Source organism: Ovis canadensis, chromosome 17 (genome assembly GCF_042477335.2).
Source record: "Ovis canadensis isolate MfBH-ARS-UI-01 breed Bighorn chromosome 17, ARS-UI_OviCan_v2, whole genome shotgun sequence".
In the NCBI taxonomy this organism is placed as follows: Eukaryota; Metazoa; Chordata; class Mammalia; order Artiodactyla; family Bovidae; genus Ovis; species Ovis canadensis.
In genome coordinates, this window is record NC_091261.1 from 4274665 (window position 1) to 4345468 (window position 70804).

Here is a 70804-nt window from a genome sequence, read left to right on the forward strand (position 1 = left end):
ATGAGGGATCCTTTCCCTGTTTCGTAGGGAAAGAATTCCCGGCGTTCCCGTCGCATCTCAAGAGGAGGGGCTCTCCACAGGTAAGGCGAGAGGAACTCCAGGGTCATGCCACCATTCCAAGAGTCCCCCAGATGTGTCAGTCCATTCCAGAGGAACCTGTTTTCCCTGCACTGCCTTGACGTTCAAGCCGAGGATCGACTCCCACCACGTGTGCACGTGGGACAGCCCTGTGGGAAAGCCTCGTGGGAAAGCCTCGTGGGAAAGACTCGAGGGAAAACCATAGATCCTTTGATCCACGCGGCGGACTGCGTGACACTGCTGCTACCGCTCTGGAGGAAAGCGCAAGTGCATGCCCGCATTCAAGACGAGGACTGACTCCCCTGGGGAGACTCCAGAAGTACCCCAAGATCCATGTCAGCACTGGAGAGGAATCCTCAGGTTCCGGCCCCGACTCCACACAAGGTCTTAGGCCCCGGCATCGACGGGAGAGGAATCCCGAGAGGCCCCCGTGGAACTCGCATGGGGACTGGCCTTTCCTGAGGCCACCAGAGCGGTTCCCTGAGGTCCCCGTCGTAAGTCGAGAGCACCTGCCGCAACTCGAGAAAATCCAGGAGGTTTTGCCCTCCAGGCGAGATGAGGCCCATTTCCGCTGAGGCTTCTCGAGGCCAATCACATCTAACCACTGGAACTTCCAAAGGGTCCTTCACACCATTGCTGCAACTCAAGAAGTTCCCCGACATACCCGTCTCCACTCGAGAGGAAGCACGTGGGGTCCCGCACACATCCAGGGGAGCTCCGTTTCCGCCCCCTGGCTCGAGATGAGGGATCCTTTCCCTGTTTCGTAGGGAAAGAATTCCCGTCGTTCCCGTCGCATCTCAAGAGGAGACGCTCTCCACAGGAAAGGCGAGAGGAACTCCAGGGTCGTGCCACCATTCCAAGAGTCCCCCAGATGTGTCAGTCCATTCCAGAGGAACCTGTTTTCCCTGCACTGCCTTGACGTTCAAGCCGAGGATCGACTCCCACCACGTGTGCACGTGGGACAGCCCTGTGGGAAAGCCTCGTGGGAAAGCCTCGTGGGAAAGACTCGAGGGAAAACCATAGATCCTTTGATCCACGCGGCGGACTGCGTGACACTGCTGCTACCGCTCTGGAGGAAAGCGCAAGTGCATGCCCGCATTCGAGACGAGGACTGACTCCCCTGGGGAGACTCCAGAAATACCCCAAAATCCATGTCAGCACTGGAGAGGAATCCTCAAGTTCCGGCCCCGACTCCACACAAGGTCTTAGGCCCCGGCATCGACGGGAGAGGAATCCCGAGAGGCCCCCGAGGAACTCGCATGGGGACTGGCCTTTCCTGAGGCCACCAGAGCGGGTCCCTGAGGTCCCCGTCGTAAGTCGAGAGCACCTGCCGCAACTCGAGAAAATCCAGGAGGTTTTCACCTCCAGGCGAGATGAGGCCCATTTCCGCTGAGGCTTCTCGAGGCCAATCACATCTAACCACTGGAACTTCCAAAGGGTCCTTCACACCCTTGCTGCAACTCAAGAAGTTCCCCGACATACCCGTCTGCACTCGAGAGGAAGCACGTGGTGTCCCGCACACATCCAGGGTAGCCCCGTTTCCGCCTCCTAGCTCGAGATGAGGGATCCTTTCCCTGTTTCGTAGGGAAAGAATTCCCGGCGTTCCCGTCGCATCTCAAGAGGAGGGGCTCTCCACAGGTAAGGCGAGAGGAACTCCAGGGTCATGCCACCATTCCAAGAGTCCCCCAGATGTGTCAGTCCATTCCAGAGGAACCTGTTTTCCCTGCACTGCCTTGACGTTCAAGCCGAGGATCGACTCCCACCACGTGTGCACGTGGGACAGCCCTGTGGGAAAGCCTCGTGGGAAAGCCTCGTGGGAAAGACTCGAGGGAAAACCATAGATCCTTTGATCCACGCGGCGGACTGCGTGACACTGCTGCTACCGCTCTGGAGGAAAGCGCAAGTGCATGCCCGCATTCAAGACGAGGACTGACTCCCCTGGGGAGACTCCAGAAGTACCCCAAGATCCATGTCAGCACTGGAGAGGAATCCTCAGGTTCCGGCCCCGACTCCACACAAGGTCTTAGGCCCCGGCATCGACGGGAGAGGAATCCCGAGAGGCCCCCGTGGAACTCGCATGGGGACTGGCCTTTCCTGAGGCCACCAGAGCGGTTCCCTGAGGTCCCCGTCGTAAGTCGAGAGCACCTGCCGCAACTCGAGAAAATCCAGGAGGTTTTGCCCTCCAGGCGAGATGAGGCCCATTTCCGCTGAGGCTTCTCGAGGCCAATCACATCTAACCACTGGAACTTCCAAAGGGTCCTTCACACCATTGCTGCAACTCAAGAAGTTCCCCGACATACCCGTCTCCACTCGAGAGGAAGCACGTGGGGTCCCGCACACATCCAGGGGAGCTCCGTTTCCGCCCCCTGGCTCGAGATGAGGGATCCTTTCCCTGTTTCGTAGGGAAAGAATTCCCGTCGTTCCCGTCGCATCTCAAGAGGAGACGCTCTCCACAGGAAAGGCGAGAGGAACTCCAGGGTCGTGCCACCATTCCAAGAGTCCCCCAGATGTGTCAGTCCATTCCAGAGGAACCTGTTTTCCCTGCACTGCCTTGACGTTCAAGCCGAGGATCGACTCCCACCACGTGTGCACGTGGGACAGCCCGGTGGGAAAGCCTCGTGGGAAAGCCTCGTGGGAAAGACTCGAGGGAAAACCATAGATCCTTTGATCCACGGGGCGGACTGCGTGACACTGCTGCTACCGCTCTGGAGGAAAGCGCAAGTGCATGCCCCCATTCGAGACGAGGACTGACTTCCCTGGGGAGACTCCAGAAGTACCCCAAGATCCATGTCAGCACTGGAGAGGAATCCTCAGGTTCCGGCCCCGACTCCACACAAGGTTTTAGGTCCCGGCATCGACGGGAGAGGAATCCCGAGAGGCCCCCGAGGAACTCGCATGGGGACTGGCCTTTCCTGAGGCCACCAGAGCGGGTCCCTTAGGTCCCCGTCGTAAGTCGAGAGCACCTGCCGCAACTCGAGAAAATCCAGGAGGTTTTGCCCTCCAGGCGAGATGAGGCCCATTTCCGCTGAGGCTTCTCGAGGCCAATCACATCTAACCACTGGAACTTCCAAAGGGTCCTTCACACGCTTGCTGCAAATCAAGAAGTTCCCCGACATACCCGTCTCCACTCGAGAGGAAGCACGTGGTGTCCCACACACATCCAGGGGAGCCCCGTTTCCGCCTCCTAGCTCGAGATGAGGGATCCTTTCCCTGTTTCGAAGGGAAAGAATTCCCGGCGTTCCCGTCGCATCTCAAGAGGAGGCGCTCTCCACAGGAAAGGCGAGAGGAACTCCAGGGTCGTGACACCATTCCAAGAGTCCCCCAGATGTGTCAGTCCATTCCAGAGGAACCTGTTTTCCCTGCACTGCCTTGACGTTCAAGCCGAGGATCGACTCCCACCACCTGGGCACGTGGGACAGCCCTGTGGGAAAGCCTCGTGGGAAAGCCTCGTGGGAAAGACTTGAGGGAAAACCATAGATCCTTTGATCCACGCGGCGGACTGCGTGACACTGCTGCTACCGCTCTGGAGGAAAGCGCAAGTGCATGCCCGCATTCGAGACGAGGACTGACTTCCCTGGGGAGACTCCAGAAGTACCCCAAGATCCATGTCAGCACTGGAGAGGAATCCTCAGGTTCCGGCCCCGACTCCACACAAGGTCTTAGGCACCGGCATCGACGGGAGAGGAATCCCGAGAGGCCCCCGAGGAACTCGCATGGGTACTGGCCTTTCCTGAGGCCACCAGAGCGGGTCCCTGAGGTCCCCGTCGTAAGTCGAGAGCACCTGCCGCAACTCGAGAAAATCCAGGAGGTTTTGCCCTCCAGGCGAGATGAGGCCCATTTCCGCTGACGCTTCTCGAGGCCAATCACATCTAACCACTGGAACTTCCAAAGGGTCCTTCTCACCCTTGCTGCAACTCAAGAAGTTCCCCGACATACCCGTCTGCACTCGAGAGGAAGCACGTGGGGTTCCGCACACATCCAGGGGAGCCCCGTTTCCGCCTCCTAGCTCGAGATGAGGGATCCTTTCCCTGTTTCGTAGGGAAAGAATTCCCGGCGTTCCCGTCGCATCTCAAGAGGAGGCGCTCTCCACAGGAAAGGCGAGAGGAACTCCAGGGACATGCCACCATTCCAAGAGTCCCCCAGATGTGTCAGTCCATTCCAGAGGAACCTGTTTTCCCTGCACTGCCTTGACGTTCAAGCCGAGGATCCACTCCCACCACGTGTGCACGTGGGACAGCCCTGTGGGAAAGCCTCGTGGGAAAGCCTCGTGGGAAAGACTCGAGGGAAAACCATAGATCCTTTGATCCACGCGGCGGACTGCGTGACACTGCTGCTACCGCTCTGGAGGAAAGCGCAAGTGCATGCCCGCATTCGAGACGAGGACTGACTCCCCTGGGGAGACTCCAGAATTACCCGAAGATCCATGTCATCACTGGAGAGGAATCCTCAGGTTCCGGCCCCGACTCCAAACAAGGTCTTAGGCCCCGGCATCGACGGGAGAGGAATCCCGAGAGGCCCCCGAGGAACTCGCATGGGGACTGGCCTTTCCTGAGGCCACCAGAGCGGATCCCTGAGGTCCCCGTCGTAAGTCGAGAGCACCTGCCGCAACTCGAGAAAATCCAGGAGGTTTTGCCCTCCAGGCGAGATGAGGCCCATTTCCGCTGAGGCTTCTCGAGGCTAATCACGTCTAACCACTGGAACTTCCAAAGGGTCCTTCACACCCTTGCTGCAACTCAAGAAGTTCCCCGACATACCCGTCTCCACTCGTGAGGAAGAACGTGGTGTCCCGCACACATCCAGGGGAGCCCCGTTTCCGCCTCCTAGCTCGAGATGAGGGATCCTTTCCCTGTTTCGTAGGGAAAGAATTCCCGGCGTTCCCGTCGCATCTCAAGAGGAGGCGCTCTCCACAGGAAAGGCGAGAGGAACTCCAGGGTCGTGCCACCATTCCAAGAGTCCCCCAGATGTGTCAGTCCATTCCAGAGGAATCTGTTTTCCCTGCACTGCCTTGACGTTCAAGCCGAGGATCGACTCCCACCACGTGTGCACGTGGGACAGCCCTGTGGGAAAGCCTCGTGGGAAAGCCTCGTGGGAAAGACTCGAGGGAAAACCATAGATCCTTTGATCCACGCGGCGGACTGCGTGACACTGCTGCTACCGCTCTGGAGGAAAGCGCAAGTGCATGCCCGCATTCGAGACGAGGACTGACTCCCCTGGGGAGACTCCAGAAGTACCCCAAGATCCATGTCAGCACTGGAGAGGAATCCTCAAGTTCCGGCCCCGACTCCACACAAGGTCTTAGGCCCCGGCATCGACGGGAGAGCAATCCCGAGAGGCCCCCGAGGAACTCGCATGGGGACTGGCCTTTCCTGAGGCCACCAGAGCGGGTCCCTGAGGTCCCCGTCGTAAGTCGAGAGCACCTGCCGCAACTCGAGAAAATCCAGGAGGTTTTCACCTCCAGGCGAGATGAGGCCCATTTCCGCTGAGGCTTCTCGAGGCCAATCACATCTAACCACTGGAACTTCCAAAGGGTCCTTCACACCCTTGCTGCAACTCAAGAAGTTCCCCGACATACCCGTCTGCACTCGAGAGGAAGCACGTGGTGTCCCGCACACATCCAGGGTAGCCCCGTTTCCGCCTCCTAGCTCGAGATGAGGGATCCTTTCCCTGTTTCGTAGGGAAAGAATTCCCAGCGTTCCCGTCGGATCTCAAGAGGAGGGGCTCTCCACAGGTAAGGCGAGAGGAACTCCAGGGTCATGCCACCATTCCAAGAGTCCCCCAGATGTGTCAGTCCATTCCAGAGGAACCTGTTTTCCCTGCACTGCCTTGACGTTCAAGCCGAGGATCGACTCCCACCACGTGTGCACGTGGGACAGCCCTGTGGGAAAGCCTCGTGGGAAAGCCTCGTGGGAAAGACTCGAGGGAAAACCATAGATCCTTTGATCCACGGGGCGGACTGCGTGACACTGCTGCTACCGCTCTGGAGGAAAGCGCAAGTGCATGCCCGCATTCGAGACGAGGACTGACTTCCCTGGGGAGACTCCAGAAGTACCCCAAGATCCATGTCAGCACTGGAGAGGAATCCTCAGGTTCCGGCCCCGACTCCACACAAGGTTTTAGGTCCCGGCATCGACGGGAGAGGAATCCCGAGAGGCCCCCGAGGAACTCGCATGGGGACTGGCCTTTCCTGAGGCCACCAGAGCGGGTCCCTTAGGTCCCCGTCGTAAGTCGAGAGCACCTGCCGCAACTCGAGAAAATCCAGGAGGTTTTGCCCTCCAGGCGAGATGAGGCCCATTTCCGCTGAGGCTTCTCGAGGCCAATCACATCTAACCACTGGAACTTCCAAAGGGTCCTTCACACGCTTGCTGCAACTCAAGAAGTTCCCCGACATACCCGTCTCCACTCGAGAGGAAGCACGTGGGGTCCCACACACATCCAGGGGAGCCCCGTTTCCGCCTCCTAGCTCGAGATGAGGGATCCTTTCCCTGTTTCGAAGGGAAAGAATTCCCGGCGTTCCCGTCGCATCTCAAGAGGAGGCGCTCTCCACAGGAAAGGCGAGAGGAACTCCAGGGTCGTGACACCATTCCAAGAGTCCCCCAGATGTGTCAGTCCATTCCAGAGGAACCTGTTTTCCCTGCACTGCCTTGACGTTCAAGCCGAGGATCGACTCCCACCACGTGTGCACGTGGGACAGCCCTGTGGGAAAGCCTCGTGGGAAAGCCTCGTGGGAAATACTCGAGGGAAAACCATAGATCCTTTGATCCACGCGGCGGACTGCGTGACACTGCTGCTACCGCTCTGGAGGAAAGCGCAAGTGCATGCCCGCATTCGAGACGAGGACTGACTCCCCTGGGGAGACTCCAGAAGTACCCCAAGATCCATGTCAGCACTGGAGAGGAATCCTCAGGTTCCGGCCCCGACTCCACACAAGGTCTTAGGCCCCGGCATCGACGGGAGTGGAATCCTGAGAGGCCCCCGAGGAACTCGCATGGGGACTGGCCTTTCCTGAGGCCACCAGAGCGGGTCCCTGAGGTCCCCGTCGTAAGTCGAGAGCACCTGCCGCAACTCGAAAAAATCCAGGAGGTTAGCCCTCCAGGCGAGATGAGGCCCATTTCCGCTGAGGCTTCTCGTGGCTAATCATGTCTAACCACTGGAACTTCCAAAGGGTCCTTGACACCCTTGCTGCAACTGAAGAAGTTCCCCGACATACCCGTCTCCACTCGTGAGGAAGCACGTGGGTCCCGCACACATCCAGGGGAGCCCAGTTTCCGCCTCCTAGCTCGAGATGAGGGATCCTTTCCCTGTATCGTAGGGAAAGAATTCCCGGCGTTCCCGTCGCATCTCAAGAGGAGGCGCTCTCCACAGGAAAGGGAGAGGAACTCCAGGGTCGTGACACCATTCCAAGAGTCCCCCAGATATGTCAGTCCATTCCAGAGGAACCTGTTTTCCCTGCACTGCCTTGACGTTCAAGCCGAGGATCGACTCCCACCACCTGTGCATGTGGGACAGCCCTGTGGGAAAGCCTCGTGGGAAAGCCTCGTGGGAAAGACTTGAGGGAAAACCATAGATCCTTTGATCCACGCGGCGGACTGCGTGACACTGCTGCTACCGCTCTGGAGGAAAGCGCAAGTGCATGCCCGCATTCGAGACGAGGACTGACTCCCCTGGGGAGACTCCAGAAGTACCCCAAGATCCATGTCAGCACTGGAGAGGAATCCTCAGGTTCCGGCCCCGACTCCACACAAGGTCTTAGGCCCCGGCATGGACGGGAGAGGAATCCCGAGACGCCCCCGAGGAACTCGCATGGGGACTGGCCTTTCCTGAGGCCACCAGAGCGGGTCCCTGAGGTCCCCGTCGTAAGTCGAGAGCACCTGCCGCAACTCGAGAAAATCCAGGAGGTTTTGCCCTCCAGGCGAGATGAGGCCCATTTCCGCTGAGGCTTCTCGAGGCCAATCACATCTAACCACTGGAACTTCCAAAGGGTCCTTCACACCCTTGCTGCAACTCAAGAAGTTCCCCGACATACCCGTCTCCACTCGAGAGGAAGCACGTGGGGTCCCGCACACATCCAGGGGAGCCCCGTTTCCGCCTCCTAGCTCGAGATGAGGGATCCTTTCCCTGTTTCCTAGGGAAAGAATTCCCGGCGTTCCCGTCGCATCTCAAGAGGAGGCGCTCTCCACAGGAAAGGCGATAGGAACTCCAGGGTCGTGCCAACATTCCAAGAGTCCCCCAGATGTGTCAGTCCATTCCAGAGGAACCTTTTTTCCCTGCACTGCCTTGACGTTCAGGCCGAGGATTGACTCCCACCACGTGTGCACGTGGGACAGCCCTGTGGGAAAGCCTCGTGGGAAAGCCTCGTGGGAAAGACTCGAGGGAAAACCATAGATCCTTTGATCCACGCGGCGGACTGCGTGACACTGCTGCTACCACTCTGGAGGAAAGGGCAAGTGCATGCCCGCATTCGAGACGAGGACTGACTCCCCTGGGGAGACTCCAGAAGTACCCCAAGATCCATGTCAGCACTGGAGAGGAATCCTCAGGTTCCGGCCCCGACTCCACACACGGTCTTAGGCCCCGGCATCGACGGGAGAGGAAACCCGACAGGCCCCGGAGGAACTCGCATGGGGACTGGCCTTTCCTGAGGCCACCAGAGCGGGTCCCTGAGGTCCCCGTCGTAAGTCGAGAGCACCTGCCGCAACTCGAGAAAATCCAGGAGGTTTTGCCCTCCAGGCGAGATGAGGCCCATTTCCGCTGAGGTTTCTCGAGGCCAATCACATCTAACCATTGGATGTTCCAAAGGGACCTTCACACCCTTGCTGCAACTCAAGAAGTTCCCCGACATACCCGTCTCCACTCGAGAGGAAGCACGTGGTGTCCCGCACACATCCAGGGGAGCCCCGTTTCCGCCTCCTAGCTCGAGATGAGGGATCCTTTCCCTGTTTCGTAGGGAAAGAATTCCCGGCTTTCCCGTCGCATCTCAAGAGGAGGCACTCTCCACAGGAAAGGCGAGCGGAACTCCAGGGTCGTGCCACCATTCCAAGAGTCCCCCAGATGTGTCAGTCCATTCCAGAGGAACCTGTTTTCCCTACACTGCCTTGACGTTCAAGCCGAGGATCGACTCCCACCACGTATGCACGTGGGACAGCCCTGTGGGAAAGCCTCGTGGGAAAGCCTCGTGGGAAAGACTCGAGGGAAAACCATAGATCCTTTGATCCACGCGGCGGACTGCGTGACACTGCTGCTACCGCTCTGGAGGAAAGCGCAAGTGCATGCCCGCATTCGAGACGAGGACTGACTCCCCTGGGGAGACTCCAGAAGTACCCCAAGATCCATGTCAGCACTGGAGAGGAATCCTCAGGTTCCGGCCCCGACTCCACACAAGGTCTTAGGCCCCGGCATCGACGGGAGAGGAAACCCGACAGGCCCCGGAGGAACTCGCATGGGGACTGGCCTTTCCTGAGGCCACCAGAGCGGGTCCCTGAGGTCCCCGTCGTAAGTCGAGAGCACCTGCCGCAACTCGAGAAAATCCAGGAGGTTTTGCCCTCCAGGCGAGATGAGGCCCATTTCCGCTGAGGGTTCTCGAGGCCAATCACGTCTAACCACTGGAACTTCCAAAGGGTCCTTCACACCCTTGCTGCAACTCAAGAAGTTCCCCGACATACCCGTCTCCACTCGAGAGGAAGCACGTGGTGTCCCGCACACATCCAGGGGAGCCCCGTTTCCGCCTCCTAGCTCGAGATGAGGGATCCTTTCCCTGTTTCGTAGGGAAAGAATTCCCGGCGTTCCCGTCGCATCTCAAGAGGAGGCGCTCTCCACAGGAAAGGCGAGAGGAACTCCAGGGTCGTGCCACCATTCCAAGAGTCCCCCAGATGTGTCAGTCCATTCCAGAGGAACCTGTTTTCCCTGCACTGCCTTGACGTTCAAGCCGAGGATCGACTCCCACCACGTGTGCACGTGGGACAGCCCTGTGGAAAGCCTCGTGGGAAAGCCCCGTGGGAAAGACTCGAGGGAAAACCATAGATCCTTTGATCCACGCGGCGGACTGCGTGACACTGCTGCTACCGCTCTGGAGGAAAGCGCAAGTGCATGCCCGCATTCGAGACGAGGACTGACTCCCCTGGGGAGACTCCAGAAATACCCCAAGATCCAAGTCAGCACTGGAGAGGAATCCTCAGGTTCCGGCCCCAACTCCACACAAGGTCTTAGGCCCCGGCATCGACGGGAGAGGAATCCCGAGAGGCCCCCGAGGAACTCGCATGGGGACTGGCCTTTCCTGAGGCCACCAGAGCGGGTCCCTGAGGTCCCCGTCGTAAGTCGAGAGCACCTGCCGCAACTCGAGAAAATCCAGGAGGTTTTGCCCTCCAGGCGAGATGAGGCCCATTTCCGCTGAGGGTTCTCGAGGCCAATCACGTCTAAACACTGGAACTTCCAAAGGGTCCTTCACACCCTTGCTGCAACTCAAGAAGTTCCCCGACATACCCGTCTCCACTCGAGAGGAAGCACGTGGGGTCCCGCACACATCCAGGGGAGCCCCGTTTCCGCCTCCTAGCTCGAGATGAGGGATCCTTTCCCTGTTTCGTAGGGAAAGAATTCCCAGCGTTCCCGTCGCATCTCAAGAGGAGGCGCTCTCCACAGGAAAGGCGAGAGGAACTCCAGGGTCGTGCCACCATTCCAAGAGTCCCCCAGATGTGTCAGTCCATTCCAGAGGAACCTGTTTTCCCTGTACTGCCTTGACGTTCAAGCCGAGGATCGACTCCCACCACGTGTGCACGTGGGACAGCCCTGTGGGAAAGCCTCGTGGGAAAGCCTCGTGGGAAAGACTCGAGGGAAAACCATAGATCCTTTGATCCACGCGGCGGACTGCGTGACACTGCTGCTACCGCTCTGGAGGAAAGCGCAAGTGCATGCCCGCATTCGAGACGAGGACTGACTCCCCTGGGGAGACTCCAGAAGTACCCCAAGATAAATGTCAGCACTGGAGAGGAATCCTCAGGTTCCGGCCCCGACTCCACACAAGGTCTTAGGCCCCGGCATCGACGGGAGAGGAATCCCGAGAGGCCCCCGAGGAACTCGCATGGGGACTGGCCTTTCCTGAGGCCACCAGAGCGGGTCCCTGAGGTCCCCGTCGTAAGTCGAGAGCACCTGCCGCAACTCGAGAAAATCCAGGAGGTTTTGCCCTCCAGGCGAGATGAGGCCCATTTCCGCTGAGGCTTCTCGAGGCCAATCACATCTAACCACTGGAACTTCCAAAGGGTCCTTCACACCCTTGCTGCAACTCAAGAAGTTCCCCGACATACCCGTCTCCACTCGAGAGGAAGCACGTGGGGTCCCGCACACATCCAGGGGAGCCCCGTTTCCGCCTCCTAGCTCGAGATGAGGGATCCTTTCCCTGTTTCGTAGAGAAAGAATTCCCGGCGTTCCCGTCGCATCTCAAGAGGAGGCGCTCTCCACAGGAAAGATGAGAGGAACTCCAGGGTCATGCCACCATTCCAAGAGTCCCCCAGATGTGTCAGTCCATTCCAGAGGAACCTGTTTTCCCTGCACTGCCTTGACGTTCAAGCCGAGGATCGACTCCCACCACGTGTGCACGTGGGACAGCCCTGTGGGAAAGCCTCGTGGGAAAGCTTCGTGGGAAAGACTCGAGGGAAAACCATAGATCCTTTGATCCACGCGGCGGACTGCGTGACACTGCTGCTACCGCTCTGGAGGAAAGCGCAAGTGCATGCCCGCATTCGAGACGAGGACTGACTCCCCTGGGGAGACTCCAGAAGTACCCCAAGATCCATGTCAGCACTGGAGAGGAATCCTCAGGTTCCGGCCCCGACTCCACACAAGGTCTTAGGCCCCGGCATCGACGGGAGAGGAATCCCGAGAGGCCCCCGAGGAACTCGCATGGGGACTGGCCTTTCCTGAGGCCACCAGAGCGGTTCCCTGAGGTCCCCGTCGTAAGTCGAGAGCACCTGCCGCAACTCGAGAAAATCCAGGAGGTTTTGCCCTCCAGGCGAGATGAGGCCCATTTCCGCTGAGGCTTCTCGAGGCCAATCACGTCTAACCACTGGAACTTCCAAAGGGTCCTTCACACCCTTGCTGCAACTCAAGAAGTTCCCCGACATACCCGTCTCCACTCGAGAGGAAGCACGTGGGGTCCCGCACACATCCAGGGGAGCCCCGTTTCCGCCTCCTAGCTCGAGATGAGGGATCCTTTCCCTGTTTCGTAGGGAAAGAATTCCCGGCGTTCCCGTCGCATCTCAAGAGGAGGCGCTCTCCACAGGAAAGGCGAGAGGAACTCCAGGGTCGTGACACCATTCCAAGAGTCCCCCAGATGTGTCAGTCCATTCCAGAGGAACCAGTTTTCCCTGAACTGCCTTGACGTTCAAGCCGAGGATCCACTCCCACCACGTGTGCACGTGGGACAGCCCTGTGGGAAAGCCTCGTGGGAAAGCCTCGTGGGAAAGACTCGAGGGAAAACCATAGATCCTTTGATCCACGCGGCGGACTGCGTGACACTGCTGCTACCGCTCTGGAGGAAAGCGCAAGTGCATGCCCGCATTCGAGACGAGGACTGACTCCCCTGGGGAGACTCCAGAAGTACCCCAAGATCCATGTCAGCACTGGAGAGGAATCCTCAGGTTCCGGCCCCGACTCCACACAAGGTCTTAGGCCCCGGCATCGACGGGAGAGGAATCCCGAGAGGCCCCCGAGGAACTCGCATGGGGACTGGCCTTTCCTGAGGCCACCAGAGCGGGTCCCTGAGGTCCCCGTCGTAAGTCGAGAGCACCTGCCGCAACTCGAGAAAATCCAGGAGGTTTTGCCCTCCAGGCGAGATGAGGCCCATTTCCGCTGAGGCTTCTCGAGGCCAATCACGTCTAACCACTGGAACTTCCAAAGGGTCCTTCACACCCTTGCTGCAACTCAAGAAGTTCCCCGACATACCCGTCTCAACTCGAGAGGAAGCACGTGGGGTCCCGCACACATCCAGGGGAGCCCCGTTTCCGCCTCCTAGCTCGAGATGAGGGATCCTTTCCCTGTTTCGTAGGGAAAGAATTCCCGGCGTTCCCGTCGCATCTCAAGAGGAGGCGCTCTCCACAGGAAAGGCGAGAGGAACTCCAGGGTCGTGACACCATTCCCAGAGTCCCCCAGATGTGTCAGTCCATTCCAGAGGAACCTGTTTTCCCTGCACTGCCTTGACGTTCAAGCCGAGGATCGACTCCCACCACGTGTGCACGTGGGACAGCCCTGTGGGAAAGCCTCGTGGGAAAGCCTCGTGGGAAAGACTCGAGGGAAAACCATAGATCCTTTGATCCACGCGGCGGACTGCGTGACACTGCTGCTACCGCTCTGGAGGAAAGCGCAAGTGCATGCCCGCATTCGAGACGAGGACTGACTCCCCTGGGGAGACTCCAGAAGTACCCCAAGATCCATGTCAGCACTGTAGAGGAATCCTCAGGTTCCGGCCCCGACTCCACACAAGGTCTTAGGCCCCGGCATCGACGGGAGAGGAATCCCGAGACGCCCCCGAGGAACTCGCATGGGGACTGGCCTTTCCTGAGGCCACCAGAGCGGGTCCCTGAGGTCCCCGTCGTAAGTCGAGAGCACCTGCCGCAACTCGAGAAAATCCAGGAGGTTTTGCCCTCCAGGCGAGATGAGGCCCATTTCCGCTGACGCTTCTCGAGGCCAATCACATCTAACCACTGGAACTTCCACAGGGTCCTTCACACCATTGCTGCAACTCAAGAAGTTCCCCGACATACCCGTCTCCACTCGAGAGGAAGCACGTGGGGTCCCGCACACATCCAGGGGAGCCCCGTTTCCGCCTCCTAGCTCGAGATGAGGGATCCATTCCCTGTTTCGTAGGGAAAGAATTCCCGGCGTTCCCGTCGCATCTCAAGAGGAGGCGCTCTCCACAGGAAAGGCGAGAGGAACTCCAGGGTCGTGCCACCATTCCAAGAGTCCCCCAGATGTGTCAGTCCATTCCAGAGGAACCTGTTTTCCCTGCACTGCCTTGACGTTCAAGCCGAGGATCGACTCCCACCACGTGTGCACGTGGGACAGCCCTGTGGGAAAGCCTCGTGGGAAAGCCTCGTGGGAAAGACTCGAGGGAAAACCATAGATCCTTTGATCCACGCGGCGGACTGCGTGACACTGCTGCTACCGCTCTGGAGGAAAGCGCAAGTGCATGCCCGCATTCGAGACGAGGACTGACTCCCCTGGGGAGACTCCAGAAGTACCCCAAGATCCATGTCAGCACTGGAGAGGAATCCTCAGGTTCCGGCCCCGACTCCACACAAGGTCTTAGGCCCCGGCATCGACGGGAGAGGAATCCCGAGAGGCCCCCGAGGAACTCGCATGGGGACTGGCCTTTCCTGAGGCCACCAGAGCGGGTCCCTGAGGTCCCCGTCGTAAGTCGAGAGCACCTGCCGCAACTCGAGAAAATCCAGGAGGTTTTGCCCTCCAGGCGAGATGAGGCCCATTTCCGCTGAGGCTTCTCGAGGCCAATCACATCTAACCACTGGAACTTCCAAAGGGTCCTTCACACCCTTGCTGCAACTCAAGAAGTTCCCCGACATACCCGTCTGCACTCCAGAGGAAGCACGAGGTGTCCCGCACACATCCAGGGGAGCCCCGTTTCCGCCTCCTAGCTCGAGATGAGGGATCCTTTCCCTGTTTCGTAGGGAAAGAATTCCCGGCGTTCCCGTCGCATCTCAAGAGGAGGCGCTCTCCACAGGAAAGGCGAGAGGAACTCCAGGGTCATGCCACCATTCCAAGAGTCCCCCAGATGTGTCAGTCCATTCCAGAGGAACCTGTTTTCCCTGCACTGCCTTGACGTTCTAGCCGAGGATCGACTCCCACCACGTGTGCACGTGGGACAGCCCTGTGGGAAAGCCTCGTGGGAAAGCCTCGTGGGAAAGACTCGAGGGAAAACCATAGATCCTTTGATCCACGCGGCGGACTGCGTGACACTGCTGCTACCGCTCTGGAGGAAAGCGCAAGGGCATGCCCGCATTCGAGACGAGGACTGACTCCCCTGGGGAGACTCCAGAAGTACCCCAAGATCCATGTCAGCACTGGAGAGGAATCCTCAGGTTCCGGCCCCGACTCCACACAAGGTCTTAGGCCCCGGCATCGACGGGAGAGGAATCCCGAGACGCCCCCGAGGAACTCGCATGGGGACTGGCCTTTCCTGAGGCCACCAGAGCGGGTCCCTGAGGTCCCCGTCGTAAGTCGAGAGCACCTGCCGCAACTCGAGAAAATCCAGGAGGTTTTGCCCTCCAGGCGAGATGAGGCCCATTTCCGCTGAGGCTTCTCGAGGCCAATCACATCTAACCACTGGAACTTCCAAAGGGTCCTTCACACCCTTGCTGCAACTCAAGAAGTTCCCCGACATACCCGTCTCCACTCGAGAGGAAGCACGTGGGGTCCCGCACACATCCAGGGGAGCCCCGTTTCAGCCTCCTAGCTCGAGATGAGGGATCCTTTCCCTGTTTCGTAGGGAAAGAATTCCCGGCGTTCCCGTCGCATCTCAAGAGGAGGCGCTCTCCACAGGAAAGGCGAGAGGAACGCCAGGGTCGTGACACCATTCCAAGAGTCCCCCAGATGTGTCAGTCCATTCCAGAGGAACCTGTTTTCCCTGCACTGCCTTGACGTTCAAGCCGAGGATCGACTCCCACCACGTGTGCACGTGGGAGAGCCCTGTGGGAAAGCCTCGTGGGAAAGCCTCGTGGGAAAGACTCGAGGGAAAACCATAGATCCTTTGATCCACGCGGCGGACTGCGTGACACTGCTGCTTCCGCTGTGGAGGAAAGCGCAAGTGCATGCCTGCATTCGACACGAGGACTGACTCCCCTGTGGAGACTCCAGAAGTATCCCAAGATCCATGTCAGCACTGGAGAGGAATCCTCAGGTTCCGGCCCCGACTCCACTCAAGGTCTTAGGCCCCGGCATCGAAGGGAGAGGAATCCCGAGAGGCCCCCGTGGAACTCGCATGGGGACTGGCCTTTCCTGAGGCCACCAGAGCGGTTCCCTGAGGTCCCCGTCGTAAGTCGAGAGCACCTGCCGCAACTCGAGAGAATCCAGGAGGTTTTGACCTCCAGGCGAGAGGAGGCCCATCTCCGCTGAGGCTTCTCGAGGCCAATCACATCTAACCACTGGAACTTCGAAAGGGTCCTTCACACCATTGCTGCAACTCAAGAATTTCCCCGACATACCGTCTCCACTCGAGAGGAAGCACGTGGGGTCCCGCACACATCCAGGGGAGCTCCGTTTCCGCCCCCTAGCTCGAGGTGAGGGATCCTTTCCCTGTTTCGTAGGGAAAGAATTCCCGGCGTTCCCGTCGAATGTCAAGAGGAGGCGCTCTCCACAGGAAAGGCGAGAGGAACTCCAGGGTCGTGACACCATTCCAAGAGTCCCCCAGATGTGTCAGTCCATTCCAGAGGAACCTGTTTTCCCTGCACTGCCTTGACGTTCAAGCCGAGGATCGACTCCCACCACGTGTGCACGTGGGACAGCCCTCTGGGAAAGCCTCGTGGGAAAGCCTCGTGGGAAAGACTCGAGGGAAAACCATAGATCCTTTGATCCACGAGGAGGACTGCGTGACACTGCTGCTACCGCTCTGGAGGAAAGCGCAAGTGCATGCCCGCATTCGAGACGAGGACTGACTCCCCTGGGGAGACTCCAGAAGTACCCCAAGATCCATGTCAGCACTGGAGAGGAATCCTCAGGTTCCGGCCCCGACTCCACACAAGGTCTTAGGCCCCGGCATCGACGGGAGAGGAATCCCGAGAGGCCCCCGAGGAACTCGCATGGGGACTGGCCTTTCCTGAGGCCACCAGAGCGGGTCCCTGAGGTCCCCGTCGTAAGTCGAGAGCACCTGCCGCAACTCGAGAAAATCCAGGAGGTTTTGCCCTCCAGGCGAGATGAGGCCCATTTCCGCTGAGGCTTCTCGAGGCCAATCACGTCTAACCACTGGAACTTCCAAAGGGTCCTTCACACCCTTGCTGCAACTCAAGAAGTTCCCCGACATACCCGTCTCCACTCGAGAGGAAGCACGTGGGCTCCCGCACACATCCAGGGGAGCCCCGTTTCCGCCTCCTAGCTCGAGATGAGGGATCCTTTCCCTGTTTCGTAGGGAAAGAATTCCCGGCGTTCCCGTCGCATCTCAAGAGGAGGCGCTCTCCACAGGAAAGGCGAAAGGAACTCCAGGGTCGTGCCACCATTCCAAGAGTCCCCCAGATGTGTCAGTCCATTCCAGAGGAACCTGTTTTCCCTGCACTGCCTTGACGTTCAAGCCGAGGATCGACTCCCACCACGTGTGCACGTGGGACAGCCCTGTGGGAAAGCCTCGTGGGAAAGCCTCGTGGGAAAGACTCGAGGGAAAACCATAGATCCTTTGATCCACGCGGCGGACTGCGTGACACTGCTGCTTCCGCTGTGGAGGAAAGCGCAAGTGCATGCCTGCATTCGAGACGAGGACTGACTCCCCTGGGGAGACTCCAGAAGTATCCCAAGATCCATGTCAGCACTGGAGAGGAATCCTCAGGTTCCGGCCCCGACTCCACTCAAGGTCTTAGGCCCCGGCATCGAAGGGAGAGGAATCCCGAGAGGCCCCCGTGGAACTCGCATGGGGAATGGCCTTTCCTGAGGCCACCAGAGCGGTTCCCTGAGGTCCCCGTCGTAAGTCGAGAGCACCTGCCGCAACTCGAGAGAGTCCAGGAGGTTTTGACCTCCAGGCGAGAGGAGGCCCATCTCCGCTGAGGCTTCTCGAGGCCAATCACATCTAACCACTGGAACTTCGAAAGGGTCCTTCACACCATTGCTGCAACTCAAGAATTTCCCCGAAATACCGTCTCCACTCGAGAGGAAGCACGTGGGGTCCCGCACACATCCAGGGGAGCTCCGTTTCCGCCCCCTAGCTCGAGGTGAGGGATCCTTTCCCTGTTTCGTAGGGAAAGAATTCCCGGCGTTCCCGTCGAATGTCAAGAGGAGGCGCTCTCCACAGGAAAGGCGAGAGGAACTCCAGGGTCGTGACACCATTCCAAGAGTCCCCCAGATGTGTCAGTCCATTCCAGAGGAACCTGTTTTCCCTGCACTGCCTTGACGTTCAAGCCGAGGATCGACTCCCACCACGTGTGCACGTGGGACAGCCCTCTGGGAAAGCCTCGTGGGAAAGCCTCGTGGGAAAGACTCGAGGGAAAACCATAGATCCTTTGATCCACGAGGAGGACTGCGTGACACTGCTGCTACCGCTCTGGAGGAAAGCGCAAGTGCATGCCCGCATTCGAGACGAGGACTGACTCCCCTGGGGAGACTCCAGAAGTACCCCAAGATCCATGTCAGCACTGGAGAGGAATCCTCAGGTTCCGGCCCCGACTCCACACAAGGTCTTAGGCCCCGGCATCGACGGGAGAGGAATCCCGAGAGGCCCCCGAGGAACTCGCATGGGGACTGGCCTTTCCTGAGGCCACCAGAGCGGGTCCCTGAGGTCCCCGTCGTAAGTCGAGAGCACCTGCCGCAACTCGAGAAAATCCAGGAGGTTTTGCCCTCCAGGCGAGATGAGGCCCATTTCCGCTGAGGCTTCTCGAGGCCAATCACGTCTAACCACTGGAACTTCCAAAGGGTCCTTCACACCCTTGCTGCAACTCAAGAAGTTCCCCGACATACCCGTCTCCACTCGAGAGGAAGCACGTGGGGTCCCGCACACATCCAGGGGAGCCCCGTTTCCGCCTCCTAGCTCGAGATGAGGGATCCTTTCCCTGTTTCCTAGGGAAAGAATTCCCGGCGTTCCCGTCGCATCTCAAGAGGAGGCGCTCTCCACAGGAAAGGCGAGAGGAACTCCAGGGTCGTGCCACCATTCCAAGAGTCCCCCAGATGTGTCAGTCCATTCCAGAGGAACCTGTTTTCCCTGCACTGCCTTGACGTTCAAGCCGAGGATCGACTCCCACCACGTGTGCACGTGGGACAGCCCTGTGGGAAAGCCTCGTGGGAAAGCCTCGTGGGAAAGACTCGAGGGAAAACCATAGATCCTTTGATCCACGCGGCGGACTGCGTGACACTGCTGCTACCGCTCTGGAGGAAAGCGCAAGTGCATGCCCGCATTCGAGAAGAGGACTGACTCCCCTGGGGAGACTCCAGAAGTACCCCAAGATCCATGTCAGCACTGGAGAGGAATCCTCAGGTTCCGGCCCCGACTCCACACAAGGTCTTAGGCCCCGGCATCGACGGGAGAGGAATCCCGAGAGGCCCCCGAGGAACTCGCATGGGGACTGGCCTTTCCTGTGGCCACCAGAGCGGGTCCCTGAGGTCCCCGTCGTAAGTCGAGAGCACCTGCCGCAACTCGAGAAAATCCAGGAGGTTTTGCCCTCCAGGCGAGATGAGGCCCATTTCCGCTGAGGGTTCTCGAGGCCAATCACGTCTAACCACTGGAACTTCCAAAGGGTCCTTCACACCCTTGCTGCAACTCAAGAATTTCCCCGACATACCCGTCTCCACTCGAGAGGAAGCACGTGGGGTCCCGCACACATCCAGGGGAGCCCCGTTTCCGCCTCCTAGCTCGAGTTGAGGGATCCTTTCCCTGTTTCGTAGGGAAAGAATTCCCGGCGTTCCCGTCGCATCTCAAGAGGAGGCGCTCTCAACAGGAAAGGCGAGAGGAACTCCAGGGTCGTGCCACCATTCCAAGAGTCCCCCAGATGTGTCAGTCCATTCCAGAGGAACCTGTTTTCCCTGCACTGCCTTGACGTTCAAGCCGAGGATCGACTCCCACCACGTGTGCACGTGGGACAGCCCTGTGGGAAAGCCTCGTGGGAAAGCCTCGTGGGAAAGACTCGAGGGAAAACCATAGATCCTTTGATCCACGCGGCGGACTGCGTGACACTGCTGCTACCGCTCTGGAGGAAAGCGCAAGTGCATGCCCGCATTCGAGAAGAGGACTGACTCCCCTGGGGAGACTCCAGAAGTACCCCAAGATCCATGTCAGCACTGGAGAGGAATCCTCAGGTTCCGGCCCCGACTCCACACAAGGTCTTAGGCCCCGGCATCGACGGGAGAGGAATCCCGAGAGGCCCCCGAGGAACTCGCATGGGGACTGGCCTTTCCTGAGGCCACCAGAGCGGGTCCCTGAGGTCCCCGTCGTAAGTCGAGAGCACCTGCCGCAACTCGAGAAAATCCAGGAGGTTTTGCCCTCCAGGCGAGATGAGGCCCATTTCCGCTGAGGCTTCTCGAGGCCAATCACGTCTAACCACTGGAACTTCCAAAGGGTCCTTCACACCCTTGCTGCAACTCAAGAAGTTCCCCGACATACCCGTCTCCACTCGAGAGGAAGCACGTGGGGTCCCGCACACATCCAGGGGAGCCCCGTTTCCGCCTCCTAGCTCGAGATGAGAGATCCTTTCCCTGTTTCGTAGGGAAAGAATTCCCGGCGTTCCCGTCGCATCTCAAGAGGAGGCGCTCTCCACAGGAAAGGCGAGAGGAACCCCAGGGTCGTGCCACCATTCCAAGAGTCCCCCAGATGTGTCAGTCCATTCCAGAGGAACCTGTTTTCCCTGCACTGCCTTGACGTTCAAGCCGAGGATTGACTCCCACCACGTGTGCACGTGGGACAGCCCTGTGGAAAGCCTCGTGGGAAAGCCTCGTGGGAAAGACTCGAGGGAAAACCATAGATCCTTTGATCCACGCGGCGGACTCCGTGACACTGCTGCTACCGCTCTGGAGGAAAGCGCAAGTGCATGCCCGCATTCGAGACGAGGACTGACTCCCCTGGGGAGACTCCAGAAGTACCCCAAGATCCATGTCAGCACTGGAGAGGAATCCTCAGGTTCCGGCCCCAACTCCACACAAGGTCTTAGGCCCCGGCATCGACGGGAGAGGAATCCCGAGAGGCCCCCGAGGAACTCGCATGGGGACTGGCCTTTCCTGAGGCCACCAGAGCGGGTCCCTGAGGTCCCCGTCGTAAGTCGAGAGCACCTGCCGCAACTCGAGAAAATCCAGGAGGTTTTGCCCTCCAGGCGAGATGAGGCCCATTTCCGCTGAGGGTTCTCGAGGCCAATCACGTCTAACCACTGGAACTTCCAAAGGGTCCTTCACACCCTTGCTGCAACTCAAGAAGTTCCCCGACATACCCGTCTCCACTCGAGAGGAAGCACGTGGGGTCCCGCACACATCCAGGGGAGCCCCGTTTCCGCCTCCTAGCTCGAGATGAGGGATCCTTTCCCTGTTTCGTAGGGAAAGAATTCCCGGCGTTCCCGTCGCATCTCAAGAGGAGGCGCTCTCCACAGGAAAGGCGAGAGGAACTCCAGGGTCGTGCCACCATTCCAAGAGTCCCCCAGATGTGTCAGTCCATTCCAGAGGAACCTGTTTTCCCTGCACTGCCTTGACGTTCAAGCCGAGGATCGACTCCCACCACGTGTGCACGTGGGACAGCCCTGTGGGAAAGCCTCGTGGGAAAGCCTCGTGGGAAAGACTCGAGGGAAAACCATAGATCCTTTGATCCACGCGGCGGACTGCGTGACACTGCTGCTACCGCTCTGGAGGAAAGCGCAAGTGCATGCCCGCATTCGAGACGAGGACTGACTCCCCTGGGGAGACTCCAGAAGTACCCCAAGATCCATGTCAGCACTGGAGAGGAATCCTCAGGTTCCGGCCCCGACTCCACACAAGGTCTTAGGCCCCGGCATCGACGGGAGAGGAATCCCGAGAGGCCCCCGAGGAACTCGCATGGGGACTGGCCTTTCCTGAGGCCACCAGAGCGGGTCCCTGAGGTCCCCGTCGTAAGTCGAGAGCACCTGCCGCAACTCGAGAAAATCCAGGAGGTTTTGCCCTCCAGGCGAGATGAGGCCCATTTCCGCTGAGGCTTCTCGAGGCCAATCACATCTAACCACTGGAACTTCCAAAGGGTCCTTCACACCCTTGCTGCAACTCAAGAAGTTCCCCGACATACCCGTCTCCACTCGAGAGGAAGCACGTGGGGTCCCGCACACATCCAGGGGAGCCCCGTTTCCGCCTCCTAGCTCGAGATGAGGGATCCTTTCCCTGTTTCGTAGAGAAAGAATTCCCGGCGTTCCCGTCGCATCTCAAGAGGAGGCGCTCTCCACAGGAAAGATGAGAGGAACTCCAGGGTCATGCCACCATTCCAAGAGTCCCCCAGATGTGTCAGTCCATTCCAGAGGAACCTGTTTTCCCTGCACTGCCTTGACGTTCAAGCCGAGGATCGACTCCCACCACGTGTGCACGTGGGACAGCCCTGTGGGAAAGCCTCGTGGGAAAGCCTCGTGGGAAAGACTCGAGGGAAAACCATAGATCCTTTGATCCACGCGGCGGACTGCGTGACACTGCTGCTACCGCTCTGGAGGAAAGCGCAAGTGCATGCCCGCATTCGAGACGAGGACTGACTCCCCTGGGGAGACTCCAGAAGTACCCCAAGATCCATGTCAGCACTGGAGAGGAATCCTCAGGTTCCGGCCCCGACTCCACACAAGGTCTTAGGCCCCGGCATCGACGGGAGAGGAATCCCGAGAGGCCCCCGAGGAACTCGCATGGGGACTGGCCTTTCCTGAGGCCACCAGAGCGGGTCCCTGAGGTCCCCGTCGTAAGTCGAGAGCACCTGCCGCAACTTGAGAAAATCCAGGAGGTTTTGCCCTCCAGGCGAGATGAGGCCCATTTCCGCTGAGGCTTCTCGAGGCCAATCACATCTAACCACTGGAACTTCCAAAGGGTCCTTCACACCCTTGCTGCAACTCAAGAAGTTCCCCGACATACCCGTCTCCACTCGAGAGGAAGCACGTGGGTCCCGCACACATCCAGGGGAGCCCCGTTTCCGCCTCCTAGCTCGAGATGAGGGATCCTTTCCCTGTTTCGTAGGGAAAGAATTCCCGGCGTTCCCGTCGCATCTCAAGAGGAGGCGCTCTCCACAGGAAAGGCGAGAGGAACTCCAGGGTCGTGACACCATTCCAAGAGTCCCCCAGATGTGTCAGTCCATTCCAGAGGAACCAGTTTTCCCTGCACTGCCTTGACGTTCAAGCCGAGGATCCACTCCCACCACGTGTGCACGTGGGACAGCCCTGTGGGAAAGCCTCGTGGGAAAGCCTCGTGGGAAAGACTCGAGGGAAAACCATAGATCCTTTGATCCACGCGGCGGACTGCGTGACACTGCTGCTACCGCTCTGGAGGAAAGCGCAAGTGCATGCCCGCATTCGAGACGAGGACTGACTCCCCTGGGGAGACTCCAGAAGTACCCCAAGATCCATGTCAGCACTGGAGAGGAATCCTCAGTTTCCGGCCCCGACTCCACACAAGGTCTTAGGCCCCGGCATCGACGGGAGAGGAATCCCGAGAGGCCCCCGAGGAACTCGCATGGGGACTGGCCTTTCCTGAGGCCACCAGAGCGGTTCCCTGAGGTCCCCGTCGTAAGTCGAGAGCACCTGCCGCAACTCGAGAAAATCCAGGAGGTTTTGCCCTCCAGGCGAGATGAGGCCCATTTCCGCTGAGGCTTCTCGAGGCCAATCACGTCTAACCACTGGAACTTCCAAAGGGTCCTTCACACCCTTGCTGCAACTCAAGAAGTTCCCCGACATACCCGTCTCCACTCGAGAGGAAGCACGTGGGGTCCCGCACACATCCAGGGGAGCCCCGTTTCCGCCTCCTAGCTCGAGATGAGGGATCCTTTCCCTGTTTCGTAGGGAAAGAATTCCCGGCGTTCCCGTCGCATCTCAAGAGGAGGCGCTCTCCACAGGAAAGGCGAGAGGAACTCCAGGGTCGTGCCACCATTCCAAGAGTCCCCCAGATGTGTCAGTCCATTCCAGAGGAACCTGTTTTCCCTGCACTGCCTTGACGTTCAAGCCGAGGATCGACTCCCACCACGTGTGCACGTGGGACAGCCCTGTGGGAAAGCCTCGTGGGAAAGCCTCGTGGGAAAGACTCGAGGGAAAACCATAGATCCTTTGATCCACGCGGCGGACTGCGTGACACTGCTGCTACCGCTCTGGAGGAAAGCGCAAGTGCATGCCCGCATTCGAGACGAGGACTGACTCCCCTGGGGAGACTCCAGAAGTACCCCAAGATCCATGTCAGCACTGGAGAGGAATCCTCAGGTTCCGGCCCCGACTCCACACAAGGTCTTAGGCCCCGGCATCGACGGGAGAGGAATCCCGAGAGGCCCCCGAGGAACTCGCATGGGGACTGGCCTTTCCTGAGGCCACCAGAGCGGGTCCCTGAGGTCCCCGTCGTAAGTCGAGAGCACCTGCCGCAACTTGAGAAAATCCAGGAGGTTTTGCCCTCCAGGCGAGATGAGGCCCATTTCCGCTGAGGCTTCTCGAGGCCAATCACATCTAACCACTGGAACTTCCAAAGGGTCCTTCACACCCTTGCTGCAACTCAAGAAGTTCCCCGACATACCCGTCTCCACTCGAGAGGAAGCACGTGGGGTCCCGCACACATCCAGGGGAGCCCCGTTTCCGCCTCCTAGCTCGAGATGAGGGATCCTTTCCCTGTTTCGTAGAGAAAGAATTCCCGGCGTTCCCGTCGCATCTCAAGAGGAGGCGCTCTCCACAGGAAAGGTGAGAGGAACTCCAGGGTCATGCCACCATTCCAAGAGTCCCCCAGATGTGTCAGTCCATTCCAGAGGAACCTGTTTTCCCTGCACTGCCTTGACGTTCAAGCCGAGGATCGACTCCCACCACGTGTGCACGTGGGACAGCCCTGTGGGAAAGCCTCGTGGGAAAGCCTCGTGGGAAAGACTCGAGGGAAAACCATAGATCCTTTGATCCACGCGGCGGACTGCGTGACACTGCTGCTACCGCTCTGGAGGAAAGCGCAAGTGCATGCCCGCATTCGAGACGAGGACTGACTCCCCTGGGGAGACTCCAGAAGTACCCCAAGATCCATGTCAGCACTGGAGAGGAATCCTCAGGTTCCGGCCCCGACTCCACACAAGGTCTTAGGCCCCGGCATCGACGGGAGAGGAATCCCGAGAGGCCCCCGAGGAACTCGCATGGGGACTGGCCTTTCCTGAGGCCACCAGAGCGGGTCCCTGAGGTCCCCGTCGTAAGTCGAGAGCACCTGCCGCAACTCGAGAAAATCCAGGAGGTTTTGCCCTCCAGGCGAGATGAGGCCCATTTCCGCTGAGGCTTCTCGAGGCCAATCACGTCTAACCACTGGAACTTCCAAAGGGTCCTTCACACCCTTGCTGCAACTCAAGAAGTTCCCCGACATACCCGTCTCCACTCGAGAGGAAGCACGTGGGTCCCGCACACATCCAGGGGAGCCCCGTTTCCGCCTCCTAGCTCGAGATGAGGGATCCTTTCCCTGTTTCGTAGGGAAAGAATTCCCGGCGTTCCCGTCGCATCTCAAGAGGAGGCGCTCTCCACAGGAAAGGCGAGAGGAACTCCAGGGTCGTGACACCATTCCAAGAGTCCCCCAGATGTGTCAGTCCATTCCAGAGGAACCTGTTTTCCCTGCACTGCCTTGACGTTCAAGCCGAGGATCCACTCCCACCACGTGTGCACGTGGGACAGCCCTGTGGGAAAGCCTCGTGGGAAAGCCTCGTGGGAAAGACTCGAGGGAAAACCATAGATCCTTTGATCCACGCGGCGGACTGCGTGACACTGCTGCTACCGCTCTGGAGGAAAGCGCAAGTGCATGCCCGCATTCGAGACGAGGACTGACTCCCCTGGGGAGACTCCAGAAGTACCCCAAGATCCATGTCAGCACTGGAGAGGAATCCTCAGGTTCCGGCCCCGACTCCACACAAGGTCTTAGGCCCCGGCATCGACGGGAGAGGAATCCCGAGAGGCCCCCGAGGAACTCGCATGGGGACTGGCCTTTCCTGAGGCCACCAGAGCGGGTCCCTGAGGTCCCCGTCGTAAGTCGAGAGCACCTGCCGCAACTTGAGAAAATCCAGGAGGTTTTGCCCTCCAGGCGAGATGAGGCCCATTTCCGCTGAGGCTTCTCGAGGCGAATCACATCTAACCACTGGAACTTCCAAAGGGTCCTTCACACCCTTGCTGCAACTCAAGAAGTTCCCCGACATACCCGTCTCCACTCGAGAGGAAGCACGTGGGGTCCCGCACACATCCAGGGGAGCCCCGTTTCCGCCTCCTAGCTCGAGATGAGGGATCCTTTCCCTGTTTCGTAGAGAAAGAATTCCCGGCGTTCCCGTCGCATCTCAAGAGGAGGCGCTCTCCACAGGAAAGGTGAGAGGAACTCCAGGGTCATGCCACCATTCCAAGAGTCCCCCAGATGTGTCAGTCCATTCCAGAGGAACCTGTTTTCCCTGCACTGCCTTGACGTTCAAGCCGAGGATCGACTCCCACCACGTGTGCACGTGGGACAGCCCTGTGGGAAAGCCTCGTGGGAAAGCCTCGTGGGAAAGACTCGAGGGAAAACCATAGATCCTTTGATCCACGCGGCGGACTGCGTGACACTGCTGCTACCGCTCTGGAGGAAAGCGCAAGTGCATGCCCGCATTCGAGACGAGGACTGACTCCCCTGGGGAGACTCCAGAAGTACCCCAAGATCCATGTCAGCACTGGAGAGGAATCCTCAGGTTCCGGCCCCGACTCCACACAAGGTCTTAGGCCCCGGCATCGACGGGAGAGGAATCCCGAGAGGCCCCCGAGGAACTCGCATGGGGACTGGCCTTTCCTGAGGCCACCAGAGCGGTTCCCTGAGGTCCCCGTCGTAAGTCGAGAGCACCTGCCGCAACTCGAGAAAATCCAGGAGGTTTTGCCCTCCAGGCGAGATGAGGCCCATTTCCGCTGAGGCTTCTCGAGGCCAATCACGTCTAACCACTGGAACTTCCAAAGGGTCCTTCACACCCTTGCTGCAACTCAAGAAGTTCCCCGACATACCCGTCTCCACTCGAGAGGAAGCACGTGGGGTCCCGCACACATCCAGGGGAGCCCCGTTTCCGCCTCCTAGCTCGAGATGAGGGATCCTTTCCCTGTTTCGTAGGGAAAGAATTCCCGGCGTTTCCGTCGCATCTCAAGAGGAGGCGCTCTCCACAGGAAAGGCGAGAGGAACTCCAGGGTCGTGCCACCATTCCAAGAGTCCCCCAGATGTGTCAGTCCATTCCAGAGGAACCTGTTTTCCCTGCACTGCCTTGACGTTCAAGCCGAGGATCGACTCCCACCACGTGTGCACGTGGGACAGCCCTGTGGGAAAGCCTCGTGGGAAAGCCTCGTGGGAAAGACTCGAGGGAAAACCATAGATCCTTTGATCCACGCGGCGGACTGCGTGACACTGCTGCTACCGCTCTGGAGGAAAGCGCAAGTGCATGCCCGCATTGGAGACGAGGACTGACTCCCCTGGGGAGACTCCAGAAGTACCCCAAGATCCATGTCAGCACTGGAGAGGAATCCTCAGGTTCCGGCCCCGACTCCACACAAGGTCTTAGGCCCCGGCATCGACGGGAGAGGAATCCCGAGAGGCCCCCGAGGAACTCGCATGGGGACTGGCCTTTCCTGAGGCCACCAGAGCGGGTCCCTGAGGTCCCCGTCGTAAGTCGAGAGCACCTGCCGCAACTTGAGAAAATCCAGGAGGTTTTGCCCTCCAGGCGAGATGAGGCCCATTTCCGCTGAGGCTTCTCGAGGCCAATCACATCTAACCACTGGAACTTCCAAAGGGTCCTTCACACCCTTGCTGCAACTCAAGAAGTTCCCCGACATACCCGTCTCCACTCGAGAGGAAGCACGTGGGTCCCGCACACATCCAGGGGAGCCCCGTTTCCGCCTCCTAGCTCGAGATGAGGGATCCTTTCCCTGTTTCGTAGGGAAAGAATTCCCGGCGTTCCCGTCGCATCTCAAGAGGAGGCGCTCTCCACAGGAAAGGCGAGAGGAACTCCAGGGTCGTGACACCATTCCAAGAGTCCCCCAGATGTGTCAGTCCATTCCAGAGGAACCAGTTTTCCCTGCACTGCCTTGACGTTCAAGCCGAGGATCCACTCCCACCACGTGTGCACGTGGGACAGCCCTGTGGGAAAGCCTCGTGGGAAAGCCTCGTGGGAAAGACTCGAGGGAAAACCATAGATCCTTTGATCCACGCGGCGGACTGCGTGACACTGCTGCTACCGCTCTGGAGGAAAGCGCAAGTGCATGCCCGCATTCGAGACGAGGACTGACTCCCCTGGGGAGACTCCAGAAGTACCCCAAGATCCATGTCAGCACTGGAGAGGAATCCTCAGTTTCCGGCCCCGACTCCACACAAGGTCTTAGGCCCCGGCATCGACGGGAGAGGAATCCCGAGAGGCCCCCGAGGAACTCGCATGGGGACTGGCCTTTCCTGAGGCCACCAGAGCGGTTCCCTGAGGTCCCCGTCGTAAGTCGAGAGCACCTGCCGCAACTCGAGAAAATCCAGGAGGTTTTGCCCTCCAGGCGAGATGAGGCCCATTTCCGCTGAGGCTTCTCGAGGCCAATCACGTCTAACCACTGGAACTTCCAAAGGGTCCTTCACACCCTTGCTGCAACTCAAGAAGTTCCCCGACATACCCGTCTCCACTCGAGAGGAAGCACGTGGGGTCCCGCACACATCCAGGGGAGCCCTGTTTCCGCCTCCTAGCTCGAGATGAGGGATCCTTTCCCTGTTTCGTAGGGAAAGAATTCCCGGCGTTCCCGTCGCATCTCAAGAGGAGGCGCTCTCCACAGGAAAGGCGAGAGGAACTCCAGGGTCGTGCCACCATTCCAAGAGTCCCCCAGATGTGTCAGTCCATTCCAGAGGAACCTGTTTTCCCTGCACTGCCTTGACGTTCAAGCCGAGGATCGACTGCCACCACGTGTGCACGTGGGACAGCCCTGTGGGAAAGCCTCGTGGGAAAGCCTCGTGGGAAAGACTCGAGGGAAAACCATAGATCCTTTGATCCACGCGGCGGACTGCGTGACACTGCTGCTACCGCTCTTGAGGAAAGCGCAAGTGCATGCCCGCATTCGAGACGAGGACTGACTCCCCTGGGGAGACTCCAGAAGTACCCCAAGATCCATGTCAGCACTGGAGAGGAATCCTCAGGTTCCGGCCCCGACTCCACACAAGGTCTTAGGCCCCGGCATCGACGGGAGAGGAATCCCGAGAGGCCCCCGAGGAACTCGCATGGGGACTGGCCTTTCCTGAGGCCACCAGAGCGGGTCCCTGAGGTCCCCGTCGTAAGTCGAGAGCACCTGCCGCAACTTGAGAAAATCCAGGAGTTTTTGCCCTCCAGGCGAGATGAGGCCCATTTCCGCTGAGGCTTCTCGAGGCCAATCACATCTAACCCCTGGAACTTCCAAAGGGTCCTACACACCCTTGCTGCAACTCAAGAAGTTCCCCGACATACCCGTCTCCACTCGAGAGGAAGCACGTGGTGTCCCGCACACATCCAGGGGAGCCCCGTTTCCGCCTCCTAGCTCGAGATGAGGGATCCTTTCCCTGTTTCGTAGGGAAAGAATTCCCGGCGTTCCCGTCGCATCTCAAGAGGAGGCGCTCTCCACAGGAAAGGCGAGAGGAACTCCAGGGTCATGCCACCATTCCAAGAGTCCCCCAGATGTGTCAGTCCATTCCAGAGGAACCTGTTTTCCCTGCACTGCCTTGACGTTCAAGCCGAGGTTCGACTCCCACCACGTGTGCACGTGGGACAGCCCTGTGGGAAAGCCTCGTGGGAAAGCCTCGTGGGAAAGACTCGAGGGAAAACCATAGATCCTTTGATCCACGAGGCGGACTGCGTGACACTGCTGCTACCGCTCTGGAGGAAAGCGCAAGTGCATGCCCGCATTCGAGACGAGGACTGACTCCCCTGGGGAGACTCCAGAAGTACCCCAAGATCCATGTCAGCACTGGAGAGGAATCCTCAAGTTCCGGCCCCGACTCCACACAAGGTCTTAGGTCCCGGCATCGACGGGAGAGGAATCCCGAGACACCCCCGAGGAACTCGCATGGGGACTGGCCTTTCCTGAGGCCACCAGAACGGGTCCCTGAGGTCCCCGTCGTAAGTCGAGAGCACCTGCGGCAACTCGTGAAAATCCAGGAGGTTTTGCCCTCCAGGCGAGATGAGGCCCATTTCCGCTGAGGCTTCTCGAGGCTAATCACGTCTAACCACTGGAACTTCCAAAGGGTCCTTCACACCCTTGCTTCAACTCAAGAAGTTCCCCGACATACCCGTCTCCACTCGAGAGGAAGCACGTGGGTCCCGCACACATCCAGGGGAGCCCCGTTTCCGCCTCCTAGCTCGAGATGAGGGATCCTTTCCCTGTTTCGTAGGGAAAGAATTCCCGGCGTTTCCGTCGCATCTCAAGAGGAGGCGCTCTCCACAGGAAAGGCGAGAGGAACTCCAGGGTCGTGACACCATTCCAAGAGTCACCCAGATGTGTCAGTCCATTCCAGAGGAACCTGTTTTCCCTGCACTGCCTTGACGTTCAAGCCGAGGATCGACTCCCACCACGTGTGCACGTGGGACAGCCCTGTGGGAAAGCCTCGTGGGAAAGCCTCGTGGGAAAGACTCGAGGGAAAAACATAGATCCTTTGATCCACGCGGCAGAAGCGTTACACTGCTGCTACCGCTCTGGAGGAAAGCGCAAGTGCATGCCCGCATTCGAGACGAGGACTGACTCCCCTGGGGAGACTCCAGAAGTACCCCAAGATCCATGTCAGCACTGGAGAGGAATCCTCAGGTTCCGGCCCCGACTCCACACAAGGTCTTAGGCCCCGGCATCGACGGGAGAGGAATCCCGAGAGGCCCCCGAGGAACTCGAATGGGGACTGGCCTTTCCTGAGGCCACCAGAGCAGGTCCCTGAGGTCTCCGTCGTAAGTCGAGAGCACCTGCCGCAACTCGAGAAAATCCAGGAGGTTTTGCCCTCGAGGCGAGATGAGGCCCATTTCGGCTGAGGCTTCTCGAGGCTAATCACGTCTTACCACTGGAACTTCCAAAGGGTCCTTCACACCCTTGCTGCAACTCAAGAAGTTCCACGACACACCCGTCTCCACTCGAGAGGAAGCACGTGGGGTCCCGCACACATCCAGGGGAGCCCCTTTTCCGCCTCCTAGCTCGAGATGAGGGATCCTTTCCCTGTTTCGTAGGGAAAGAATTCCCGGCGTTCCCGTCGCATCTCAAGAGGAGGCGCTCTCCACAGGAAAGGCGAGAGGAACTCCAGGGTCGTGCCACCATTCCAAGAGTCCCCCAGATGTGTCAGTCCATTCCAGAGGAACCTGTTTTCCCTGCACTGCCTTGACGTTCAAGCCGAGGATCGACTCCCACCACCTGTGCACGTGGGACAGCCCTGTGGGAAAGCCTCGTGGGAAAGCCTCGTGGGAAAAACTCGAGGGAAAACCATAGATCCTTTGATCCACGCGGCGGACTGCGTGACACTGCTTCTACCGCTCTGGAGGAAAGCGCAAGTGCATGCCCGCATTCGAGACGAGGACTGACTCCCCTGGGGAGACTCCAGAAGTACCCCAAGATCCATGTCAGCACTGGAGAGGAATCCTCAGGTTCCGGCCCCGACTCCACACAAGGTCTTAGGCCCCGGCATCGACGGGAGAGGAATCCCGAGAGGCCCCCGAGGAACTCGCATGGGGACTGGCCTTTCCTGAGGCCACCAGAGCAGGTCCCTGAGGTCTCCGTCGTAAGTCGAGAGCACCTGCCTCAACTCGAGAAAATCCAGGAGGTTTTGCCCTCCAGGCGAGATGAGGCCCATTTCGGCTGAGGCTTCTCGAGGCTAATCACGTCTAACCACTGGAACTTCCAAAGGGTCCTTCACACCCTTGCTGCAACTCAAGAAGTTCCCCGACATACACGACTCCACTCGAGACGAAGCACGTGGGTCCCGCACACATCCAGGGGAGCCCCGTTTCTGCCTCCTAGCTCGAGATGAGGGATCCTTTCCCTGTTTCGTAGGGAAAGAATTCCCGGCGTTCCCGTCGCATCTCAAGAGGAGGCGCTCTCCACAGGAAAGGCGAGAGGAACTCCAGGGTCGTGACACCATTCCAAGAGTCCCCCAGATGTGTCAGTCCATTCCAGAGGAACCTGTTTTCCCTGCACTGCCTTGACGTTCAAGCCGAGGATCCACTCCCACCACGTGTGCACGTGGGACAGCCCTGTGGGAAAGCCTCGTGGGGAAGCCTCGTGGGAAAGACTCGAGGGAAAACCATAGATCCTTTGATCCACGCGGCGGACTGCGTGACACTGCTGCTACCGCTCTGGAGGAAAGCGCAAGTGCATGCCCGCATTCGAGACGAGGACTGACTCCCCTGGGGAGACTCCAGAAGTACCCCAAGATCCATGTCAGCACTGGAGAGGAATCCTCAGGTTCCGGCCCCGACTCAACACAAGGTCTTAGGCCCCGGCATCGACGGGAGAGGAATCCCGAGAGGCCCCCGAGGAACTCGCATGGGGACTGGCCTTTCCTGAGGCCACCAGAGCGGGTCCCTGAGGTCCCCGTCGTAAGTCGAGAGCACCTGCCGCAACTCGAAAAAATCCAGGAGGTTTTGCCCTCCAGGCGAGATGAGGCCCATTTCCGCTGAGGCTTCTCCAGGCCAATCACATCTAACCACTGGAACTTCCAAAGGGTCCTTCACACCCTTGCTGCAACTCAAGAAGTTCCACGACACACCCGTCTCCACTCGAGAGGAAGCACGTGGGGTCCCGCAAACATCCAGGGGAGCCCCTTTTCCGCCTCCTAGCTCGAGATGAGGGATCCTTTCCCTGTTTCATAGGGAAAGAATTCCCGGCGTTCCCGTCGCATCTCAAGAGGAGGCGCTCTCCACAGGAAAGGCGAGAGGAACTCCAGGGTCGTGCCACCATTCCAAGAGTCCCCCAGATGTGTCAGTCCATTCCAGAGGAACCTGTTTTCCCTGCACTGCCTTGACGTTCAAGCCGAGGATCGACTCCCACCACGTGTGCACGTGGGACAGCCCTGTGGAAAGCCTCGTGGGAAAGCCTCGTGGGAAAGACTCGAGGGAAAACCATAGATCCTTTGATCCACGCGGCGGACTGCGTGACACTGCTGCTACCGCTCTGGAGGAAAGCGCAAGTGCATGCCCGCATTCGAGACGAGGACTGACTCCCCTGGGGAGACTCCAGAAGTACCCCAAGATCCATGTCAGCACTGGAGAGGAATCCTCAGGTTCCGGCCCCGACTCCACACAAGGTCTTAGGCCCCGGCATCGAAGGGAGAGGAATCCCGAGAGGCCCCCGAGGAACTCGCATGGGGACTGGCCTTTCCTGAGGCCACCAGAGCGGGTCCCTGAGGTCCCCGTCGTAAGTCGAGAGCACCTGCCGCAACTCGAGAAAATCCAGGAGGTTTTGCCCTCCAGGCGAGATGAGGCCCATTTCCGCTGAGGCTTCTCGAGGCCAATCACGTCTAACCACTGGAACTTCCAAAGGGTCCTTCACACCCTTGCTGCAACTCAAGAAGTTCCCCGACATACCCGTCTGCAGTCGAGAGGAAGCACGTGGGGTCCCGCACACATCCAGGGGAGCCCCGTTTCCGCCTCCTAGCTCGAGATGAGGGATCCTTTCCCTGTTTCGTAGGGAAAGAATTCCCGGCGTTCCCGTCGCATCTCAAGAGGAGGCGCTCTCCACAGGAAAGGCGAGAGGAACTCCAGGGTCGTGCCACCATTCCAAGAGTCCCCCAGATGTGTCAGTCCATTCCAGAGGAACCTGTTTTCCCTGCACTGCCTTGACGTTCAAGCCGAGGATCGACTCCCACCACGTGTGCACGTGGGACAGCCCTGTGGGAAAGCCTCGTGGGAAAGCCTCGTGGGAAAGACTCGAGGGAAAACCATAGATCCTTTGATCCACGCGGCGGACTGCGTGACACTGCTGCTACCGCTCTGGAGGAAAGCGCAAGTGCATGCCCGCATTCGAGACGAGGACTGACTCCCCTGGGGAGACTCCAGAAGTACCCCAAGATCGATGTCAGCACTGGAGAGGAATCCTCAGGTTCCGGCCCCGACTCCACACAAGGTCTTAGGCCCCGGCATCGACGGGAGAGGAATCCCGAGAGGCCCCCGAGGAACTCGCATGGGGACTGGCCTTTCCTGAGGCCACCAGAGCGGGTCCCTGAGGTCCCCGTCGTAAGTCGAGAGCACCTGTCGCAACTCGAGGAAATCCAGGAGGTTTTGCCCTCCAGGCGAGATGAGGCCCATTTCCGCTGAGGTTTCTCGAGGCCAATCATATCTAACCACTGGAACTTCCAAAGGGTCCTTCACACCCTTGCTGCAACTCAAGAAGTTCCCCGACATACCCGTCTCCACTCGAGAGGAAGCACGTGGGGTCCCGCACACATCCAGGGGAGCCCCGTTTCCGCCTCCTAGCTCGAGATGAGGGATCCTTTCCCTGTTTCGTAGGGAAAGAATTCCCGGCGTTCCCGTCGCATCTCAAGAGGAGGCGCTCTCCACAGGAAAGGCGAGAGGAACTCCAGGGTCATGCCACCATTCCAAGAGTCCCCCAGATGTGTCAGTCCATTCCAGAGGAACCTGTTTTCCCTGCACTGCCTTGACGTTCAAGCCGAGGATCGACTCCCACCACGTGTGCACGTGGGACAGCCCTGTGGGAAAGCCTCGTGGGAAAGCCTCGTGGGAAAGACTCGAGGGAAAACCATAGATCCTTTGATCCACGCGGCGGACTGCGTGACACTGCTGCTACCGCTCTAGAGGAAAGCGCAAGTGCATGCCCGCATTTGAGACGAGGACTGACTCCCCTGGGGAGACTCCAGAAGTACCCCAAGATCCATGTCAGCACTGGAGAGGAATCCTCAGGTTCCGGCCCCGACTCCACACAAGGTCTTAGGTCCCGGCATCGACGGGAGAGGAATCCCGAGACGCCCCCGAGGAATTCGCATGGGGACTGGCGTTTCCTGAGGCCACCAGAGCGGGTCCCTGAGGTCCCCGTCGTAAGTCGAGAGCACCTGCGGCAACTCGTGAAAATCCAGGAGGTTTTGCCCACCAGGCGAGATGAGGCCCATTTCTGCTGAGGCTTCTCGAGGCTAATCACGTCTAACCACTGGAACTTCCAAAGGGTCCTTCACACCCTTGCTTCAACTCAAGAAGTTCCCCGACATACCCGTCTCCACTCGAGAGGAAGCACGTGGGTCCCGCACACATCCAGGGGAGCCCCGTTTCCGCCTCCTAGCTCGAGATGAGGGATCCTTTCCCTGTTTCGTAGGGAAAGAATTCCCGGCGTTTCCGTCGCATCTCAAGAGGAGGCGCTCTCCACAGGAAAGGCGAGAGGAACTCCAGGGTCGTGACACCATTCCAAGAGTCACCCAGATGTGTCAGTCCATTCCAGAGGAACCTGTTTTCCCTGCACTGCCTTGACGTTCAAGCCGAGGATCGACTCCCACCACGTGTGCACGTGGGACAGCCCTGTGGGAAAGCCTCGTGGGAAAGACTCGAGGGAAAACCATAGATCCTTTGATCCACGCGGCGGACTGCGTGACACTGCTGCTACCGCTCTGGAGGAAAGCGCAAGTGCATGCCCGCATTCGAGACGAGGACTGACTCCCCTGGGGAGACTCCAGAAGTACCCCAAGATCCATGTCAGCACTGGAGAGGAATCCTCAGGTTCCGGCCCCGACTCCACACAAGGTCTTAGGCCCCGGCATCGACGGGAGAGGAATCCCGAGAGGCCCCCGAGGAACTCGCATGGGGACTGGCCTTTCCTGAGGCCACCAGAGCGGGTCCCTGAGGTCCCCGTCGTAAGTCGAGAGCACCTGCCGCAACTCGAGAAAATCCAGGAGGTTTTGCCCTCCAGGCGAGATGAGGCCCATTTCCGCTGAGGCTTCTCGAGGCTAATCACGTCTAACCACTGGAACTTCCAAAGCGTCCTTCACACCCTTGCTGCAACTCAAGAAGTTCCCCGACATACCCGTCTCCACTCGAGAGGAAGCACGTGGGTCCCGCACACATCCAGGGGAGCCCCGTTTCCGCCTCCTAGCTCGAGATGAGGGATCCTTTCCCTGTTTCGTAGGGAAAGAATACCCGGCGTTCCCGTCGCATCTCAAGAGGAGGCGCTCTCCACAGGAAAGGCGAGAGGAACTCCAGGGTCGTGACACCATTCCAAGAGTCACCCAGATGTGTCAGTCCATTCCAGAGGAACCTGTTTTCCCTGCACTGCCTTGACGTTCAAGCCGAGGATCGACTCCGACCACGTGTGCACGTGGGACAGCCCTGTGGGAAAGCCTCGTGGGAAAGCCTCGTGGGAAAGACTCGAGGGAAAACAATAGATCCTTTGATCCACGCGGCAGAAGCGTTACACTGCTGCTACCGCTCTGGAGGAAAGCGCAAGTGCATGCCCGCATTCGAGACGAGGACTGACTCCCCTGGGGAGACTCCAGAAGTACCCCAAGATCCATGTCAGCACTGGAGAGGAATCCTCAGGTTCCGGCCCCGACTCCACACAAGGTCTTAGGCCCCGGCATCGACGGGAGAGGAATCCCGAGAGGCCCCCGAGGAACTCGCATGGGGACTGGCCTTTCCTGAGGCCACCAGAGCAGGTCCCTGAGGTCTCCGTCGTAAGTCGAGAGCACCTGCCGCAACTCGAGAAAATCCAGGAGGTTTTGCCCTCCAGGCGAGATGAGGCCCATTTCCGCCGAGGCTTCTCCAGGCTAATCACGTCTAACCACTGGAACTTCCAAAGGGTCCTTCACACCCTTGCTGCAACTCAAGAAGTTCCCCGACATACACGTCTTCACTCGAGAGGAAGCACGTGGGTCCCGTACACATCCAGGGGAGCCCCGTTTCCGCCTCCTAGCTCGAGATGAGGGATCCTTTCCCTGTTTCGTAGGGAAAGAATTCCCGGCGTTCCCGTCGCATCTCAAGAGGAGGCGCTCTCCACAGGAAAGGCGAGAGGAACTCCAGGGTCATGCCACCATTCCAAGAGTCCCCCAGATGTGTCAGTCCATTCCAGAGGAACCTGTTTTCCCTGCACTGCCTTGACGTTCAAGCCGAGGATCGACTCCCACCACGTGTGCACGTGGGACAGCCCTGTGGGAAAGCCTCGTGGGAAAGCCTCGTGGGAAAGACTCGAGGGAAAACCATAGATCCTTTGATCCACGCGGCGGACTGCGTGACACTGCTGCTACCGCTCTAGAGGAAAGCGCAAGTGCATGCCCGCATTCGAGACGAGGACTGACTCCCCTGGGGAGACTCCAGAAGTACCCCAAGATCCATGTCAGCACTGGAGAGGAATCCTCAGGTTCCGGCCCCGACTCCACACAAGGTCTTAGGTCCCGGCATCGACGGGAGAGGAATCCCGAGACGCCCCCGAGGAACTCGCATGGGGACTGGCCTTTCCTGAGGCCACCAGAGCGGGTCCCTGAGGTCCCCGTCGTAAGTCGAGAGCACCTGCGGCAACTCGTGAAAATCCAGGAGGTTTTGCCCTCCAGGCGAGATGAGGCCCATTTCCGCTGAGGCTTCTCGAGGCTAATCACGTCTAACCACTGGAACTTCCAAAGGGTCCTTCACACCCTTGCTTCAACTCAAGAAGTTCCCCGACATACCCGTCTCCACTCGAGAGGAAGCACGTGGGTCCCGCACACATCCAGGGGAGCCCCGTTTCCGCCTCCTAGCTCGAGATGAGGGATCCTTTCCCTGTTTCGTAGGGAAAGAATTCCCGGCGTTTCCGTCGCATCTCAAGAGGAGGCGCTCTCCACAGGAAAGGCGAGAGGAACTCCAGGGTCGTGACACCATTCCAAGAGTCACCCAGATGTGTCAGTCCATTCCAGAGGAACCTGTTTTCCCTGCACTGCCTTGACGTTCAAGCCGAGGATCGACTCCCACCACGTGTGCACGTGGGACAGCCCTGTGGGAAAGCCTCGTGGGAAAGCCTCGTGGGAAAGACTCAAGGGAAAACCATAGATCCTTTGATCCACGCGGCGGACTGCGTGACACTGCTGCTACCGCTCTGGAGGAAAGCGCAAGTGCATGCCCGCATTCGAGACGAGGACTGACTCCCCTGGGGAGACTCCAGAAGTACCCCAAGATCCATGTCAGCACTGGAGAGGAATCCTCAGGTTCCGGCCCCGACTCCACACAAGGTCTTAGGCCCCGGCATCGACGGGAGAGGAATCCCGAGAGGACCCCGAGGAACTCGCATGGGGACTGGCCTTTCCTGAGGCCACCAGACCGGGTCCCTGAGGTCCCCGTCGTAAGTCGAGAGCACCTGCCGCAACTCGAGAAAATCCAGGAGGTTTTGCCCTCCAGGCGAGATGAGGCCCATTTCCGCTGAGGCTTCTCGAGGCTAATCACGTCTAACCACTGGAACTTCCAAAGGGTCCTTCCCACCCTTGCTGCATCTCAAGAAGTTCCCCGACATACCCGTCTCCACTCGAGAGGAAGCACGTGGGGTCCCGCACACATCCAGGGGAGCCCCGTTTCCGCCTCCTAGCTCGAGATGAGGGATCCTTTCCCTGTTTCGTAGGGAAAGAATTCCCGGCGTTCCCGTCGCATCTCAAGAGGAGGCGCTCTCCACAGGAAAGGCGAGAGGAACTCCAGGGTCGTGCCACCATTCCAAGAGTCCCCCAGATGTGTCAGTCCATTCCAGAGGAACCTGTTTTCCCTGCACTGCCTTGACGTTCAAGCCGAGGATCGACTCCCACCACGTGTGCACTTGGGACAGCCCTGTGGGAAAGCCTCGTGGGAAAGCCTCGTGGGAAAGACTCGAGGGAAAACCATAGATCCTTTGATCCACGCGGCGGACTGCGTGACACTGCTGCTACTGCTCTGGAGGAAAGCGCAAGTGCATGCCCGCATTCGAGACGAGGACTGACTCCCCTGGGGAGACTCCAGAATTACCCGAAGATCCATGTCAGCACTGGAGAGGAATCCTCAGGTTCCGGCCCCGACTCCACACAAGGTCTTAGGCCCCGGCATCGACGGGAGAGGAATCCCGAGAGGCCCCCGAGGAACTCGCATGGGGACTGGCCTTTCCTGAGGCCACCAGAGCGGGTCCCTGAGGTCCCCGTCGTAAGTCGAGAGCACCTGCCGCAACTCGAGAAAATCCAGGAGGTTTTGCCCTCCAGGCGAGATGAGGCCCATTTCCGCTGAGGCTTCTCGAGGCTAATCACGTCTAACCACTGGAACTTCCAAAGGGTCATTCACAATCTTGCTGCATCTCAAGAAGTTCCCCGACATACCCGTCTCCACTCGAGAGGAAGCACGTGGGGTCCCGCACACATCCAGGGGAGACCCGTTTCCGCCTCCTAGCTCGAGATGAGGGATCCTTTCCCTGTTTCGTAGGGAAAGAATTCCTGGCGTTCCAGTCGCATCTCAAGAGGAGGCGCTCTCCACAGGAAAGGCGAGAGGAACTCCAGGGTCGTGCCACCATTCCAAGAGTCCCCCAGATGTGTCAGTCCATTCCAGAGGAACCTGTTTTCCCTGCACTGCCTTGACGTTCAAGCCGAGGATCGACTCCCACCACGTGTGCACGTGGGACAGCCCTGTGGGAAAGCCTCGTGGGAAAGCCTCGTGGGAAAGACTCGAGGGAAAACCATAGATCCTTTGATCCACGCGGCGGACTGCGTGACACTGCTGCTACCGCTCTGGAGGAAAGCGCAAGTGCATGCCCGCATTCGAGACGAGGACTGACTCCCCTGGGGAGACTCCAGAAGTACCCCAAGATCCATGTCAGCACTGGAGAGGAATCCTCAGGTTCCGGCCCCGACTCCACACAAGGTCTTAGGCCCCGGCATCGACGGGAGAGGAATCCCGAGAGGCCCCCGAGGAACTCGCATGGGGACTGGCCTTTCCTGAGGCCACCAGATCGGGTCCCTGAGGTCCCCGTCGTAAGTCGAGAGCACCTGCCGCAACTCGAGAAAATCCAGGAGGTTTTGCCCTCCAGGCGAGATGAGGCCCATTTCCGCTGAGGCTTCTCGAGGCTAATCACGTCTAACCACTGGAACTTCCAAAGGGTCCTTCACACCCTTGCTGCAACTCAAGAAGTTCCCCGACATACCCGTCTCCACTCGAGAGGAAGCACGTGGGGTCCCGCACACATCCAGGGGAGCCCCGTTTCCGCCTCCTAGCTCGAGATGAGGGATCCTTTCCCTGTTTCGTAGGGAAAGAATTCCCGGCGTTCCCGTCGCATCTCAAGAGGAGGCGCTCTCCACAGGAAAGGCGAGAGGAACTCCAGGGTCGTGCCACCATTCCAAGAGTCCCCCAGATGTGTCAGTCCATTCCAGAGGAACCTGTTTTCCCTGCACTGCCTTGACGTTCAAGCCGAGGATTGACTCCCACCACGTGTGCACGTGGGACAGCCCTGTGGGAAAGCCTCGTGGGAAAGCCTCGTGGGAAAGACTCGAGGGAAAACCATAGATCCTTTGATCCACGCGGCGGACTGCGTGACACTGCTGCTACCGCTCTGGAGGAAAGCGGAAGTGCATGCCCGCATTCGAGACGAGGACTGACTCCCCTGGGGAGACTCCAGAAGTACCCCAAGATCCATGTCAGCACTGGAGAGGAATCCTCAGGTTCCGGCCCCGACTCCACACAAGGTCTTAGGCCCCGGCATCGACGGGAGAGGAATCCCGAGAGGCCCCCGAGGAACTCGAATGGGGACTGGCCTTTCCTGAGGCCACCAGAGCGGGTCCCTGAGGTCCCCGTCGTAAGTCGAGAGCACCTGCCGCAACTCGAGAAAATCCAGGACGTTTTGCCCTCCAGGCGAGATGAGGCCCATTTCCGATGAGCCTTCTCGAGGCTAATCACGTCTAACCACTGGAACTTCCAAAGGGTCCTTCACACCCTTGCTGCAACTCAAGAAGTTCCCCAACATACCCGTCTCCACTCGAGAGGAAGCACGTGGGGTCCCGCACACATCCAGGGGAGCCCCGTTTCCGCCTCCTAGCTCGAGATGAGGGATCCTTTCCCTGTTTCGTAGGGAAAGAATTCCCGGCGTTCCCGTCGCATCTCAAGAGGAGGCGCTCTCCACAGGAAAGGCGAGAGGAACTCCAGAGTCGTGCCACCATTCCAAGAGTCCCCCAGATGTGTCAGTCCATTCCAGAGGAACCTGTTTTCCCTGCACTGCCTTGACGTTCAAGCCGAGGATCCACTCCCACCACGTGTGCACGTGGGACAGCCCTGTGGGAAAGCCTCGTGGGAAAGCCTCGTGGGAAAGACTCGAGGGAAAACCATAGATCCTTTGATCCACGCGGTGGACTGTGTGACACTGCTGCTACCGCTCTGGAGGAAAGCGCAAGTGCATGCCCGCATTCGAGACGAGGACTGACTCCCCTGGGGAGACTCCAGAAGTACCCCAAGATCCATGTCAGCACTGGAGAGGAATCCTCAGGTTCTGGCCCCGACTCCACACAAGGTCTTAGGCCCCGGCATCGACGGGAGAGGAATCCCGAGAGGCCCCCGAGGAACTCGCATGGGGACTGGCCTTTCCTGAGGCCACCAGAGCGGGTCCCTGAGGTCCCCGTCGTAAGTCGAGAGCACCTGCCGCAACTCGAGAAAATCCAGGAGGTTTTGCCCTCCAGGCGAGATGAGGCCCATTTCCGCTGAGGCTTCTCGAGGCTAATCACGTCTAACCACTGGAACTTCCAAAGGGTCCTTCACACCCTTGCTGCAACTCAAGAAGTTCCCCGACATACCCGTCTCCACTCGAGAGGAAGCACGTGGGGTCCCGCACACATCCAGGGGAGCCCCGTTTCCGCCTCCTAGCTCGAGATGAGGGATCCTTTCCCTGTTTCGTAGGGAAAGAATTCCCGGCGTTCCCGTCGCATCTCAAGAGGAGGCGCTCTCCACAGGAAAGGCGAGAGGAACTCCAGGGTCGTGCCACCATTCCAAGAGTCCCCCAGATGTGTCAGTCCATTCCAGAGGAACCTGTTTTCCTTGCACTGCCTTGACGTTCAAGCCGAGGATCGACTCCCACCACGTGTGCACGTGGGACAGCCCTGTGGGAAAGCCTCGTGGGAAAGCCTCGTGGGAAAGACTCGAGGGAAAACCATAGATCCTTTGATCCACGCGGCGGACTGCGTGACACTGCTGCTACCGCTCTGGAGGAAAGCGCAAGTGCATGCCCGCATTGGAGACGAGGACTGACTCCCCTGGGGAGACTCCAGAAGTACCCCAAGATCCATGTCAGCACTGGAGAGGAATCCTCAGGTTCCGGCCCCGACTCCACACAAGGTCTTAGGCCCCGGCATCGACGGGAGAGGAATCCCGAGAGGCCCCCGAGGAACTCGCATGGGGACTGGCCTTTCCTGAGGCCACCAGAGCGGGTCCCTGAGGTCCCCGTCGTAAGTCGAGAGCACCTGCCGCAACTCGAGAAAATCCAGGAGGTTTTGCCCTCCAGGCGAGATGAGGCCCATTTCCGCTGAGGCTTCTCGAGGCTAATCACGTCTAACCAATGGAACTTCCAAAGGGTCCTTCACACCCTTGCTGCATCTCAAGAAGTTCCCCGACATACCCGTCTCCACTCGAGAGGAAGCACGTGGGGTCCCGCACACATCCAGGGGAGCCCCGTTTCCGCCTCCTAGCTCGAGATGAGGGATCCTTTCCCTGTTTCGTAGGGAAAGAATTCCCGGCGTTCCCGTCGCATCTCAATAGGAAGCGCTCTCCACAGGAAAGGCGAGAGGAACTCCAGGGTCGTGCCACCATTCCAAGAGTCCCCCAGATGTGTCAGTCCATTCCAGAGGAACCTGTTTTCCCTGCACTGCCTTGACGTTCAAGCCGAGGATCGACTCCCACCACGTGTGCACGTGGGACAGCCCTGTGGGAAAGCCTCGTGGGTTAGACTCGAGGGAAAACCATAGATCCTTTGATCCACGCGGCGGACTGCGTGACACTGCTGCTACCGCTCTGGAGGAAAGCGCAAGTGCATGCCCGCATTCGAGACGAGGACTGACTCCCCTGGGGAGACTCCAGAATTACCCGAAGATCCATGTCAGCACTGGAGAGGAATCCTCAGGTTCCGGCGCCGACTCCACATAAGGTCTTAGGCCCCGGCATCGACGGGGGAGGAATCACGAGAGGCCCCCGAGGAACTCGCATGGGGACTGGCCTTTCCTGAGGCCACCAGAGCGGGTCCCTGAGGTCCCCGTCGTAAGTCGAGAGCACCTGCCGCAACTCGAGAAAATCCAGGAGGTTTTGCCCTCCAGGCGAGATGAGGCCCATTTCCGCTGAGGCTTCTCGAGGCTAATCACGTCTAACCACTGGAACTTCCAAAGGGTCCTTCACACCCTTGCTGCAACTCAAGAAGTTCCCCGACATACCCGTCTCCACTCGAGAGGAAGCACGTGGGGTCCCGCACACATCCAGGGGAGCCCCGTTTCCGCCTCCTAGCTCGAGATGAGGGATCCTTTCCCTGTTTCGTAGGGAAAGAATTCCCGGCGTTCCCGTCGCATCTCAAGAGGAAGCGCTCTCCACAGGAAAGGCGAGAGGAACTCCAGGGTCGTGCCACCATTCCAAGAGTCCCCCAGATGTGTCAGTCCATTCCAGAGGAACCTGTTTTCCCTGCACTGCCTTGACGTTCAAGCCGAGGATCGACTCCCACCACGTGTGCACGTGGGACAGCCCTGTGGGAAAGCCTCGTGGGAAAGCCTCGTGGGAAAGACTCGAGGGAAAACCATAGATCCTTTGATCTACGCGGCGGACTGCGTGACACTGCTGCTACCGCTCTGGAGGAAAGCGCAAGTGCATGCCCGCATTCGAGACGAGGACTGACTCCCCTGGGGAGACTCCAGAAGTACCCCAAGATCCATGTCAGCACTGGAGAGGAATCCTCAGGTTCCGGCCCCGACTCCACACAAGGTCTTAGGCCCCGGCATCGACGGGAGAGGAATCCCGAGAGGCCCCCGAGGAACTCGCATGGGGACTGGCCTTTCCTGAGGCCACCAGACCGGGTCCCTGAGGTCCCCGTCGTAAGTCGAGAGCACCTGCCGCAACTCGAGAAAATCCAGGAGGTTTTGCCCTCCAGGCGAGATGAGGCCCATTTCCGCTGAGGCTTCTCGAGGCTAATCACGTCTAACCAATGGAACTTCCAAAGGGTCCTTCACACCCTTGCTGCATCTCAAGAAGTTCCCCGACATACCCGTCTCCACTCGAGAGGACGCACGTGGGGTCCCGCACACATCCAGGGGAGCCCCGTTTCCGCCTCCTAGCTCGAGATGAGGGTCCTTTCCCTTTTTCGTAGGGAAAGAATTCACGGCGTTCCCGTCGCATCTCAAGAGGAAGCGCTCTCCACAGGAAAGGCGAGAGGAACTCCAGGGTCGTGCCACCATTCCAAGAGTCCCCCAGATGTGTCAGTCCATTCCAGAGGAACCTGTTTTCCCTGCACTGCCTTGACGTTCAAGCCGAGGATCGACTCCCACCACGTGTGCACGTTGGACAGCCCTGTGGGAAAGCCTCGTGGGTTAGACCCGAGGGAAAACCATAGATCCTTTGATCCACGCGGCGGACTGCGTGACACTGCTGCTACCGCTCTGGAGGAAAGCGCAAGTGCATGCCCGCATTCGAGACGAGGACTGACTCCCCTGGGGAGACTCCAGAATTACCCGAAGATCCATGTCAGCACTGGAGAGGAATCCTCAGGTTCCGGCCCCGACTCCACACAAGGTCTTAGGCCCCGGCATCGACGGGAGAGGAATCCCGAGAGGCCCCCGAGGAACTCGCATGGGGACTGGCCTTTCCTGAGGCCACCAGAGCGGGTCCCTGAGGTCCCCGTCGTAAGTTGAGAGCACCTGCCGCAACTCGAGAAAATCCAGGAGGTTTTGCCCTCCAGGCGAGATGAGGCCCATTTCCGCTGAGGCTTCTCGAGGCTAATCACGTCTAACCACTGGAACTTCCAAAGGGTCCTTCACACCCTTGCTGCATCTCAAGAAGTTCCCCGACATACCCGTCTCCACTCGAGAGGAAGCACGTGGGGTCCCGCACACATCCAGGGGAGACCCGTTTCCGCCTCCTAGCTCGAGATGAGGGATCCTTTCCCTGTTTCGTAGGGAAAGAATTCCCGGCGTTCCCGTCGCATCTCAAGAGGAGGCGCTCTCCACAGGAAAGGCGAGAGGAACTCCAGGGTCGTGCCACCATTCCAAGAGTCCCCCAGATGTGTCAGTTCATTCCAGAGGAACCTGTTTTCCCTGCACTGCCTTGACGTTCAAGCCGAGGATCGACTCCCACCACGTGTGCACGTGGGACAGCCCTGTGGGAAAGCCTCGTGGGAAAGCCTCGTGGGAAAGACTCGAGGGAAAACCATAGATCCTTTGATCCACGCGGCGGACTGCGTGACACTGCTGCTACCGCTCTGGAGGAAAGCGCAAGTGCATGCCCGCATTCGAGACGAGTACTGACTCCCCTGGGGAGACTCCAGAAGTTCCCCAAGATCCATGTCAGCACTGGAGAGGAATCCTCAGGTTCCGGCCCCGACTCCACACAAGGTTTTAGGCCCCGGCATCGACGGGAGAGGAATCCCGAGAGGCCCCCGAGGAACTCGCATGGGGACTGGCCTTTCCTGAGGCCACCAGAGCGGGTCCCTGAGGTCCCCGTCGTAAGTCGAGAGCACCTGCCGCAACTCGAGAAAATCCAGGAGGTTTTGCCCTCCAGGCGAGATGAGGCCCATTTCCGCTGAGGCTTCTCGAGGCTAATCACGTCTAACCACTGGAACTTCCAAAGGGTCCTTCACACCCTTGCTGCAACTCAAGAAGTTCCCCGACATACCCGTCTCCACTCGAGAGGAAGCACGTGGGCTCCCGCACACATCCAGGGGAGCCCCGTTTCCGCCTCCTAGCTCGAGATGAGGGATCCTTTCCCTGTTTCGTAGGGAAAGAATTCCCGGCGTTCCCGTCGCATCTCAAGAGGAGGCGCTCTCCACAGGAAAGGCGAGAGGAACTCCAGAGTCGTGCCACCATTCCAAGAGTCCCCCAGATGTGTCAGTCCATTCCAGAGGAACCTGTTTTCCCTGCACTGCCTTGACGTTCAAGCCGAGGATCCACTCCCACCACGTGTGCACGTGGGACAGCCCTGTGGGAAAGCCTCGTGGGAAAGCCTCGTGGGAAAGACTCGAGGGAAAACCATAGATCCTTTGATCCACGCGGTGGACTGCGTGACACTGCTGCTACCGCTCTGGAGGAAAGCGCAAGTGCATGCCCGCATTCGAGACGAGGACTGACTCCCCTGGGGAGACTCCAGAAGTACCCCAAGATCCATGTCAGCACTGGAGAGGAATCCTCAGGTTCCGGCCCCGACTCCACACAAGGTCTTAGGCCCCGGCATCGACGGGAGAGGAATCCCGAGAGGCCCCCGAGGAACTCGCATGGGGACTGGCCTTTCCTGAGGCCACCAGAGCGGGTCCCTGAGGTCCCCGTCGTAAGTCGAGAGCACCTGCCGCAACTCGAGAAAATCCAGGAGGTTTTGCCCTCCAGGCGAGATGAGGCCCATTTCCGCTGAGGCTTCTCGAGGCTAATCACGTCTAACCACTGGAACTTCCAAAGGGTCCTTCACACCCTTGCTGCAACTCAAGAAGTTCCCCGACATACCCGTCTCCACTCGAGAGGAAGCACGTGGGGTCCCGCACACATCCAGGGGAGCCCCGTTTCCGCCTCCTAGCTCGAGATGAGGGATCCTTTCCCTGTTTCGTAGGGAAAGAATTCCCGGCGTTCCCGTCGCATCTCAAGAGGAGGCGCTCTCCACAGGAAAGGCGAGAGGAACTCCAGGGTCGTGCCACCATTCCAAGAGTCCCCCAGATGTGTCAGTCCATTCCAGAGGAACCTGTTTTCCCTGCACTGCCTTGACGTTCAAGCCGAGGATCGACTCCCACCACGTGTGCACGTGGGACAGCCCTGTGGGAAAGCCTCGTGGGAAAGCCTCGTGGGAAAGACTCGAGGGAAAACCATAGATCCTTTGATCCACGCGGCGGACTGCGTGACACTGCTGCTACCGCTCTGGAGGAAAGCGCAAGTGCATGCCCGCATTCGAGACGAGGACTGACTCCCCTGGGGAGACTCCAGAAGTACCCCAAGATCCATGTCAGCACTGGAGAGGAATCCTCAGGTTCCGGCCCCGACTCCACACAAGGTCTTAGGCCCCGGCATCGACGGGAGAGGAATCCCGAGAGGCCCCCGAGGAACTCGCATGGGGACTGGCCTTTCCTGAGGCCACCAGACCGGGTCCCTGAGGTCCCCGTCGTAAGTCGAGAGCACCTGCCGCAACTCGATAAAATCCAGGAGGTTTTGCCCTCCAGGCGAGATGAGGCCCATTTCCGCTGAGGCTTCTCGAGGCTAATCACGTCTAACCAATGGAACTTCCAAAGGGTCCTTCACACCCTTGCTGCATCTCAAGAAGTTCCCCGACATACCCGTCTCCACTCGAGAGGAAGCACGTGGGGTCCCGCACACATCCAGGGGAGCCCCGTTTCCGCCTCCTAGCTCGAGATAAGGGATCCTTTCCCTGTTTCGTAGGGAAAGAATTCCCGGCGTTCCCGTCGCATCTCAAGAGGAAGCGCTCTCCACAGGAAAGGCGAGAGGAACTCCAGGGTCGTGCCACCATTCCAAGAGTCCCCCAGATGTGTCAGTCCATTCCAGAGGAACCTGTTTTCCCTGCACTGCCTTGACGTTCAAGCCGAGGATCGACTCCCACCACGTGTGCACGTGGGACAGCCCTGTGGGAAAGCCTCGTGGGTTAGACTCGAGGGAAAACCATAGATCCTTTGATCCACGCGGCGGACTGCGTGACACTGCTGCTACCGCTCTGGAGGAAAGCGCAAGTGCATGCCCGCATTCGAGACGAGGACTGACTCCCCTGGGGAGACTCCAGAATTACCCGAAGATCCATGTCAGCACTGGAGAGGAATCCTCAGGTTCCGGCCCCGACTCCACACAAGGTCTTAGGCCCCGGCATCGACGGGAGAGGAATCCCGAGAGGCCCCCGAGGAACTCGCATGGGGACTGGCCTTTCCTGAGGCCACCAGAGCGGGTCCCTGAGGTCCCCGTCGTAAGTCGAGAGCACCTGCCGCAACTCGAGAAAATCCAGGAGGTTTTGCCCTCCAGGCGAGATGAGGCCCATTTCCGCTGAGGCTTCTCGAGGCTAATCACGTCTAACCACTGGAACTTCCAAAGGGTCCTTCACACCCTTGCTGCATCTCAAGAAGTTCCCCGACATACCCGTCTCCACTCGAGAGGAAGCACGTGGGGTCCCGCACACATCCAGGGGAGACCCGTTTCCGCCTCCTAGCTCGAGATGAGGGATCCTTTCCCTGTTTCGTAGGGAAAGAATTCCCGGCGTTCCCGTCGCATCTCAAGAGGAGGCGCTCTCCACAGGAAAGGCGAGAGGAACTCCAGGGTCGTGCCACCATTCCAAGAGTCCCCCAGATGTGTCAGTCCATTCCAGAGGAACCTGTTTTCCCTGCACTGCCTTGACGTTCAAGCCGAGGATCGACTCCCACCACGTGTGCACGTGGGACAGCCCTGTGGGAAAGCCTCGTGGGAAAGCCTCGTGGGAAAGACTCGAGGGAAAACCATAGATCCTTTGATCCACGCGGCGGACTGCGTGACACTGCTGCTACCGCTCTGGAGGAAAGCGCAAGTGCATGCCCGCATTCGAGACGAGTACTGACTCCCCTGGGGATACTCCAGAAGTTCCCCAAGATCCATGTCAGCACTGGAGAGGAATCCTCAGGTTCCGGCCCCGACTCCACACAAGGTCTTAGGCCCCGGCATCGACGGGAGAGGAATCCCGAGAGGCCCCCGAGGAACTCGCATGGGGACTGGCCTTTCCTGAGGCCACCAGAGCGGGTCCCTGAGGTCCCCGTCGTAAGTCGAGAGCACCTGCCGCAACTCGAGAAAATCCAGGAGGTTTTGCCCTCCAGGCGAGATGAGGCCCATTTCCGCTGAGGCTTCTCGAGGCTAATCACGTCTAACCACTGGAACTTCCAAAGGGTCCTTCACACCCTTGCTGCTACTCAAGAAGTTCCCCGACATACCCGTCTCCACTCGAGAGGAAGCACGTGGGCTCCCGCACACATCCAGGGGAGCCCCGTTTCCGCCTCCTAGCTCGAGATGAGGGATCCTTTCCCTGTTTCGTAGGGAAAGAATTCCCGGCGTTCCTGTCGCATCTCAAGAGGAGGCGCTCTCCACAGGAAAGGCGAGAGGAACTCCAGAGTCGTGCCACCATTCCAAGAGTCCCCCAGATGTGTCAGTCCATTCCAGAGGAACCTGTTTTCCCTGCACTGCCTTGACGTTCAAGCCGAGGATCCACTCCCACCACGTGTGCACGTGGGACAGCCCTGTGGGAAAGCCTCGTGGGAAAGCCTCGTGGGAAAGACTCGAGGGAAAACCATAGATCCTTTGATCCACGCGGTGGACTGCGTGACACTGCTGCTACCGCTCTGGAGGAAAGCGCAAGTGCATGCCCGCATTCGAGACGAGGACTGACTCCCCTGGGGAGACTCCAGAACTACCCCAAGATCCATGTCAGCACTGGAGAGGAATCCTCAGGTTCCGGCCCCGACTCCACACAAGGTCTTAGGCCCCGGCATCGACGGGAGAGGAATCCCGAGAGGCCCCCGAGGAACTCGCATGGGGACTGGCCTTTCCTGAGGCCACCAGAGCGGGTCCCTGAGGTCCCCGTCGTAAGTCGAGAGCACCTGCCGCAACTCGAGAAAATCCAGGAGGTTTTGCCCTCCAGGCGAGATGAGGCCCATTTCCGCTGAGGCTTCTCGAGGCTAATCACGTCTAACCACTGGAACTTCCAAAGGGTCCTTCACACCCTTGCTGCAACTCAAGAAGTTCCCCGACATACCCGTCTCCACTCGAGAGGAAGCACGTGGGGTCCCGCACACATCCAGGGGAGCCCCGTTTCCGCCTCCTAGCTCGAGATGAGGGATCCTTTCCCTGTTTCGTAGGGAAAGAATTCCCGGCGTTCCCGTCGCATCTCAAGAGGAGGCGCTCTCCACAGGAAAGGCGAGAGGAACTCCAGGGTCGTGCCACCATTCCAAGAGTCCCCCAGATGTGTCAGTCCATTCCAGAGGAACCTGTTTTCCCTGCACTGCCTTGACGTTCAAGCCGAGGATCGACTCCCACCACGTGTGCACGTGGGACAGCCCTGTGGGAAAGCCTCGTGGGAAAGCCTCGTGGGAAAGACTCGAGGGAAAACCATAGATCCTTTGATCCACGCGGCGGACTGCGTGACACTGCTGCTACCGCTCTGGAGGAAAGCGCAAGTGCATGCCCGCATTCGAGACGAGGACTGACTCCCCTGGGGAGACTCCAGAAGTACCCCAAGATCCATGTCAGCACTGGAGAGGAATCCTCAGGTTCCGGCCCCGACTCCACACAAGGTCTTAGGCCCCGGCATCGACGGGAGAGGAATCCCGAGAGGCCCCCGAGGAACTCGCATGGGGACTGGCCTTTCCTGAGGCCACCAGAACGGGTCCCTGAGGTCCCCGTCGTAAGTCGAGAGCACCTGCCGCAACTCGAGAAAATCCAGGAGGTTTTGCCCTCCAGGCGAGATGAGGCCCATTTCCGCTGAGGCTTCTCGAGGCTAATCACGTCTAACCAATGGAACTTCCAAAGGGTCCTTCACACCCTTGCTGCATCTCAAGAAGTTCCCCGACATACCCGTCTCCACTCGAGAGGAAGCACGTGGGGTCCCGCACACATCCAGGGGAGCCCCGTTTCCGCCTCCTAGCTCGAGATGAGGGATCCTTTCCCTGTTTCGTAGGGAAAGAATTCCCGGCGTTCCCGTCGCATCTCAAGAGGAAGCGCTCTCCACAGGAAAGGCGAGAGGAACTCCAGGGTCGTGCCACCATTCCAAGAGTCCCCCAGATGTGTCAGTCCATTCCAGAGGAACCTGTTTTCCCTGCACTGCCTTGACGTTCAAGCCGAGGATCGACTCCCACCACGTGTGCACGTGGGACAGCCCTATGGGAAAGCCTCGTGAGTTAGACTCGAGGGAAAACCATAGATCCTTTGATCCACGCGGCGGACTGCGTGACACTGCTGCTACCGCTCTGGAGGAAAGCGCAAGTGCATGCCCGCATTCGAGACGAGGACTGACTCCCCTGGGGAGACTCCAGAATTACCCGAAGATCCATGTCAGCACTGGAGAGGAATCCTCAGGTTCCGGCCCCGACTCCACACAAGGTCTTAGGCCCCGGCATCGACGGGAGAGGAATCCCGAGAGGCCCCCGAGGAACTCGCATGAGGACTGGCCTTTCCTGAGGCCACCAGAGCGGGTCCCTGAGGTCCCCGTCGTAAGTCGAGAGCACCTGCCGCAACTCGAGAAAATCCAGGAGGTTTTGCCCTCCAGGCGAGATGAGGACCATTTCCGCTGAGGCTTCTCGAGGCTAATCACGTCTAACCACTGGAACTTCCAAAGGGTCCTTCACACCCTTGCTGCATCTCAAGAAGTTCCCCGACATACCCGTCTCCACTCGAGAGGAAGCACGTGGGGTCCCGCACACATCCAGGGGAGACCCGTTTCCGCCTCCTAGCTCGAGATGAGGGATCCTTTCCCTGTTTCGTAGGGAAAGAATTCCCGGCGTTCCCGTCGCATCTCAAGAGGAGGCGCTCTCCACAGGAAAGGCGAGAGGAACTCCAGGGTCGTGCCACCATTCCAAGAGTCCCCCAGATGTGTCAGTCCATTCCAGAGGAACCTGTTTTCCCTGCACTGCCTTGACGTTCAAGCCGAGGATCGACTCCCACCACGTGTGCACGTGGGACAGCCCTGTGGGAAAGCCTCGTGGGAAAGCCTCGTGGGAAAGACTCGAGGGAAAACCATAGATCCTTTGATCCACGCGGCGGACTGCGTGACACTGCTGCTACCGTTCTGGAGGAAAGCGCAAGTGCATGCCCGCATTCGAGACGAGTACTGACTCCCCTGGGGAGACTCCAGAAGTTCCCCAAGATCCATGTCAGCACTGGAGAGGAATCCTCAGGTTCCGGCCCCGACTCCACCCAAGGTCTTAGGCCCCGGCATCGACGGGAGAGGAATCCCGAGAGGCCCCCGAGGAACTCGCATGGGGACTGGCCTTTCCTGAGGCCACCAGAGCGGGTCCCTGAGGTCCCCGTCGTAAGTCGAGAGCACCTGCCGCAACTCGAGAAAATCCAGGAGGTTTTGCCCTCCAGGCGAGATGAGGCCCATTTCCGCTGAGGCTTCTCGAGGCTAATCACGTCTAACCACTGGAACTTCCAAAGGGTCCTTCACACCCTTGCTGCAACTCAAGAAGTTCCCCGACATACCCGTCTCCACTCGAGAGGAAGCACGTGGGCTCCCGCACACATCCAGGGGAGCCCCGTTTCCGCCTCCTAGCTCGAGATGAGGGATCCTTTCCCTGTTTCGTAGGGAAAGAATTCCCGGCGTTCCCGTCGCATCTCAAGAGGAGGCGCTCTCCACAGGAAAGGCGAGAGGAACTCCAGAGTCGTGCCACCATTCCAAGAGTCCCCCAGATGTGTCAGTCCATTCCAGAGGAACCTGTTTTCCCTGCACTGCCTTGACGTTCAAGCCGAGGATCGACTCCCACCACGTGTGCACGTGGGACAGCCCTGTGGGAAAGCCTCGTGGGAAAGCCTCGTGGGAAAGACTCGAGGGAAAACCATAGATCCTTTGATCCACGCGGCGGACTGCGTGACACTGCTGCTACCGCTCTGGAGGAAAGCGCAAGTGCATGCCCGCATTCGAGACGAGGACTGACTCCCCTGGGGAGACTCCAGAAGTACCCCAAGATCCATGTCAGCACTGGAGAGGAATCCTCAGGTTCCGGCCCCGACTCCACACAAGGTCTTAGGCCCCGGCATCGACGGGAGAGGAATCCCGAGAGGCCCCCGAGGAACTCGCATGGGGACTGGCCTTTCCTCAGGCCACCAGACCGGGTCCCTGAGGTCCCCGTCGTAAGTCGAGAGCACCTGCCGCAACTCGAGAAAATCCAGGAGGTTTTGCCCTCCAGGCGAGATGAGGCCCATTTCCGCTGAGGCTTCTCGAGGCTAATCACGTCTAACCAATGGAACTTCCAAAGGGTCCTTCACACCCTTGCTGCATCTCAAGAAGTTCCCCGACATACCCGTCTCCACTCGAAAGGAAGCACGTGTTGTCCCGCACACATCCAGGGGAGCCCCGTTTCCGCCTCCTAGCTCGAGATGAGGGATCCTTTCCCTGTTTCGTAGGGAAAGAATTCCCGGCGTTCCCGTCGCATCTCAAGAGGAAGCGCTCTCCACAGGAAAGGCGAGAGGAACTCCAGGGTCGTGCCACCATTCCAAGAGTCCCCCAGATGTGTCAGTCCATTCCAGAGGAACCTGTTTTCCCTGCACTGCCTTGACGTTCAAGCCGAGGATCGACTCCCACCACGTGTGCACATGGGACAGCCCTATGGGAAAGCCTCGTGAGTTAGACTCGAGGGAAAACCATAGATCCTTTGATCCACGCGGCGGACTGCGTGACACTGCTGCTACCGCTCTGGAGGAAAGCGCAAGTGCATGCCCGCATTCGAGACGAGGACTGACTCCCCTGGGGAGACTCCAGAAGTACCCCAAGATCCATGTCAGCACTGGAGAGGAATCCTCAGGTTCAGGCCCCGACTCCACACAAGGTCTTAGGCCCCGGCATCGACGGGAGAGGAATCCCGAGAGGCCCCCGAGGAACTCGCATAGGGACTGGCCTTTCCTGAGGCCACCAGAGCGGGTCCCTGAGGTCCCCGTCGTAAGTCGAGATCACCTGCCGCAACTCGAGAAAATCCAGGAGGTTTTGTCCTCCAGGCGAGATGAGGCCCATTTCCGCTGAGGCTTCTCGAGGCTAATCACGTCTAACCACTGGAACTTCCAAAGGGTCCTTCACACCCTTGCTGCATCTCAAGAAGTTCCCCGACATACCCGTCTCCACTCGAGAGGAAGCACGTGGGGTCCCGCACACATCCAGGGGAGACCCGTTTCCGCCTCCTAGCTCGAGATGAGGGATCCTTTCCCTGTTTCGTAGGGAAAGAATTCCCGGCATTCCCGTCGCATCTCAAGAGGAGGCGCTCTCCACAGGAAAGTCGAGAGGAACTCCAGGGTCGTGCCACCATTCCAAGAGTCCCCCAGATGTGTCAGTCCATTCCAGAGGAACCTGTTTTCCCTGCACTGCCTTGACGTTCAAGCCGAGGATCGACTCCCACCACGTGTGCACGTGGGACAGCCCTGTGGGAAAGCCTCGTGGGAAAGCCTCGTGGGAAAGACTCGAGGGAAAACCATAGATCCTTTGATCCACGCGGCGGACTGCGTGACACTGCTGCTACCGCTCTGGAGGAAAGCGCAAGTGCATGCCCGCATTCGAGACGAGTACTGACTCCCCTGGGGAGACTCCAGAAGTTCCCCAAGATCCATGTCAGCACTGGAGAGGAATCCTCAGGTTCCGGCCCCGACTCCACACAAGGTCTTAGGCCCCGGCATCGACGGGAGAGGAATCCCGAGAGGCCCCCGAGGAACTCGCATGGGGACTGGCCTTTCCTGAGGCCACCAGAGCGGGTCCCTGAGGTCCCCGTCGTAAGTCGAGAGCACCTGCCGCAACTCGAGAAAATCCAGGAGGTTTTGCCCTCCAGGCGAGATGAGGCCCATTTCCGCTGAGGCTTCTCGAGGCTAATCACGTCTAACCACTGGAACTTCCAAAGGGTCCTTCACACCCTTGCTGCAACTCAAGAAGTTCCCCGACATACCCGTCTCCACTCGAGAGGAAGCACGTGGGGTCCCGCACACATTCAGGGGAGCCCCGTTTCCGCCTCCTAGCTCGAGATGAGGGATCCTTTCCCTGTTTCGTAGGGAAAGAATTCCCGGCGTTCCCGTCGCATCTCAAGAGGAGGCGCTCTCCACAGGAAAGTCGAGAGGAACTCCAGGGTCGTGCCACCATTCCAAGAGTCCCCCAGATGTGTCAGTCCATTCCAGAGGAACCTGTTTTCCCTGCACTGCCTTGACGTTCAAGCCGAGGATCGACTCCCACCACGTGTGCACGTGGGACAGCCCTGTGGGAAAGCCTCGTGGGAAAGCCTCGTGGGAAAGACTCGAGGGAAAACCATAGATCCTTTGATCCACGCGGCGGACTGCGTGACACTGCTGCTACCGCTCTGGAGGAAAGCGCAAGTGCATGCCCGCATTCGAGACGAGTACTGACTCCCCTGGGGAGACTCCAGAAGTTCCCCAAGATCCATGTCAGCACTGGAGAGGAATCCTCAGGTTCCGGCCCCGACTCCACACAAGGTCTTAGGCCCCGGCATCGACGGGAGAGGAATCCCGAGAGGCCCCCGAGGAACTCGCATGGGGACTGGCCTTTCCTGAGGCCACCAGAGCGGGTCCCTGAGGTCCCCGTCGTAAGTCGAGAGCACCTGCCGCAACTCGAGAAAATCCAGGAGGTTTTGCCCTCCAGGCGAGATGAGGCCCATTTCCGCTGAGGCTTCTCGAGGCTAATCACGTCTAACCACTGGAACTTCCAAAGGGTCCTTCACACCCTTGCTGCAACTCAAGAAGTTCCCCGACATACCCGTCTCCACTCGAGAGGAAGCACGTGGGGTCCCGCACACATTCAGGGGAGCCCCGTTTCCGCCTCCTAGCTCGAGATGAGGGATCCTTTCCCTGTTTCGTAGGGAAAGAATTCCCGGCGTTCCCGTCGCATCTCAAGAGGAGGCGCTCTCCACAGGAAAGGCGAGAGGAACTCCAGGGTCGTGCCACCATTCCAAGAGTCCCCCAGATGTGTCAGTCCATTCCAGAGGAACCTGTTTTCCCTGCACTGCCTTGACGTTCAATCCGAGGATCGACTCCCACCACGTGTGCACGTGCGACAGCCCTGTGGGAAAGCCTCGTGGGAAAGCCTCGTGGGAAAGACTCGAGGGAAAACCATAGATCCTTTGATCCACGCGGCGGACTGCGTGACACTGCTGCTACCGCTCTGGAGGAAAGCGCAAGTGCATGCCCGCATTCGAGACGAGGACTGACTCCCCTGGGGAGACTCCAGAAGTACCCCAAGATCCATGTCAGCACTGGAGAGGAATCCTCAGGTTCCGGCCCCGACTCCACACAAGGTCTTAGGCCCCGGCATCGACGGGAGAGGAATCCCGAGAGGCCCCCGAGGAACTCGCATGGGGACTGGCCTTTCCTGAGGCCACCAGAGCGGGTCCCTGAGGTCCCCGTCGTAAGTCGAGAGCACCTGCGGCAACTCGAGAAAATCCAGGAGGTTTTGCCCTCCAGGCGAGATGAGGCCCATTTCCGCTGAGGCTTCTCGAGGCTAATCACGTCTAACCACTGGAACTTCCAAAGGGTCCTTCACACCCTTGCTGCAACTCAAGAAGTTCCCCGACATACCCGTCTCCACTCGAGAGGAAGCACGTGGGGTCCCGCACACATCCAGGGGAGCCCCGTTTCCGCCTCCTAGCTCGAGATGAGGGATCCTTTCCCTGTTTCGTAGGGAAAGAATTCCCGGCGTTCCCGTCGCATCTCAAGAGGAGGCGCTCTCCACAGGAAAGGCGAGAGGAACTCCAGGGTCGTGCCACAATTCCAAGAGTCCCCCAGATGTGTCAGTCCATTCCAGAGGAACCTGTTTTCCCTGCACTGCCTTGACGTTCAAGCCGAGGATCGACTCCCACCACGTGTGCACGTGGGACAGCCCTGTGGGAAAGCCTCGTGGGAAAGCCTCGTGGGAAAGACTCGAGGGAAAACCATAGACCTTTGATCCACGCGGCGGACTGCGTGACACTGCTGCTACCGCTCTGGAGGAAAGCGCAAGTGCATGCCCGCATTCGAGACGAGGACTGACTCCCCTGGGGAGACTCCAGAAGTACCCCAAGATCCATGTCAGCACTGGAGAGGAATCCTCAGGTTCCGGCCCCGACTCCACACAAGGTCTTAGGCCCCGGCATCGACGGGAGAGGAATCCCGAGAGGCCCCCGAGGAACTCGCATGGGGACTGGCCTTTCCTGAGGCCACCAGACCGGGTCCCTGAGGTCCCCGTCGTAAGTCGAGAGCACCTGCCGCAACTCGAGAAAATCCAGGAGGTTTTGCCCTCCAGGCGAGATGAGGCCCATTTCCGCTGAGGCTTCTCGAGGCTAATCACGTCTAACCACTGGAACTTCCAAAGGGTCCTTCACACCCTTGCTGCAACTCAAGAAGTTCCCCGACATACCCGTCTCCACTCGAGAGGAAGCACGTGGGGTCCCGCACACATCCAGGGGAGCCCCGTTTCCGCCTCCTAGCTCGAGATGAGGGATCCTTTCCCTGTTTCGTAGGGAAAGAATTCCCGGCGTTCCCGTCGCATCTCAAGAGGAGGCGCTCTCCACAGGAAAGGCGAGAGGAACTCCAGGGTCGTGCCACCATTCCAAGAGTCCCCCAGATGTGTCAGTCCATTCCAGAGGAACCTGTTTTCCCTGCACTGCCTTGACGTTCAAGCCGAGGATCGACTCCCACCACGTGTGCACGTGGGACAGCCCTGTGGGAAAGCCTCGTGGGAAAGCCTCGTGGGAAAGACTCGAGGGAAAAACATAGATCCTTTGATCCACGCGGCGGACTGCGTGACACTGCTGCTACCGCTCTGGAGGAAAGCGCAAGTGCATGCCCGCATTCGAGACGAGGACTGACTCCCCTGGGGAGACTCCAGAAGTACCCCAAGATCCATGTCAGCACTGGAGAGGAATCCTCAGGTTCCGGCCCCGACTCCACACAAGGTCTTAGGCCCCGGCATCGACGGGAGAGGAATCCCGAGAGGCCCCCGAGGAACTCGCATGGGGACTGGCCTTTCCTGAGGCCACCAGAGCGGGTCCCTGAGGTCCCCGTCGTAAGTCGAGAGCACCTGCCGCAACTCGAGAAAATCCAGGAGGTTTTGCCCTCCAGGCGAGATGAGGCCCATTTCCGCTGAGGCTTCTCGAGGCTAATCACGTCTAACCACTGGAACTTCCAAAGGGTCCTTCACACCCTTGCTGCAACTCAAGAAGTTCCCCGACATACCCGTCTCCACTCGAGAGGAAGCACGTGGGCTCCCGCACACATCCAGGGGAGCCCCGTTTCCGCCTCCTAGCTCGAGATGAGGGATCCTTTCCCTGTTTCGTAGGGAAAGAATTCCCGGCGTTCCCGTCGCATCTCAAGAGGAGGCGCTCTCCACAGGAAAGGCGAGAGGAACTCCAGGGTCGTGCCACCATTCCAAGAGTCCCCCAGATGTGTCAGTCCATTCCAGAGGAACCTGTTTTCCCTGCACTGCCTTGACGTTCAAGCCGAGGATCGACTCCCACCACGTGTGCACGTGGGACAGCCCTGTGGGAAAGCCTCGTGGGAAAGCCTCGTGGGAAAGACTCGAGGGAAAACCATAGATCCTTTGATCCACGCGGCGGACTGCGTGACACTGCTGCTACCGCTCTGGAGGAAAGCGCAAGTGCATGCCCGCATTCGAGACGAGGACTGACTCCCCTGGGGAGACTCCAGAAGTACCCCAAGATCCATGTCAGCACTGGAGAGGAATCCTCAGGTTCCGGCCCCGACTCCACACAAGGTCTTAGGCCCCGGCATCGACGGGAGAGGAATCCCGAGAGGCCCCTGAGGAACTCGCATGGGGACTGGCCTTTCCTGAGGCCACCAGACCGGGTCCCTGAGGTCCCCGTCGTAAGTCGAGAGCACCTGCCGCAACTCGAGAAAATCCAGGAGGTTTTGCCCTCCAGGCGAGATGAGGCCCATTTCTGCTGAGGCTTCTCGAGGCTAATCACGTCTAACCAATGGAACTTCCAAAGGGTCCTTCACACCCTTGCTGCATCTCAAGAAGTTCCCCGACATACCCGTCTCCACTCGAGAGGAAGCACGTGGGGTCCCGCACACATCCAGGGGAGCCCCGTTTCCGCCTCCTAGCTCGAGATGAGGGATCCTTTCCCTGTTTCGTAGGGAAAGAATTCCCGGCGTTCCCGTCGCATCTCAAGAGGAAGCGCTCTCCACAGGAAAGGCGAGAGGAACTCCAGGGTCGTGCCACCATTCCAAGAGTCCCCCAGATGTGTCAGTCCATTCCAGAGGAACCTGTTTTCCCTGCACTGCCTTGACGTTCAAGCCGAGGATCCACTCCCACCACGTGTGCACGTGGGACAGCCCTGTGGGAAAGCCTCGTGGGAAAGCCTCGTGGGAAAGACTCGAGGGAAAAACATAGATCCTTTGATCCACGCGGCGGACTGCGTGACACTGCTGCTACCGCTCTGGAGGAAAGCGCAAGTGCATGCCCGCATTCGAGACGAGGACTGACTCCCCTGGGGAGACTCCAAAAGTACCCCAAGATCCATGTCAGCACTGGAGAGGAATCCTCAGGTTCCGGCCCCGACTCCACACAAGGTCTTAGGCCCCGGCATCGACGGGAGAGGAATCCCGAGAGGCCCCCGAGGAACTCGCATGGGGACTGGCCTTTCCTGAGGCCACCAGAGCGGGTCCCTGAGGTCCCCGTCGTAAGTCGAGAGCACCTGCCGCAACTCGAGAAAATCCAGGAGGTTTTGCCATCCAGGCGAGATGAGGCCCATTTCCGCTGAGGCTTCTCGAGGCTAATCACGTCTAACCAATGGAACTTCCAAAGGGTCCTTCACACACTTGCTGCATCTCAAGAAGTTCCCCGACATACCCGTCTCCACTCGAGAGGAAGCACGTGGGGTCCCGCACACATCCAGGGGAGCCCCGTTTCCGCCTCCTAGCTCGAGATGAGGGATCCTTTCCCTGTTTCGTAGGGAAAGAATTCCCGGCGTTCCCGTCGCATCTCAAGAGGAGGCGCTCTCCACCGGAAAGGCGAGAGGAACTCCAGGGTCGTGCCACCATTCCAAGAGTCCCCCAGATGTGTCAGTCCATTCCAGAGGAACCTGTTTTCCCTGCACTGCCTTGACGTTCAAGCCGAGGATCGACTCCCACCACGTGTGCACGTGGGACAGCCCTGTGGGAAAGCCTCGTGGGTTAGACTCGAGGGAAAACCATAGATCCTTTGATCCACGCGGCGGACTGCGTGACACTGCTGCTACCGCTCTGGAGGAAAGCGCAAGTGCATGCCCGCATTCGAGACGAGGACTGACTCCCCTGGGGAGACTCCAGAAGTACCCCAAGATCCATGTCAGCACTGGAGAGGAATCCTCAGGTTCCGGCCCCGACTCCACACAAGGTCTTAGGCCCCGGCATCGACGGGAGAGGAATCCCGAGAGGCCCCCGAGGAACTCGCATGGGGACTGGCCTTTCCTGAGGCCACCAGAGCGGGTCCCTGAGGTCCCCGTCGTAAGTCGAGAGCACCTGCCGCAACTCGAGAAAATCCAGGAGGTTTTGCCCTCCAGGCGAGATGAGGCCCATTTCCGCTGAGGCTTCTCGAGGCTAATCACGTCTAACCACTGGAACTTCCAAAGGGTCCTTCACACCCTTGCTGCAACTCAAGAAGTTCCCCGACATACCCGTCTCCACTCGAGAGGAAGCACGTGGGGTCCCGCACACATCCAGGGGAGCCCCGTTTCCGCCTCCTAGCTCGAGATGAGGGATCCTTTCCCTGTTTCGTAGGGAAAGAATTCCCGGCGTTCCCGTCGCATCTCAAGAGGAGGCGCTCTCCACAGGAAAGGCGAGAGGAACTCCAGGGTCGTGCCACCATTCCAAGAGTCCCCCAGATGTGTCAGTCCATTCCAGAGGAACCTGTTTTCCCTGCACTGCCTTGACGTTCAATCCGAGGATCGACTCCCACCACGTGTGCACGTGCGACAGCCCTGTGGGAAAGCCTCGTGGGAAAGCCTCGTGGGAAAGACTCGAGGGAAAACCATAGATCCTTTGATCCACGCGGCGGACTGCGTGACACTGCTGCTACCGCTCTGGAGGAAAGCGCAAGTGCATGCCCGCATTCGAGACGAGGACTGACTCCCCTGGGGAGACTCCAGAAGTACCCCAAGATCCATGTCAGCACTGGAGAGGAATCCTCAGGTTCCGGCCCCGACTCCACACAAGGTCTTAGGCCCCGGCATCGACGGGAGAGGAATCCCGAGAGGCCCCCGAGGAACTCGCATGGGGACTGGCCTTTCCTGAGGCCACCAGAGCGGGTCCCTGAGGTCCCCGTCGTAAGTCGAGAGCACCTGCCGCAACTCGAGAAAATCCAGGAGGTTTTGCCCTCCAGGCGAGATGAGGCACATTTCCGCTGAGGCTTCTCGAGGCTAATCACGTCTAACCACTGGAACTTCCAAAGGGTCCTTCACACCCTTGCTGCAACTCAAGAAGTTCCCCGACATACCCGTCTCCACTCGAGAGGAAGCACGTGGGGTCCCGCACACATCCAGGGGAGCCCCGTTTCCGCCTCCTAGCTCGAGATGAGGGATCCTTTCCCTGTTTCGTAGGGAAAGAATTCCCGGCGTTCCCGTCGCATCTCAAGAGGAGGCGCTCTCCACAGGAAAGGCGAGAGGAACTCCAGGGTCGTGCCACAATTCCAAGAGTCCCCCAGATGTGTCAGTCCATTCCAGAGGAACCTGTTTTCCCTGCACTGCCTTGACGTTCAAGCCGAGGATCGACTCCCACCACGTGTGCACGTGGGACAGCCCTGTGGGAAAGCCTCGTGGGAAAGCCTCGTGGGAAAGACTCGAGGGAAAACCATAGACCTTTGATCCACGCGGCGGACTGCGTGACACTGCTGCTACCGCTCTGGAGGAAAGCGCAAGTGCATGCCCGCATTCGAGACGAGGACTGACTCCCCTGGGGAGACTCCAGAAGTACCCCAAGATCCATGTCAGCACTGGAGAGGAATCCTCAGGTTCCGGCCCCGACTCCACACAAGGTCTTAGGCCCCGGCATCGACGGGAGAGGAATCCCGAGAGGCCCCCGAGGAACTCGCATGGGGACTGGCCTTTCCTGAGGCCACCAGACCGGGTCCCTGAGGTCCCCGTCGTAAGTCGAGAGCACCTGCCGCAACTCGAGAAAATCCAGGAGGTTTTGCCCTCCAGGCGAGATGAGGCCCATTTCCGCTGAGGCTTCTCGAGGCTAATCACGTCTAACCACTGGAACTTCCAAAGGGTCCTTCACACCCTTGCTGCAACTCAAGAAGTTCCCCGACATACCCGTCTCCACTCGAGAGGAAGCACGTGGGGTCCCGCACACATCCAGGGGAGCCCCGTTTCCGCCTCCTAGCTCGAGATGAGGGATCCTTTCCCTGTTTCGTAGGGAAAGAATTCCCGGCGTTCCCGTCGCATCTCAAGAGGAGGCGCTCTCCACAGGAAAGGCGAGAGGAACTCCAGGGTCGTGCCACCATTCCAAGAGTCCCCCAGATGTGTCAGTCCATTCCAGAGGAACCTGTTTTCCCTGCACTGCCTTGACGTTCAAGCCGAGGATCGACTCCCACCACGTGTGCACGTGGGACAGCCCTGTGGGAAAGCCTCGTGGGAAAGCCTCGTGGGAAAGACTCGAGGGAAAAACATAGATCCTTTGATCCACGCGGCGGACTGCGTGACACTGCTGCTACCGCTCTGGAGGAAAGCGCAAGTGCATGCCCGCATTCGAGACGAGGACTGACTCCCCTGGGGAGACTCCAGAAGTACCCCAAGATCCATGTCAGCACTGGAGAGGAATCCTCAGGTTCCGGCCCCGACTCCACACAAGGTCTTAGGCCCCGGCATCGACGGGAGAGGAATCCCGAGAGGCCCCCGAGGAACTCGCATGGGGACTGGCCTTTCCTGAGGCCACCAGAGCGGGTCCCTGAGGTCCCCGTCGTAAGTCGAGAGCACCTGCCGCAACTCGAGAAAATCCAGGAGGTTTTGCCCTCCAGGCGAGATGAGGCCCATTTCCGCTGAGGCTTCTCGAGGCTAATCACGTCTAACCACTGGAACTTCCAAAGGGTCCTTCACACCCTTGCTGCAACTCAAGAAGTTCCCCGACATACCCGTCTCCACTCGAGAGGAAGCACGTGGGCTCCCGCACACATCCAGGGGAGCCCCGTTTCCGCCTCCTAGCTCGAGATGAGGGATCCTTTCCCTGTTTCGTAGGGAAAGAATTCCCGGCGTTCCCGTCGCATCTCAAGAGGAGGCGCTCTCCACAGGAAAGGCGAGAGGAACTCCAGGGTCGTGCCACCATTCCAAGAGTCCCCCAGATGTGTCAGTCCATTCCAGAGGAACCGGTTTTCCCTGCACTGCCTTGACGTTCAAGCCGAGGATCGACTCCCACCACGTGTGCACGTGGGACAGCCCTGTGGGAAAGCCTCGTGGGAAAGCCTCGTGGGAAAGACTCGAGGGAAAACCATAGATCCTTTGATCCACGCGGCGGACTGCGTGACACTGCTGCTACCGCTCTGGAGGAAAGCGCAAGTGCATGCCCGCATTCGAGACGAGGACTGACTCCCCTGGGGAGACTCCAGAAGTACCCCAAGATCCATGTCAGCACTGGAGAGGAATCCTCAGGTTCCGGCCCCGACTCCACACAAGGTCTTAGGCCCCGGCATCGACGGGAGAGGAATCCCGAGAGGCCCCCGAGGAACTCGCATGGGGACTGGCCTTTCCTGAGGCCACCAGACCGGGTCCCTGAGGTCCCCGTCGTAAGTCGAGAGCACCTGCCGCAACTCGAGAAAATCCAGGAGGTTTTGCCCTCCAGGCGAGATGAGGCCCATTTCTGCTGAGGCTTCTCGAGGCTAATCACGTTTAACCAATGGAACTTCCAAAGGGTCCTTCACACCCTTGCTGCATCTCAAGAAGTTCCCCGACATACCCGTCTCCACTCGAGAGGAAGCACGTGGGGTCCCGCACACATCCAGGGGAGCCCCGTTTCCGCCTCCTAGCTCGAGATGAGGGATCCTTTCCCTGTTTCGTAGGGAAAGAATTCCCGGCGTTCCCGTCGCATCTCAAGAGGAAGCGCTCTCCACAGGAAAGGCGAGAGGAACTCCAGGGTCGTGCCACCATTCCAAGAGTCCCCCAGATGTGTCAGTCCATTCCAGAGGAACCTGTTTTCCCTGCACTGCCTTGACGTTCAAGCCGAGGATCCACTCCCACCACGTGTGCACGTGGGACAGCCCTGTGGGAAAGCCTCGTGGGAAAGACTCGAGGGAAAACCATAGATCCTTTGATCCACGCGGCGGACTGCGTGACACTGCTGCTACCGCTCTGGAGGAAAGCGCAAGTGCATGCCCGCATTCGAGACGAGGACTGACTCCCCTGGGGAGACTCCAGAAGTACCCCAAGATCCATGTCAGCACTGGAGAGGAATCCTCAGGTTCAGGCCCCGACTCCACACAAGGTCTTAGGCCCCGGCATCGACGGGAGAGGAATCCCGAGAGGCCCCCGAGGAACTCGCATTGGGACTGGCCTTTCCTGAGGCCACCAGAGCGGGTCCCTGAGGTCCCCGTCGTAAGTCGAGATCACCTGCCGCAACTCGAGAAAATCCAGGAGGTTTTGCCCTCCAGGCGAGATGAGGCCCATTTCCGCTGAGGCTTCTCGAGGCTAATCACGTCTAACCACTGGAACTTCCAAAGGGTCCTTCACACCCTTGCTGCATCTCAAGAAGTTCCCCGAAATACCCGTCTCCACTCGAGAGGAAGCACGTGGGGTCCCGCACACATCCAGGGGAGACCCGTTTCCGCCTCCTAGCTCGAGATGAGGGATCCTTTCCCTGTTTCGTAGGGAAAGAATTCCCGGCATTCCCGTCGCATCTCAAGAGGAGGCGCTCTCCACAGGAAAGTCGAGAGGAACTCCAGGGTCGTGCCACCATTCCAAGAGTCCCCCAGATGTGTCAGTCCATTCCAGAGGAACCTGTTTTCCCTGCACTGCCTTGACGTTCAAGCCGAGGATCGACTCCCACCACGTGTGCACGTGGGACAGCCCTGTGGGAAAGCCTCGTGGGAAAGCCTCGTGGGAAAGACTCGAGGGAAAACCATAGATCCTTTGATCCACGCGGCGGACTGCGTGACACTGCTGCTACCGCTCTGGAGGAAAGCGCAAGTGCATGCCCGCATTCGAGACGAGTACTGACTCCCCTGGGGAGACTCCAGAAGTTCCCCAAGATCCATGTCAGCACTGGAGAGGAATCCTCAGGTTCCGGCCCCGACTCCACACAAGGTCTTAGGCCCCGGCATCGACGGGAGAGGAATCCCGAGAGGCCCCCGAGGAACTCGCATGGGGACTGGCCTTTCCTGAGGCCACCAGAGCGGGTCCCTGAGGTCCCCGTCGTAAGTCGAGAGCACCTGCCGCAACTCGAGAAAATCCAGGAGGTTTTGCCCTCCAGGCGAGATGAGGCCCATTTCCGCTGAGGCTTCTCGAGGCTAATCACGTCTAACCACTGGAACTTCCAAAGGGTCCTTCACACCCTTGCTGCAACTCAAGAAGTTCCCCGACATACCCGTCTCCACTCGAGAGGAAGCACGTGGGGTCCCGCACACATCCAGGGGAGCCCCGTTTCCGCCTCCTAGCTCGAGATGAGGGATCCTTTCCCTGTTTCGTAGGGAAAGAATTCCCGGCGTTCCCGTCGCATCTCAAGAGGAGGCGCTCTCCACAGGAAAGGCGAGAGGAACTCCAGGGTCGTGACACCATTCCAAGAGTCCCCCAGATGTGTCAGTCCATTCCAGAGGAACCTGTTTTCCCTGCACTGCCTTGACGTTCAAGCCGAGGATCGACTCCCACCACGTGTGCACGTGCGACAGCCCTGTGGGAAAGCCTCGTGGGAAAGCCTCGTGGGAAAGACTCGAGGGAAAACCATAGATCCTTTGATCAACGCGGCGGACTGCGTGACACTGCTGCTACCGCTCTGGAGGAAAGCGCAAGTGCATGCCCGCATTCGAGACGAGGACTGACTCCCCTGGGGAGACTCCAGAAGTACCCCAAGATCCATGTCAGCACTGGAGAGGAATCCTCAGGTTCCGGCCCCGACTCCACACAAGGTCTTAGGCCCCGGCATCGACGGGAGAGGAATCCCGAGAGGCCCCCGAGGAACTCGCATGGGGACTGGCCTTTCCTGAGGCCACCAGAGCGGGTCCCTGAGGTCCCCGTCGTAAGTCGAGAGCACCTGCCGCAACTCGAGAAAATCCAGGAGGTTTTGCCCTCCAGGCGAGATGAGGCCCATTTCCGCTGAGGCTTCTCGAGGCTAATCACGTCTAACCACTGGAACTTCCAAAGGGTCCTTCACACCCTTGCTGCAACTCAAGAAGTTCCCCGACATACCCGTCTCCACTCGAGAGGAAGCACGTGGGGTCCCGCACACATCCAGGGGAGCCCCGTTTCCGCCTCCTAGCTCGAGATGAGGGATCCTTTCCCTGTTTCGTAGGGAAAGAATTCCCGGCGTTCCCGTCGCATCTCAAGAGGAGGCGCTCTCCACAGGAAAGGCGAGAGGAACTCCAGGGTCGTGCCACCATTCCAAGAGTCCCCCAGATGTGTCAGTCCATTCCAGAGGAACCTGTTTTCCCTGAACTGCCTTGACGTTCAAGCCGAGGATCGACTCCCACCACGTGTGCACGTGGGACAGCCCTGTGGGAAAGCCTCGTGGGAAAGCCTCGTGGGAAAGACTCGAGGGAAAACCATAGACCTTTGATCCACGCGGCGGACTGCGTGACACTGCTGCTACCGCTCTGGAGGAAAGCGCAAGTGCATGCCCGCATTCGAGACGAGGACTGACTCCCCTGGGGAGACTCCAGAAGTACCCCAAGATCCATGTCAGCACTGGAGAGGAATCCTCAGGTTCCGGCCCCGACTCCGCACAAGGTCTTAGGCCCCGGCATCGACGGGAGAGGAATCCCGAGACGCCCCCGAGGAACTCGCATGGGACTGGCCTTTCCTGAGGCCACCAGACCGGGTCCCTGAGGTCCCCGTCGTAAGTCGAGAGCACCTGCCGCAACTCGAGAAAATCCAGGAGGTTTTGCCCTCCAGGCGAGATGAGGCCCATTTCCGCTGAGGCTTCTCGAGGCTAATCACGTCTAACCACTGGAACTTCCAAATGTCCTTCACACCCTTGCTGCAACTCAAGAAGTTCCCCGACATACCCGTCTCCACTCGAGAGGAAGCACGTGGGGTCCCGCACACATCCAGGGGAGCCCCGTTTCCGCCTCCTAGCTCGAGATGAGGGATCCTTTCCCTGTTTCGTAGGGAAAGAATTCCCGGCGTTCCCGTCGCATCTCAAGAGGAGGCGCTCTCCACAGGAAAGGCGAGAGGAACTCCAGGGTCGTGCCACCATTCCAAGAGTCCCCCAGATGTGTCAGTCCATTCCAGAGGAACCTGTTTTCCCTGCACTTCCTTGACGTTCAAGCCGAGGATCGACTCCCACCACGTGTGCACGTGGGACAGCCCTGTGGGAAAGCCTCGTGGGAAAGCCTCGTGGGAAAGACTCGAGGGAAAAACATAGATCCTTTGATCCACGCGGCGGACTGCGTGACACTGCTGCTACCGCTCTGGAGGAAAGCGCAAGTGCATGCCCGCATTCGAGACGAGGACTGACTCCCCTGGGGAGACTCCAGAAGTACCCCAAGATCCATGTCAGCACTGGAGAGGAATCCTCAGGTTCCGGCCCCGACTCCACACAAGGTCTTAGGCCCCGGCATCGACGGGAGAGGAATCCCGAGAGGCCCCCGAGGAACTCGCATGGGGACTGGCCTTTCCTGAGGCCACCAGAGCGGGTCCCTGAGGTCCCCGTCGTAAGTCGAGAGCACCTGCCGCAACTCCAGAAAATCCAGGAGGTTTTGCCCTCCAGGCGAGATGAGGCCCATTTCCGCTGAGGCTTCTCGAGGCTAATCACGTCTAACCACTGGAACTTCCAAAGGGTCCTTCACACCCTTGCTGCAACTCAAGAAGTTCCCCGACATACCCGTCTCCACTCGAGAGGAAGCACGTGGGGTCCCGCACACATCCAGGGGAGCCCCGTTTCCGCCTCCTAGCTCGAGATGAGGGATCCTTTCCCTGTTTCGTAGGGAAAGAATTCCCGGCGTTCCCGTCGCATCTCAAGAGGAGGCGCTCTCCACAGGAAAGGCGAGAGGAACTCCATGGTCGTGCCACCATTCCAAGAGTCCCCCAGATGTGTCAGTCCATTCCAGAGGAACCTGTTTTCCCTGCACTGCCTTGACGTTCAAGCCGAGGATCGACTCCCACCACGTGTGCACGTGGGACAGCCCTGTGGGAAAGCCTCGTGGGAAAGCCTCGTGGGAAAGACTCGAGGGAAAACCATAGATCCTTTGATCCACGCGGCGGACTGCGTGACACTGCTGCTACCGCTCTGGAGGAAAGCGCAAGTGCATGCCCGCATTCGAGAGGAGGACTGACTCCCCTGGGGAGACTCCAGAAGTACCCCAAGATCCATGTCAGCACTGGAGAGGAATCCTCAGGTTCCGGCCCCGACTCCACACAAGGTCTTAGGCCCCGGCATCGACGGGAGAGGAATCCCGAGAGGCCCCCGAGGAACTCGCATGGGGACTGGCCTTTCCTGAGGCCACCAGACCGGGTCCCTGAGGTCCCCGTCGTAAGTCGAGAGCACCTGCCGCAACTCGAGAAAATCCAGGAGGTTTTGCCCTCCAGGCGAGATGAGGCCCATTTCCGCTGAGGCTTCTCGAGGCTAATCACGTCTAACCACTGGAACTTCCAAAGGGTCCTTCACACCCTTGCTGCATCTCAAGAAGTTCCCCGACATACCCGTCTCCACTCGAGAGGAAGCACGTGGGGTCCCGCACACATCCAGGGGAGCCCCGTTTCCGCCTCCTAGCTCGAGATGAGGGATCCTTTCCCTGTTTCGTAGGGAAAGAATTCCCGGCGTTCCCGTCGCATCTCAAGAGGAAGCGCTCTCCACAGGAAAGGCGAGAGGAACTCCAGGGTCGTGCCACCATTCCAAGAGTCCCCCAGATGTGTCAGTCCATTCCAGAGGAACCTGTTTTCCCTGCACTGCCTTGACGTTCAAGCCGAGGATCGACTCCCACCACGTGTGCACGTGGGACAGCCCTGTGGGAAAGCCTCGTGGGTTAGACTCGAGGGAAAACCATAGATCCTTTGATCCACGCGGCGGACTGCGTGACACTGCTGCTACCGCTCTGGAGGAAAGCGCAAGTGCATGCCCGCATTCGAGACGAGGACTGACTCCCCTGGGGAGACTCCAGAATTACCCGAAGATCCATGTCAGCACTGGAGAGGAATCCTCAGGTTCCGGCCCCGACTCCACACAAGGTCTTAGGCCCCGGCATCGACGGGAGAGGAATCCCGAGAGGCCCCCGAGGAACTCGCATGGGGACTGGCCTTTCCTGAGGCCACCAGAGCGGGTCCCTGAGGTCCCCGTCGTAAGTCGAGAGCACCTGCCGCAACTCGCGAAAATCCAGGAGGTTTTGCCCTCCAGGCGAGATGAGGCCCATTTCCGCTGAGGCTTCTCGAGGCTAATCACGTCTAACCACTGGAACTTCCAAAGGGTCCTTCACACCCTTGCTGCATCTCAAGAAGTTCCCCGACATACCCGTCTCCACTCGAGAGGAAGCACGTGGTGTCCCGCACACATCCAGGGGAGACCCGTTTCCGCCTCCTAGCTCGAGATGAGGGATCCTTTCCCTGTTTCGTAGGGAAAGAATTCCCGGCGTTCCCGTCGCATCTCAAGAGGAGGCGCTCTCCACAGGAAAGTCGAGAGGAACTCCAGGGTCGTGCCACCATTCCAAGAGTCCCCCAGATGTGTCAGTCCATTCCAGAGGAACCTGTTTTCCCTGCACTGCCTTGACGTTCAAGCCGAGGATCGACTCCCACCACGTGTGCACGTGGGACAGCCCTGTGGGAAAGCCTCGTGGGAAAGACTCGAGGGAAAACCATAGATCCTTTGATCCACGCGGCGGACTGCGTGACACTGCTGCTACCGCTCTGGAGGAAAGCGCAAGTGCATGCCCGCATTCGAGACGAGGACTGACTCCCCTGGGGAGACTCCAGAATTACCCGAAGATCCATGTCAGCACTGGAGAGGAATCCTCAGGTTCAGGCCCCGACTCCACACAAGGTCTTAGGCCCCGGCATCGACGGGAGAGGAATCCCGAGAGGCCCCCGAGGAACTCGCATGGGGACTGGCCTTTCCTGAGGCCACCAGAGCGGGTCCCTGAGGTCCCCGTCGTAAGTCGAGAGCACCTGCCGCAACTCGCGAAAATCCAGGAGGTTTTGCCCTCCAGGCGAGATGAGGCCCATTTCCGCTGAGGCTTCTCGAGGCTAATCACGTCTAACCACTGGAACTTCCAAAGGGTCCTTCACACCCTTGCTGCATCTCAAGAAGTTCCCAGACATACCCGTCTCCACTCGAGAGGAAGCACGTGGGGTCCCGCACACATCCAGGGGAGACCCGTTTCCGCCTCCTAGCTCGAGATGAGGGATCCTTTCCCTGTTTCGTAGGGAAAGAATTCCCGGCGTTCCCGTCGCATCTCAAGAGGAGGCGCTCTCCACAGGAAAGTCGAGAGGAACTCCAGGGTCGTGCCACCATTCCAAGAGTCCCCCATATGTGTCAGTCCATTCCAGAGGAACCTGTTTTCCCTGCACTGCCTTGACGTTCAAGCCGAGGATCGACTCCCACCACGTGTGCACGTGGGACAGCCCTGTGGGAAAGCCTCGTGGGAAAGACTCGAGGGAAAACCATAGATCCTTTGATCCACGCGGCGGACTGCGTGACACTGCTGCTACCGCTCTGGAGGAAAGCGCAAGTGCATGCCCGCATTCGAGACGAGGACTGACTCCCCTGGGGAGACTCCAGAATTACCCGAAGATCCATGTCAGCACTGGAGAGGAATCCTCAGGTTCAGGCCCCGACTCCACACAAGGTCTTAGGCCCCGGCATCGACGGGAGAGGAATCCCGAGAGGCCCCCGAGGAACTCGCATGGGGACTGGCCTTTCCTGAGGCCACCAGAGCGGGTCCCTGAGGTCCCCGTCGTAAGTCGAGAGCACCTGCCGCAACTCGCGAAAATCCAGGAGGTTTTGCCCT